Here is a 72,089-nt window from a genome sequence, read left to right as displayed (position 1 = left end):
TCGACAGCCATCTTCACCTTAGGTATACGATCATTGTCTGAATCCTCCACATCTGCGCCCAGTCCCGACCTATTACCCATTTTCGATCCATCGGTGTAATAGTTATTTCGTCTGGTATCTTTTCTGGGGTCCCATTTGCGCCTAGTCCCGTCCTCTCACCCACCTGCGATCCATCGGTGTAACAGTTATTTCCTCTGGTATCTTTTCTGGGGTCCCATTCTCCCAGGACCATCTTACTGCCTTCAGCATGTCACACTCGACAGCCATCTTCACCGTAGGTATACGATCATGTTGCGGCTTTCGGTAACCGAAATAGGATCTCGTTGTCTGAGTCCTCCACATCTGCGCCCAGTCCCGACCTATCACCCATTTTCGACCCATCGGTGTAATAATTATTTCCTCTGGTATCTTTTCTGGGGTCCCATTCTCCCAGGACCACTGGCTTCAAAATGTCACACTCGGACGCGATGGCATACGATCATGTCGCGGCATTTGATAATCGGAATATGATCCCAGTGTCTTGGTCCTCCACATCTCCGCCCAGTCCCGACCTATCACCCATTTTCGATCCATCGGTGTAATAATTATTTCCTCTGGTATCTTTTCTGGGGTCCCATTCTCCCAGGACCACTGGCTTCAATATGCCACACTCGGACGAGATGGCATACGATCATGTCGCGGCATTTGATAATCGGAATAGGATCCCAGTAAGTGGGTCCTCCACATCTCCGCCCAGTCCCGTCGTCTCATCCATCTTCGATCTATCGGTTTAGCAGTTATTTTACTCTGGTATCTTTTATAGGGTCCCATGCTCCCAGGACCATCTTATTGGCTTCAGAATTGCATAACCGGCAGCCATGGCCACCTCAGGTATACGATCATGAATTGTTGTGGCATCCGATAATCGGAATAGGATTTTGGTGTCTGGGTCATCCACTTGTCTAATGATTTGAAACTGGCCTACGGATTTGTCAGTGCTAACGTTGTTGGAAGCTCCCTCAATGTCAATACATACAGCTAGCGTTTATGTTGTAGTAGAGAAAGACCTCGCCCTCAATGTCAATACATACAACTAGCGTTTATGTTTTAGTAGAGAAAGACCTCGCCATCTCCACCGATCGCCCCTTTACATATGCATGGTGCCTATTCCTTAGCATTCCCCCCGAGATTCCATGGTGTCAACCACGAGTTTCATTACCTTCATCAAGAATGATGTTAGACTTATAGGTCTGTAGGCTTTTTGATGTGCATAACTCGAGATTCCATGGTGTCAACCACGAGTTTCATTACCTTCATCAAGAATGATGTTAGACTTATAGGTCTGTAGGCTTTTTGATGTGCATAACTCGCATTCCCGGGTTTGGGTATGAAGACTACTCTTCTTCCTTCCAAAATTCATTGCATTAATAAAAATTTTTCTTATGCGCTTTACAGACTATCAGTTATTCCGTACGGAATGTCGGTGTTTGTAAAGAATCTTACAGTGTGTCGGATCAATACGACTTGTCGGCGGTGACTAAATAATCGGTAAATGTGTTATCGATCCCATAAACATGCAGCAGTATCGATTATGCCTTCGGACTTAACTTATAATGTGCCCAATATATATGGGATATGTTCGACACGAGCACTGTCGTCCGGAATAACTGATAGTCTGTAAAGCGCATTACGTAAAAGGCATACGTTATTCACAAAGGACCGGAAATCTCCAAGTTTAATAAAATATTTGATAAGAAAATTATTTATAAAAAAATTATAAATTTTTTTTCTATTGCATTTAAAAAAAAATTGTCTTCAATATCTTATTAAATTAATATTCTAAAATACAGACTGCATATATTTCATAGTGGGGTAATAGGTTAGGTTAGTGGCACCCCGATATTTCAGGCTCACTTAGACTATTCAGTCCATTGTGATACCACAGTGGTGAACTTATCTCTTATCACTGAGTGGTGCCCGATTCTGTGTTAAGCACAATGACAAGGGACCTCCTTTTGAACTTTTTGGCGTTTGGTCGAAGCTGGGTTCGAACCAACGACTTTGTTTGGTCGAAGCTGGGTTCGAACCAACGACTTTGTTTGTGCAAGACGGGCATGGTAACCATTGCACCACGGTGGCTCCCTAGTAGGGTAATAAGTTCTCAGTATATTTTCACCATTAAGTTTAAATTTTTTAAAATAAAAAAAATTATTACAAAACCCTACAGTACACCTAGTATAGTACATGCCCCTATTGTATATGCTTCGAAATTTTTGCTACTCCTGAATCTCAATCTCTCACTCACTCATAAAACACGTACACCTAAACACACACACACACTCTCTTACATATTCCAGATTACATTTTAAAACTCAACAGCAGTATATTGTTGTACAATATGAGTAGAGTTGATATTACAAAAGCTTTCTTTCTTTTTGGTGTACGGATTGTGGTGTTACATTGATTGTCTGTTTAATTACGTCCGTCCCTTTTGTTTGTCCTTTATTTACTCTCTCCGTTAGATGAAATGGCCTCTCTGAACTGGCTTGACTGTAACACCATAAGTCTAATGTTCGGTGGTTGTTTGGTCGATGGTTAGAACGTTGTGGCCACAATAACACCAAACTCCTACACCGCAGCAATGACATCCTATCGGACTAATAGGATAGTTGGAAGTCCTTTTCACACTATCACATCCGACCACCATAATAAACTCGAACAATAAGACTAACAAACTGTATCAAAGAATTTTGAAGCATCTTGAAAAAATACAGAAAGGATTTGAATGCAACAGAATATATTTCTCAGATTTGTGTATATTTAGTAAATGCTCACTGGTTAGGGAACACCTTAGAATTTGGGGACAGAAGAAACTTTTAGCAATCGAAAATCATAGATAACAAAATGGAATCTTTCTGCAAGCAGCTCAACATTTGATTCCACACATAATATCATATAACCATCCATTCTACCAATGTAAGTTCTACAAGTTATAAAAGCAGAAATTCGCATCTGATTAAGATGAAATTTGAATTCTAGAGGTATTTTAGGATCAATTTTTATTGCAAAATTTGGTTTATAGTAGTTTCAAACGTTCCAATGAGGGTAAAATCTTCCTGACAAGTTAAAGGTTAAATCTTCCTCACCAGTTGAGGGTAACGCTTCCTCACAAGTTGCGGGTAACTATTCCTTAAAAGTTGAGAGTAACTCCTCCTCATAAGTTGAGGAGGTTGTCCACAGGTAATGGACAAACTTTAACTCGCCGAAGCCAGTACCGAACCTCACTACCAAAGAAGCTGTAGACACTTACCGATCGATCGCTTGAATTTGTCACCGATTTACCCATCGACTCTACTAGCGATAGCAACTTCCTTATCTACATCTAACTGTGCAACCAGCCGTTACCAACCATTGCCAAGTTCATGATCATATCCAAATCGTCGTTTTAAAGTTAACGATCATTTATAAATCATCACAGCAATAGTTCGCGATCAAGCCCAGCGACAAGAACCAGTACACGAACAGAGAATGAAGCCGACCCATTTTTGTCGGCGACAGACAAAATTTGAGTAGAGATGAGTCGACATATTCAGTGGCGGCGTCGACTGGCAAAAAATGCGACTGCAATCAGCGGCGCGACTCGGCGGCTTCATTCTCTGTACACGAAGCATCCGCCCTTTTTCCTTTCTTACCACCCATAACCATTGTTTAAGAATTTACCGGGAAATCAACGTGTGTTTTTATTTAAGGTTTGTGGCTCCTTAGATCGACCCTGGAAACGACTGAACGTTCCACAGCTCTCCAGATTAAAAAACCACGTATATTGTATATTTCCTCTACCATTGAGAAGGAACTAGATATCCTTGAGCTTACCCTGACGGGTGACATTCATTGTTTCATACAACGATGAAGTTCACAGCCTTGCCATTTCCTCATCCTAAATCATGTCCCACAGATAATGATTTGTCTTCAATTGGGCACAACTTAAGGTCACAATAACTCTAACTTCGACTTGTTGTCGGATTGAGGTTCGATCCATGAGATTTATTGAATTGTGCATCGATCAAGGTGAGAGAAGTTCACCAATGTGGTATCACAATGGACTGAATAGCCTAAGTGAGCCTGATACATCGCGCTGCCACCTAACCTAACCTAAGGTGACAGTTCCTCACATTCCTTTGCGGAATTACACTGACGCGTGAGATCCGTGTGTTCATTCAACGATGAAGTTCACAATTTTGCTTTTTCCTCAATCGCACCCTGGCGCATGTCCCAACGATTTTACCCAAACCACCGTGGTGCAGTGGTTAGCATGCCCGCCTTGCACATACACAAGGTCGTGGGTTCGATTCCTGCTTTAGACCGAACTCCAAAAAGTTTTTTAGCGGTGCATTATCCCCCCTTAGTAATGCTGGTGACATTCGTGAGTGTGTCAAAGCTTCTCTAAGCGGTTTCACTGCAATGTGGAACGCCGTTCGGACTCGGCCATAAAAAGGAGGTGCCTTATCATTGAGCTTAACATGGAATCGGGCAGCACTCAGTGATAAGAGAGAAATTCACCACTGTGGTATCACAATGGACTGAATAGTCTAAGTGAGCCTGATACATCGGGCTGCCACCTAACCTATCCAAGTAGCTCGCTATATTTCTTGTTCAGAGTCCTGGTCCCACTCCGGGCTCTACAATAACAATGTCACACTCCTGTGACATGACTCTGTACATTTCCTCCCCCACGAAACAGAGCATCAAACATCCCGACAAGTCCTTAACATCTACCAGAGTCATCTGCCTTGGAGATGACTCTGGTCATCTCCAATTGGAGCCATCTGCCTTGTACCTGCGGATACCCAATTCCTTTTCAACGTTCCCGCATACATCGGAAAATAATTAAGTTTCCCGACACCACTTGCTCGCCGAGTTTCTCAAGATCAACCAATATATCTATATCGTGCGCCTAAGCAAGATTACAGGCTCCAGACAAATCCCTACATTTACCTTAAACTCTACCGTTCACATCAGAACGAGAAGTCTGCCTATGTCGGTGCCTTCCTTAAAATAAGATATCCGGTCGGATTTTAGCAAACTAACTGATCCGATTTTCTCCAATTTCCAGAGAACTTTAAGAGACTTCTAGACACGATGACACAATTTATTTGAAATTTGTTGGGTATCAAATATTGAGTTCTTGAGAAGACAATAGGATACATAGAGAACGTCCTGGACGTCATTTTAAGAGCGTTATCAATCCACAGTATAATTGGCGTCCGAGCAGGTACGTCAAGTCTTTAGAAAGGCTTTCAAGTTGTATCAAAGAATAGAACGACTAGATATCATTTTTAGAGTTTTTTGAAGCCGCAAGATTATTGGTGTCCGATCAAGGACCTAAAGACTTCAGAAGGGCTTCTCAGTTGTATTTAATGAATATATTTGGCCTTGCCGAACTCTATTGAATTTTTATTCGTTTTTCGATTAATGTACCTGAATCGATTTTTCTCCAATTTTCCGGGAGTTTAGAGAGAGTTCCTAACACGATTTTTTGTTTAACTAAAACAAGTGAAACAATTTACATATAATTTGTTGGGCATCATATGGGGAGCTCCTGAGTTGAAAATAGGGTACCTATAGGAGATCCTGCAATATTATTTCTTGAGCATTTTGAAGCCTCTGGATAATTGGCTCCCAAGAAGGAACGTCAAGTCTTTAGAAAGGCTTCCAAGTAATATCAAAGAAAAAAAAATCAGCCTTTCCGAACTCTTTACAATTTTTTGGAGTATAATTTACGCCCAAGCTTCTCGGTTGTATCTAACGAAAATATTTAGCCTTGCCGATATTTTTTCCATTGTTATTCGCTTTTCATTAGTCTTCCTTGTATTAATGTAATTGATCCGGTTTCTCTCAAATTTAAAGGGAACTTGAAGAGAGCTTTTGAGACGATTTCTTGTCAACTACAACAAGTGAAATAATTTACTTGGAATTTATTCGAATAAAATGGGGAGCTCTTGAGTTGCAAAATAGGGACGATCTCTATGGTCCTGGATATTATTTGCTGAGCGTTATGAAGCTGCAAAATAATTGGCGCCCGAGCAAGGACGTCAAGTCTTCAGAAAGGCTTCCCAGTTGTATCAAAGAAGAAAGTTCAGCCTTTCCAACTTCTTACCATTTTCATTCGTACTGCATTGGCCTTCCTTAAATTAACATAACCAATGCAATTTCTTAAAATTTTCAGGGAATCTGACGAGAGTTATTGACACGATCTTTTACTTAACTACAATAACTGAACAAAATAACTTGAAATTTGTTGGTGTTCAAATGGAGAGTAATTAAAAATACGATACTATAGAAAGTCTTGCGATATTGTTTCTTTAGCATTTTTAAGCTGCAAGTTAATTGGCGCCCGAGCAGCGACTTCAAAACTTCAGAAGGGCTACTAAGTCTAAGTCAAATATTTAGTCTGGCAAACTTCTTACCATACCATACCATAACTTTCGAAAGATGTTTCAATAGGGGAATTGTTGGGCCGAAGGTTTCAGGGGAGAAATGTAGCCTAGAAGGTCACAGTAAGGGAACTGCAGGTTTGAAGATCTTAGTGTGGGAAGTGTATCCGTAATGCGGCAACAATCCTAAGAACTAGGCGACTGGTATATCAAATCTATGGTTACTTAAATTTTCCAATAATAACTAACACTAATAAAATCTGTCAATAACTAAAAAATAATAACCTAAAAAAAAGTATTAGGCACCCGAGCAGGGAAGTAGATCCGTAGAAATTGTATGCCCTAAGTCCTAGTTAGGTACCTGTAGGCCTGGATTTTTCAGTGAGCTATTCGGATACTTGAGAGTCCCAGAGAGGGAAGTGTAGTCCCGAAGGTCTCTGCGATGGATGTGTATATCCGAGGAACGGCTCTGTAGAACCGAAAATGTCTGTGAGGAAACTATAGGTCCGAAGATCTCAGTGAAGGAACTGTAGGTTTGAAGAATTTTTTGGGGAACTATAGCCGTCATGTAACAAAAATCTTAGATGCTAGGCAGTTGGTCAATCAACTTATTACTTAAAGGAATATAGTTAATAAATATTGGGCGCCCGAGCAGGGAAATCAAAACTTCCGAAAAGCTTCTTACTAGCCTTAGCAAAAAGTTCGACCTTACCATTTCTATTTATTCTTCATGGGATTTACTCTAGAGTACGCCATAAATGATTATAAGGCAATTCAAATCACTTTTTTTCTAATTTAATGGAGTTTGATAACTCTTCAACTGGCGTATTTCAAAAACAAAAACCTCCTCAATAAAATTTCAATATATTTACCAATTAATTCAATCTGTGACTTAAACCATCATCAACAAATGCCTTAAAGTAAAAAACAATACTACAAACTTGACAATTGGTCTATCAAATCTGTCGTTACTTAAATATTCCAAAAATTATAATTATGAAAAAATATAGCTACTGGCGTTAATATCCTGTTTCATGCCCTGTGAACTCTTTCACTTCCTCGTAATTATTTCGTGAATTTCCTTTATTTCAGTAATAGCAGAAAAGAAAAATTACGACACTTCTTTAATGGGTGTTCTCTCGACTTTCACCCAATTGGTGCCAAACACTCTTAGCTATCGCAACAATCCACTCCCATAAATTATGATTGCTTTGCCAAAGGATCTGTAAGAACAAAAAAATTTCCACGCTATTTGAAATCTGCTATAATAAAATCTGAAAATATGATTACTTAAAATTGCGATTATTTCATTAATGCCAGCCTCTCTGGTAGGCAGTAAATTCAAGGTGATGGCACTGGTGCTGAATAATACGGGCTGAAGCAGCCACCAATCTTTGCTGCGGTACTTATTTGTGGCAAACTTGGTTTTCTCGAGATGGTAGCCCAGTTGTTTAGAGTGCTTAGCTAACTTAACGTTAGGAAAGTAGGGGGGTTAGTCAACCACTCCTTCTCTTCCACCCTTATTAACTTCTTAATTGCTGTGTTTATTATTTATGAGTAACTCCCAGTATTTGTAAGTCAGATTGACATCAAAAGTTTCCACTCCCCTCCCCACCACTAACTGAGCATTAAATTCCTATGTTCCTAAGTCATTTAACAAAAATTTTGTTGAGGTTTATGCTACTAATTTGAACTTTAATTAAAAAACTTTTCCTTCTACTAATAAGGTAGGCTTTAATTGGGTAATTTCAAATTTTCTAGGCTAGTTAAGACAAAACTGGTTCATTTGGAAAATTCCAGCAAGGATAACAAAATATCTCGAAAATGTGTGCAAAGGTAAAGAAAAAGTGTCGTAGATGATTAACAAAAGGTGACAAGAATTAAATCATATTTTGTGTGAAAGCCTTTGATAGAGTGCTTCAACATAAGTTCTGATTCTATGAAGTTTGCCATTGAGCTCAGTGAGGGCACTGTGGACCCTAAGCTCTCAATGAGGGCACCGTCTGTCCCAAGGTTTCAGTAAGAGAACTGTAAGCCTGAGATTCTTAGTAAAGGAAGGTTTCAGTTACAGAACTGTAGGCGAGAAGAGGGAACTGTATTCCCCAAAGGTAGGACAGAGAGGACCGTAGCATCGAAGGTCTCAGTAATGGAACTGTATGCCCGAGGATCTCAGTAAGGGAACTGTAGTATCGAAAGTTTCAGTAAGGGAACTGTAGGCCCGAATCTATTAGGAGAGAATTATAACCTCGGAGCAATCATTGATTGAACTGTATCAGAGAGGGTCTCAGTGAGGGAACTGTATGTCCGTGGCGGACTGTATTGTATAGTCTTGAAGGTCTCTGTGAGGGAACTGTATATTCGAGTGTCTCCGTAACGGAACTATTGGATCGAAGGTTTAAGTGAGAGAACTGCATGTGGCGAAACTGTATGGCCAAGGCTCTCATCAAGTGAAATGTAGGACCGAAGTTGTCAGGGAGAGATCAGTATAGCCGAGGGTCTCAGTAAGGGAATTCTAGGCCAGCAGGTCTCAGTGAGGAAAATGTAGCCTTGAAGGTCTCGGTGAGAGAGTGGTCCTTGTATGGGAACTGTAAGACCGAAGGGAACTATAGACCCGCAGATCTCAGTGAGGGCACTATTTACCCTATGTAAGAGTACTGTGGGATCGAACGCATCTATTGGGGGGTTCCCGGAGGTCTAAATGCGAAACTGTAGTCTTGGATATCTCAGTAAGGGATATGTGGGCCTAAGGGTCCCAGTAAGAGAAGTATAGACTTCATGGTCTCAATGAGGGAATTGAAGGCCCGAAAATCCGATAGAGGGAATCGTAGGCTCAGATTTGGGGAAATGTTTGCCCCAAAGGTAGGACAGAGAGGACCGTAGCAACGAAGGTCTCAGTAAGGGAACTGTAGTATCGAAAGTTTCAGTAAGGGAACTGTAGGCCCGAATCTATTAGGAGAGATTTATAGCCTCGGAGCAATCATTGATTGAACTGTATCAGAGAGGGTATCAGTGAGGGAACTGTATGTCCGTGGCGGACTGTATTGTATAGTCTTGAAGGTCTCTGTGAGGGAACTGTATATTCGAGTGTCTCCGTAACGGAACTATAGGATCGAAGTGAGAGAACTGCATGTGGCGAAACTGTATGGCCAAGGATCTCATCAAGTGAAATGTACAGCCGAAGTTGTCAGGGAGAGAACAGTATAGCCGAGGGTCTCAGTAAGGGAATTCTAGGCCAGCAGTTCTCAGTGAGGAAACTGTAGCCTTGAAGGTCTCAGTGAGAGAGCGGTCCTTGTATGGGAACTGTAAGACCGAAGGGAACTATAGACCCGCAGATCTCAGTGAGGGCACTATATACCCTATGTAAGAGTACTGTGGGATCGAACGCATCTATTGGGGGAACTGTAGACCCGGAGGTCTCAATACGGAACTGTAGTCTTGGATATCCCAGTAAGGGATATGTGGGCCCATGGGTCCCAGTAAGAGAAGTATAGACTTCAAGATCTCAGTGAGGGATTTGAAGGCCCGAAAATCCCATAGAGGGAATCGTAGTCTCAGATTTGGGGAACTGTATGTCCAAAGGTATCAAGAGTATTACAATGGACTGAATAGACTAAGTGAGCCTGAATCTTAATCGGGCTGCCACTTTAACCTTTAACCTATCAAGAGTGAACTGTAGCCTCGATGATCTCAGTGAGGGAACTGTATGTCAAAGCGTGTCATGTGGGAACTTTAGACCTCAAACTCCCAGTGAGACAACTGTATGCGCAAGGGACTCAATAATTGACTTCTAGGACCGAAGATCTCAATGAGGGCACTGTAAACCCAGTTGTCCCTGTTAAAGAACTGTAGATCCGACGATTTTAGTGAGGAAACTGTATCCTAAACCCAGTGGTCTCTGTTAACGAACTGTAGATCCGACGATGTTTGTGAAGAAACGGTATCCCATTTAGGGAACTGTAGGCCTTAGTGAAGGAAACGTAACGTCTAAGCAATCGGTGGCGAACTGTATGGCCAGCGGTCTCAGAAAGTAAACTGTAGTACCGAAGCTATCAGTGAGAGAAATGTATACCCAAGGGTCTCAGTAAGGGAACTGTAAGTCAGAAGTTTTCAGTGAGGAAGTTGTAACCTCGGTGGTTGAAGTGAGGGAGCGGTTTGTTAGAGCTTTTCAATATAGGAACCATAAGACCGATGTTAAGGAACTATAAACCCGGAGGTCTCCGTGAGAGAGCAATAGGTTTGAAATTCACAGTGAGGGACTTCAGGCTTGAAGATCTCAGCTAGGGAAATTTAGGCCCAAGGGGTCCAGTAAATATAGAGTCGAAGGTCTCAGAAAGGGAACTGTAAACTCGGAGGTCTCAGAGGGAAACTGTAGGCTTGAAGGCCTCAGTGAGGAAACTGTCCAACAGGGAGGGAACTGTATCCTCGAAAGTTTCTGCGAGGGAACTTTGTGCCAGTGGATCTCAATAAGTGAACTGCGGGACCGAAGGTTTCAGTGAGGAAATTGTAGGCTTGAAGGCCTCAGTGAGGGAACTGATTGATCCAGCAGTGATGTAACTGTAGGCTTGAAGGCCTCAGTGTAAGATCTGTATGCCCAAGGGTCTCATTAAAGAAACTGTTGTAACACATAAGGACTCAGAAACGTCACTATACGCTGGGATGTAGTTTTGTGGGAACTGTAGACCCGAATGTTTTATTTTGGGTATTGTATGTCCAAAGTCTCATTGAGGGAACTGTAGATTTAAGGCATGAAATTCACAGTGAGGCACTTCAGGCTTGAAGATCTCAGCTAGGGAAATGTAGGGCCGAGGGTTCCAGTAAGTATAGAGTCGAAGGTCTCAGAAAGGGAACTGTAAACTCGGAGTTCTCACTGGGAAATTGTAGGCTTGAAGGCCTCAGTGAGGAAACTGTCCAACAGGGAACTGTATCCTCGAAAGTTTCTGCGAGGGAACTTTGTACCAGTGGGCCTCAATAAGTGAACTGCAGGACCGAAGGTTTCAGTGAGGAAACTGTAGGCTTGAAGGCCTCAGTGTAAGATCTGTATGCCCAAGGGTCTCATTAAAGAAACTGTTGTAACACATAAGGACTCAGCAACGTCACTATACGCTCGGATGTAGTTTTGTAGGAACTGTAGACCCGAACGTTTTATTTTGGGTATTGTATGCCCAAAGTCTCATTGAGGGAACTGTAGATTTAAGGTTTCAGTGAGGGCACTATATGCTCATGGGTTGCATTGTGTATAATGTGTCCAGAGTATATGACCGAGGATCTCATTAAGGTAACTGTAGGACAAAAGTTATCCCAAGGGAACTGTAGCCTCGAAGGTATCTGTGTGAGAATTGTAGGTCTAAAAGGTCTCAATAAGGGAAATGTAGCCCAGAGCCCTCAGGCAAGGAACAGTAGGCTTGAAGGTTTCAGTGAAGCAACTAGATGCAGGAGCGTTTCAGTGAGGGAACTGTATACTTGAAAGTCTCAGTATTGGAAAAATAAACATCAGTAAAGACACTGTAGGTCCGGAGGTTTTTTTCAGGGAAGATTTTAATGAGGGAATTCTATACCAAAAGCCTCAGTTAGGGAGCTGTATGCCGAAAATTTCATTGATTGAACTGTAGGCTTCGAGGTATAATTGAGGGATCTGTATCTGCGAGGATCTGAGTTAGGAAACTGTAGCCTCGAAGGTCTCAGTGAGGGAATTGTGGGCCCAAAGTTTTCAGTCATATGTGTCATATATCCTTTAAGATTAATAGGAAGGCAGCTATACTACTACCTAAGTTTAATCCTGACTTCAAGCTTACTGACTTTTAGTGGTGTGGATGGATCCGTACTCTGCATAAAATTTACTTTTGTGGAGAGACGGTTGTCTACAATCCATATTATTAGTAAATCATATTTTAAGATAATTAAAGGGGGAAGACTCCATAAAATCTTCTAAGAAGTTGTCAGGACTCACCATATAAAAGGCTTTGAAAGAGTTTAACGCTACAATAATAGGTCAAGGGAGACGTTTCTTAACCTTCCACTTGCAGTATCAACAATCTTGGAATGTTCGGAAAATTGTATCCAAAAAGCATTCGCTGTGTATAGTTTTACCCTAGGGCATTGAATAAAAGTTCATTACTGAACTCAAATGTTCTATTCTTTTTCTGAAACTGATGCTTCTTCTTCTCTTAAATGAGATATGAAAAAGGAAGCTAAAGCAACTGCAGGGCAAAAAATGCAACAAACAAAAAATGAAAAAAAAAATAAATCTGAAGACGAAAATACATTAAGCAAAAGAAATCCATTAAAACACTTAAAAAATATTCACAAACAACACAAACACTCATATCGGAATATTGAATATTTGCAATGAGAGAAAATTACACCGTTTCCTACATGTATAAATAAAGCCCCACAGAGGAAATAGAGACTCAAATTGGAAATGAAATAAGCAAAAACATTTTCGGTGTCATTTGAGCGATATATAAAGAATAAAGCAAAAAGGCGAACTAAAGCGAACTATAAAGAATATAGTTTTGTTTGTCTGTCAACATGTTAAGTAGTCTCAGCACGGGACCTGTAGACCCGATTATCCCAATGTGGGGACTGTCGTTCCTATATTCGCAGTAAGGGAACTGCATGTCCGCGGGTCTCAGTAAAAGAACTGTAATACCGATCGTGAGCGGACTGTATTCTCGAGAGTCTCAATAAGGGAACGGTAGGATTGAAGGATCTCACGGAGGGAACTGTAGGTCCGGAAATCACAGAGAAGGAGCTTTAGGTTCGATATTCATAGAGAGGGAACTACATGCCCACTGGTCTCAGTAAACGAACTGTAGAACCGAAGGTGTCACTGATGGAACAGTAGACACGACGGTCGCAGTAAGGGAACTGTAGGATTGATTTTCTCTGAGATGGAACTGGAACTTCGGAAGTCACAGTAAAGGAACTTTAGGCCCGATATTCGTAGTAAGGGAACTCTAGTCCCGACATTCGTAGTGAGGGAACTGCGTGTCCGCGGGTCTCAGTAAGAGATCTCTAGAACCGAAGGTTTCAGGGAGGAACCTGTAGACTCGACGGTCACAGTAAGGGAACTGTAGGATTGAACGTCTCAAAGATGGAACTGTAGATCTGTAAGTCACAGCGAAGAAACTTTAGGTCCGACACTCGTAGTCAGGGAACTGCATGCCCAAGGGTCTTAGTAAAGGAACTGTAGAACCGTAGGTGTCACTGAGGGACCTGTAGACTCGACGGTCACAGTAAGGGAACTGTAGGATTGGAGGTCTCAGAGATGGAAGTCACAGTAAGGGAACTTTAGGCCCGATATTCGTAGTAAGGGAACTTTAGTCTTGATATTCGTAGTGAGGGAACTGCATGTCCGCGGGTCTCAGTAAGAGATCTCTAGAACCGAAGGTTTCAGTGAGATACCTGTAGACTCGACGGCCACAGTAAGGGAACTGCAGGATTGAGGGTCTCAGCTATGGAACTGTAGGTCTGTAAGTCACAGCGAAGAAATTATAGGTCCGATATTCGTAGTCAGGCAATTGCATGCCCATGGGTCTCAGTAAAGGAACAGTAGAACCGAAGGTGTCAGGGGGGAACTGTAGACTCAACGGTCACAGTGAGGGAATTGTAGGATTGAAGGTCTCTGAGGTGGAACTGTAGGGTCGGAAGTCACAGTAAGGGAACTTTAGTCCCGATATTCGTAGTGGGGGAATTGCAAGTCCACGGGTCTCAGTAAAGAAACTATAGAACCGAAGGTGTAAGGGAAGGAACTGTAGACTCGACGGTCACAGTGAGGAAACTGTAGGGCAGGAGGTCTCAGTAAAAGAACTATAGAACCGAAGGTTTCAGTGAGGGAACTCTATTCTCGAGTCTCAGTAAGGGAAGTGTAGGATGGAAGGTCTCAGAGAGGGAACTGTAGGTTCGGAGGTCACAATAAAGGAACTTTAGTCCCAATATTCATAGTAAGGGAACATTAATCTCGACATTCGTAGTGGGGGAATCGGGTCTCAGTAAACGAATTATAGACCCGAAGGTTTTGATAAGGGCACTGTATTCTCGGGAGTCTCAGAGATGGAACTGTAAGTTCGAAAGTCACAGTAAGGGAACTTTAGGCCCGATATTCGTAGTAAGGGAACTTTAGTCCCGATATTCGTAGTGAGGGAACTGCAATGCCCACGGGTCTCAGTAAACGAACTGTAGAACCGAAGGTTTCTGTTAGGGAACTGTAAGTTCGGAGGTCACAGTGAGGAAACTGTAGGGCAGGAGTTCTAGGTGTGGGAAGTGTATGCCCTTTGCAAGAAAAAAGTCAGCCCGAGTGTCTCATTGAGGGCACTGTAAGATCGAAGGTCTCAGAGTGCGCGTCGTTACTGGTGATGAAAAGTGGATTAAATACGGCAATGACATGCTAAAAAAGAATCATATGGTTAACTCGGACATGTCTCAACATCGATAGCAAATCCGAATATTCATGGTAAGAAGCTTATGAGACGTATTTGGTGGGACCGGCTACGAGTGGTGTACTATGAATTGCTGCGAGTGAAACGATCACAGGAGCTTTGTATCGTTGATGCGTTTGAACGGAGCGTCCCCAACATTTGGAAATGCATGACAAGGTTATTTTACAGAGCGATAACGCTCGGTCACATGTTGAAAAACCTGTAAAACGTATGTGGGGGAAATCCTACTCCATTAGCAAGACATTGCTCCTCTTGATTACCACTTGGCAGATAAACATTTTCGTTCTTTTGAGGAAGGTCAGGTTAAGTATAGTGGCATCCCGATATTTCAGGCTCACTTAGTCCAGGTTTCAGGCTTACGTAGACTATTAAGTCCATTGTGATACCAAAGTGGTGAACTTCTCTCGTATTAATGAATGCTGCCCGATTCTATGTTTACCGCAATAACAAGCGACCTTCTTTTTATAGCCCAATCCGAACGGCATTCCACATTACCGTGGAAACCACATAGAGAAGCTTTGAAATGCCACCAATATTACTGAGAGGGGATAATCCACCACTGAAAATCTTATTGGTGTTGGGTCGAAACTGGAATTGAACCCATTATCCTATGTATGCAATGCAGGCATGCGAACCGAAGCATCACGGGAGCTCTCTTCTTATGAAGAAACCAAATTTGGATAGATTCATGAATTGCCAGACTGAATAGTCTAAGTGAGCCTGATACATCGGGCTGCCACATAATCTAACCTAGGGAGCCACCGTGGTGCAATGGTTAGCATGCCCGCCTTGCATACACAAGGTCGTGGGTTCGATTCCTGCTACGACCGAACACCAAAAAGTTTTTCAGCGGTGGATTATCCCACCTCAGTAATGCTGGTGACATTTCTGAGGGTTACAAAGCTTCTCTAAGTGGTTTCACTGCAATGTGGAATGCCGTTCGGACTCGGCTATAAAAAGGAGGTCCCTTGTCATTGAGCTTAACATGGAATCGGGCAGCACTCAGTGATAAGAGAGAAGTTCACCAATGTGGTATCACAATGGACTGAATAGTCTAAGTGAGCCTGATACATCGGGCTGCCACCTAACCTAACCTAACCTAACCTAACCTAGGTCCGATATTCATAGTCAGGCAATTGCATGCCCATGGGTCTCAGTAAAGGAACAGTAGAACCGAAGGTGTCAGGGGGGAACTGTAGACTCAACGGTCACAGTGAGGGAATTGTAGGATTGAAGGTCTCTGAGGTGGAACTGTAGGTTCGGAAGTCACAGTAAGGGAACTTTAGTCCCGATATTCGTAGTGGGGGAATTGCAAGTCCACGGGTCTCAGTAAAGAAACTATAGAACCGAAGGTGTAAGGGAAGGAACTGTAGACTCGACGGTCACAGTGAGGAAACTGTAGGGCAGGAGGTCTCAGTAAAAGAACTATAAAACCGAAGGTTTCAGTGAGGGAACTCTATTCTCGAGTCTCAGTAAGGGAAGTGTAGGATGGAAGGTCTCAGAAAGGGAACTGTAGGTTCGGAGGTCACAATAAAGGAACTTTAGTCCCAATATTCATAGTAAGGGAACATTAATCTCGATATTCGTAGTGGGGGAATCGGGTCTCAGTAAACGAATTATAGACCCGAAGGTTTTGATAAGGGCACTGTATTCTCGGGAGTCTCAGAGATGGAACTGTAAGTTCGAAAGTCACAGTAAGGGAACTTCAGCCCCGATAATCGTAGTAAGGGAACTTTAGTCCCGATATTCGTAGTGAGGGAACTGCAATGCCAACGGGTCTCAGTAAACGAACTGTAGAACCGAAGGTTTCTGTTAGGAAACTGTAAGTTCGGAGGTCACAGTGAGGAAACTGTAGGTCAGGAGTTCTAGGTGTGGGAAGTGTATGCCCTTAGCAAGAAAAAAGTCAGCCCGAGTGTCTCATTGAGGGCACTGTAGGATCGAAGGTCTCAGAGATCGCGTCGTTACTGGTGATGAAAAGTGGATCAAATACGGCAATGACATGCAAAAAAAGAATCATATGGTTAACTCGGACATGTCTCAACATCGATAGCAAATCCGAATATTCATGGTAAGAAGCTTATGAGACGTATTTGGTGGGACCGGCTACGAGTGGTGTACTATGAATTGCTGCGAGTGAAACGATCACAGGAGCTTTGTATCGTTGATGCGTGTGATCGGAGCATTGCATGATACGCGTCCCCAACATTTGGAAATGCATGATAAGGTTATTTTACAGAGCGATAACGCTCGGTCGCATGTTCCAAAACCTCTAAAACGAATTTGGGGGAAATCCTACTCCATTAACCAGGCATTGCTCCTTTTGATTACCACTTGGCAGATAAGCATTTTAGTTCTTTTGAGGAAGGTCAGGTTAAGTATAGTGGCATCCCGATATTTCAGGCTCACTTAGTCCAGGTTTCAGGCTTACGTAGACTATTAAGTCCATTGTCATACCAAAGTGGTGAACTTCTCTCGTATTAATGAATGCTGCCCGATTCTATGTTTACCGCAATAACAAGCGACCTTCTTTTTATAGCCCAATCCGAACGGCATTCCACATTACCGTGGAAACCACATAGAGAAGCTTTGAAATTCCACCAATATTACTGAGAGAGGATAATCCACCACTGAAAATCTTATTGGTGTTGGGACGAAACTGGAATTGAACCCATTATCATATGTATGCAATACAGGCATGCGAACCGAAGCATCACGGGAGCTCCCTTCTTATGAAGAATCCAAAATTTGGGTAGATTCATGAATTGCCAGATAAATGAGAAAAAGTAGTTGCTAGCGATTGCCAATACTTCCATTGGTCATTGCGCTACAATTTTTCTCGGAATAAATTCTCGAACCCTAGGTGGGCTTCGCCAAACCTTTCCGGACGGTTCCACTCCTCCAGTTCTCATGGAAATTGTGTTTATTGCTATCGCTTTAAATGCCGCTGGCTGTATTCGCTCTCTGATAAAAACAAAAACAACTCTGCAAGGACACTTCATTGGTTTAGGTTTGAAGATGTGTAGGCACAGCTACACTTATAGGCAACTACACTCATACAACCACAATTGTAAAGTCAGTATAGTAAACCCTTTTTTTTCGCAAGGCAAACAAATGCAGGTCTCACATACCCATCAGCCACCTTAACCCACCTCTAGCTTACGACTAAGGACACCAACACATTCATGGAATTTTATTAAAATTGCAAACAAAAAAGGCAAAAAAAGGACCTCTTGAAAAATGCATTTCCTTACTTAATGGTGACACATACAAAACGAACCCAACAACAGCAACCACACAGTGAAGTCATCATAAAGCTGGTGCTGATGCAGATGTTAAAGCTGGAGCAATATCAGGCATCGTCATCATCACCATCAGTAGCAATAGCAGCAGCCACAAGATTGGTCTAAACTGCATAATATTTCTCTCTGGTTTCACTTGAAACTGTTATTGATATTGAAATTGCACATACAACGCTGAGTTTTTTCGTTTTTTTTTTTTTTGGTCCTTCGATTCCTACGCTCTGAAGTTATGCTTTTTTTTTGTAAGCAGATTTTTTTTTGCTGTTTTGCCTAAAAGCAGCCACATATTTAAGTACAATGCTTCGAATCGAAGGGCAGCAGACAGCAACCCCTATTATGGAAGGGGATATTCGAACAGTCAGATGGACGGACGGACGGAGGACTAGCATTATAACTGCATTAGTTGTTAAAACAAGGAGTGGAAACAGAATACAGAAAGCCAGGGTTATTGTCAGAACTGTCCCATCTGGATGGTGGTTGCTATATGTTAACATCTCCCTGCCTATTACTCCTCCTCGCCTTCGTCCTGGCAATATCAACAATTGAGAATGCTGTGCCTTTGGGTTTGTTTGGTTGTTATTTCCATTTCACTCCTTTTTTTGTTCTGTTTTTTTTTTTTGCTATGGCATCAAATATTTTCTACGAAATGACTTTGTCATGAAATTGATGATTTTTGATATTTTAATGCTATCTTTACATGAAGTCATTTTGAGTATATTTAAAATTAAAGAAGAGAAAAAGATGTAAAGTAAAGTTAATAAAAATATTCTGCGTTTTCTTGGGAATATTATTTTTAAATTTATTTTTCAAAGATAATTTCCCCCAAATGCTTGAAAATTTAATCCATGCATTATTTAACTTCAAATTTAACGATATTCCCATTTCTGGCCCATTGGAATAAAATAAAAGTGAATCGTCGTTCTCATTACTTGAATTTATTTTGCTCTTAACGCAAAATGTTTTATGGCTAACTGTGAACTGAATCCCAAGACCCATCTCATGTTGTACAAGTCTTAGCCTCGCAAAATGATAACAAATGATGAACTGCTAAGATGAAAAATGACCAAATACGAATTAACCCTTGTTGGACTATACCATTGTTGGAGAAAATTATAATAGACTATAATTTCAAAAAAAAAAAAAACAAAGCATATTTTTAGGAGCATCAATAATTTCCTTTACTATTTCACAGAGATGCTAAATAGCATAGTAGAAATGATACAAAATCAGCTAGGAAAAAGTATTTTTCTTAGCCGAAGGTACTTTAACAAAGCAAAGTCCGTTTCCAAGCTTAAAAGGGAATATGTTATATACAGGTCCTCTCGATTGTAGCCACTGTTACCACTCGAAAATTTTATCAAAATTTTATTTCTATTTTCGGAAGGTTCAAGTGTGGTTCATTGTTGGGTTTAATGAACTGCCTGAATTTATTCTGATAATTGGTTGATAGTTTTGCTGCAAGTAGAGGATGCTGATGAGGAATGTGGTAATTCCGAAACGTGCGTCCATCCAACCATCTTACAGTCTATAGGGCTTTGCCCAAATAAATTTGACAAACATTCTTTTCCTCTATTGGTTAAGCTACACTTGTAGTTTAGTCAATGTATGGTTTTAAGCTGAGATAAAAAAACAACAACAATGCTTAGAGAACAAAACCAACAATAACAAAACAAAAAAAAATTTTTCTATAGAAAATTTTGTCAAAATTTTATTTCTATAGAAAATTTATTTAAAAAAATTATTTCTATAAAAAATTTTGCCAAAATTTTATTTCTTTCTATAGAAAATTTTGTCAACATTTTATTTCTTCAACAAATTTTCTTAAAATTTTAATTCTATAGAAAATTTTGTCAAATATTTATTTCTTTTGTCAACATTTTATTTCTATAGACAATTTTGTCAAAATTATATTTTTATAGAAAATTTCATTTCTTTAGAAAACTTTCTGAAAATTTTATTTCTATAGAAATTTTTGTCAAAATTTTATTTCTATAGAAAATTTTTTCAAAATTGTATTTTTCTAGAAAATGTTCTCAAATTTCTATAGAAATTTTTGTCAAAATTTTATTTCTATAGAAAATTTTCTCAAAATTTTAGTTCTATAAAAAATTTTGTAAAAATTTTATTTCTATAGAAAATTTTGTCAAAATTTTATTTCTATAGAAAATTTATTTAAAAAAATTATTTCTATAAAAAATTTTGCCAAAATTTTATTTCTTTCTATAGAAAATTTTGTCAAAATTTTGTTTCTACAGAAAATTTTGTCAACATTTTATTTCTTCAGCAAATTTTCTTAAAATTTTAATTCTATAGAAAATTTTGTCAAATATTTATTTCTTTTGTCAACGTTTTATTTCTATAGAAAATTTTGTCAAAATTATATTTTTATAGAAAATTTTATTTCTTTAGAAAACTTTCTGAAAATTTTATTTCTATAGAAATTTTTGTCAAAATTTTATTTCTATAGAAAATTTTTTCAAAATTGTATTTTTCTAGAAAATGTTCTCAAAAATTTCGCAAAATTTTATTTCTTTTTGAAAATTTTATTTCTATAGAAAATTTTCTCAAAATTTTAGTTCTATAGAAAATTTTGTAAAAATTTTATTTCTATAGAAAATTTTGTCAAAATTTAATTTCTATAGAAAATATTGTCAAAATTTTATTTCTATAGAAAATGTTGTCAAAAATTATATTTCTAAAGAAAATTTTGTCAAATATTTATTTCTATAGAAACTTTTATAAAAATGTTATTTTTATAGAATTTTTTTTAAGAATTTTATTTCTGTAGAAACTTTTCTCAAAATTTTATTTCTATGGAAAATTTTGTCAAATTTTATTTCTCTAGAGAGTTTTCTAAAAATTGTATTTCCATCGAAAATTTTCTAAAAATTTTACTTCTATAGAAAATTTTGTAAAAATTTTATTTCTATAGAAAATTTTGTCAAAATTTCATTTCTATCGAAAATTTTGTCAAAATTTTATTTCTATAGAAAATTTTCTTAAAAATTTCATTTCCATCGAAAATTTTGTCAAAATTTTATTTCTATAGAAAATTTTCTTAAAAATTTTATTTCTATATAAAATTTTGTTCTATAGAAAAAAATCACAAAACATTACTTCTATAGAAAATTTTGTCACCATTTTATTTCTGTAGAAACTTTTGTCAAGTTTTTATTTCTATTGAAAATTTTGTGAACATTTTATTTCTCTAGAAAAATTTGTCAAAATTTTTTTCTATAGAAAAATTTCTCAAAATTTTATTTCTATAGAAAATTTTGTCAAAATTTTATTTCTATAGAAATTTTATTTCTATAAAAAAATTGTCAAAATGTTAATTCTTTAGAAAATTTTCTCAACATTTTATTTCTATAGCAAGTTTTGTCAAAATTTTATTTCTATAGAAAATTTTGTCAAAATTTTATTTCTATAGAAAATTTTGTCAAAATTTTATTTCTATAGAAAATTTTGTCAAAATTTTATTTCTATAGAAAAATTTCACAAAACATTACTTCTATAGAAAACTTCATCAAAATTTTATTTCTATAAAAAATGGTGTCAAAATTTGATTCCTATCCAAAATTTTGTCAAAATTTTATTTCTATAGAAAATTTTGTCAACATTTTATTTCTATAGAAAATTTTGTCAAATTTTTATTTCTATAGACAATTTTGTCTAATTTTTATTTCTATAAAAAATGGTGTCAAAAATTTATTCTATAGAAATTTTTGTCAAAATTTTGTTTCTATGAAAAATTTTGTCAACATTTTATTTCTATAGCAAGTTTTGGCAAAATTTTCTATAAAAATAAAATTTTGTCAAAATTTTATTTCTATAGAAAATTTTGTCAAAATTTTATTTCTATAGAAAATTTTTTCAAAATTTTATTTCTATAGAAAAATTTCACAAAACATTAATTCTATAGAAAACTTTATCAAAATTTTATTTCTATAAAAAATGGTGTCAAAATTTGAATCCTATCGAAAATTTTGTCAAAATTTTATTTCTATAGAAAATTTTGTCAACATTTTATTTCTATAGAAAATTTTGTCAAATTTTTATTTCTATAAAAAATGGTGTCAAAATTTTATTTCTATCGAAAATTTTGTCAAAATTTTATTCTATAGAAAATTTATAGAAAACATTTTATTTCTATGAAAATTTTTTCAAATTTTTATTTCTATAAAAAATGGTGTCAAAAATTTATTCTATAGGAAATTTTGTCAAAATTTTGTTTCTATAGAAAATGTTGTCAAAATTTTATTTCTATAGAAAATTTTGCCAAAATTTTATTTCTATAGAAAATTTTGTCAAAATTTTATTCTATAGAATAATTTGTCAAACATTCACTTTTATAGAAAATTTTGTCAAAATTTTATTTCTATAGAAAATTTTGTCAAAATTTTATTTCTATAGAAAATTTTGTCAAAATTTTATTTCTATAGAAAATTTTCGAAAAATTTTATTTGTATAGAAAAATTTCTCAAAATTTTATTTCTTTAGAAAATTTTGTCAAAATTTTATTTCTATAGAAAATTTTGTTAAAATTTTATTTCTATAATGGTTATCATATAATATAATGGTTATCAGAAATGGGCATCATAGGGGTATACGAAGCGAAATAAAAAAATTAAAAATCAAATTTGACGTCGGAGTCAAAAATGACCAATGCATGAAATATAGCCCCTGATCAACCACTAAGAACGATATGCGTTTCTTTTCGATTGGTCTTCAAATAACGACACAGCACAATAAATTGTATTTCAGGGGGTCGAAAAAAAAGTTTTGGTGTTCTGAAATTGTCTTCGAATATGCTACAAAACTGGGGGGTGACCGCATCAACTCTACTTGGTTTCACGAAACCCCTTCGAAATGCATAGTGATGATAGTTTGTAGTTATTTATGTTTCTAAAACAGAAGCATACTTTTAGGTGCAGCAGAAATAAACCTCAGCGAGTTCACCAGATGGATGCAGGGTTACCAATGTGCCCCTTTAATATTGAATTTGCCACTTTTTCACACGGTGATACTTTTGTGTTATAAAAAGTCTGACAGGATTAACGAAAATTAAGGAAAAGTTATGAATAGGTTCTCAGGAAAGAATAAGTGTATCATATAATGGAAAATATCAACTGAAAACTCTGACACATGCATTACACCATTAAAGTTAAATTCATATTATAGTTTTAGTCGAGTTTCGAAAGTTTCGACTATCAGCGAAAAAATCATAAAACCTCAATCGAGAAATTCAAGGATTAAATTATCCTTGATAAAAAAATAAAAAAACAACACCCATATATAAGCAAACATGGTCTTGTGGATACGGTGAATGGCCACTCATGGTGGCCAAAAGATATTTTATTGCTTAACTCTCGGCAAATGTTGCCAGAATGATGTTGGCCGGCATAATGTTATAGTTGTTGTTGGTTCAGTTGTTGAATAAATGTTTATGATTATGTTGTTTGAGTTTGGCTATCAGCATGAGTTTCTCCTCGTTTTTTTAACTTTCTTCAATTGCTACAGAGCAAATAAAGATGTTAATTGTTTTTTATTTCTTACATTGGTACATTGGCTTCTGCGTTTTTTTGCTTTTCTTCCTTGTACTTTCTTAAAAAAAGAACATTTTTGAACAATTCCTAAGGAGACCAGGAAGCTAGTTAGTCGGAAAATTGCACTTCCGCCAAAAAATGGTGTGAGAGAGGCAATGGGAAATGAAACAGAATGGAACTCGCACACCGACCATTATTCATAAAATAATCGTAAAAATGGCATGAATTCTTAGTTCGACTGGGCTCAACTTTACTTCATTCCACATTCCTGGCACTTTGGTTTTGGATTTGCTTCATTTGCATGCCAAAGACACCATGTCTCATATAAATAAGCGGCTTAAGTTGTTAAGGCACCAACACCAGCACCAAGAACAAAAAACCGTCACCCATCTCATTCAAGGGAAAAAAGGACAACAAAAAAATTGTAACAGCGAGCGAACGAACATACAAATGACGACGACATGGACTATAAAAATACCAGAGAAAATGAACTAAAATCCACAATAATTTTACTTTTGTTATTAGTGCGTTGCACCATAGGAGAATTTCGATGAAATTTAGGAGATCAATTTTATTCATGATGATAACAAAGATTTAATTATTTTTTTTTTTTTACTTCTATTTCATCTTCAGAGATCTTAAAGGTAAGACTTTTGGACTTGCAGCTCTCACTGAGACTTCCCGGCCCACAATTCCACAGAGAAGTGGGGGCAAAGATCCTCGGGTCTAAAGTTTAATCACAATGATCTTAAGGACTTCAGTTCCCCTACCTACGGTCGTATAGTTCCCAGAGATAAAAATTTTGACAAAATTTTCTATACAAATAAAATTTTGACATATTTTCTATACAAATAAAATTTTGACCAACTTTTCTATAGAAATAAAATTTTGACAAAATTTTCGATAGAAATAAAATTTGGACAAAATTTTCTATAGAAATAAAATTTGGACAAAATTTACTATAGAAAAAAAATGTTGACAAAATTTTCTATAGACAAAAAATTTTGACAGAATTTTCTATAGAAATAAAATTTTTACAAAATTTTCAATAGAATTAAAATATGGACAAAATTTCCCATAACAATAAAATTTTAATAAAATTTTCTACAGCAATAAAATTGTGACAAAATTTTCTATAGAAATGAAATTTTGACTAAATTTTCTATAGAAATAAAATGTTGACACAATTTTCTATAGAAATAAAATTTTGACAAAATTTTTTATATAAATAGAATTCTGACAAAATTTTCTATAGAAATAAAATTTGGACAACATTTTTTATATAAATAGAATTCTGACAAAATTTTCAATAGAAATAAAATGTGGGCAAAATTTTCTATAGAAATAACATTTTGACAAAATTTTTTATAAAAATAAAATTTTGACAAAATATTCTATGGAAATAAAATTTTGACAGAATTTTCTATAGAAATAAAATTTTGATCAAATTTTCTACAGAAATGAAATTTTTACAAAATTTTCTATAGAAATAAAATTTTGACCAACTTTCCTTTCCAAAAGAATTAATATACTGACAAAATTTTCTATAAACATAAATTTTGGCCACATTTTCTATACAAATAAATTTTGGACAAGATTTTCTATAGAAATAAAATTTTGACAAAATTTTCTATAAAAATAAAATTGGCAACATTTTGTATAGAAATAAAATTTTGATAAAATTTTCTATAGAAAAAAAATTTTGATAAAATTTTCTATAGTAATAAAATTTTGGCAAAATTTTCTATAGAAAAAAAATTGGACAAAATTTTCCATAGAAATAAAATTTTGATAAAATTTTCTATAGTAATAAAATTTTGACAAAATTTTCTATAGAAATAAAATTTTGACAAAATTTTCTGTAGAAATAAAATTTTGACAAAATTTTTTATAGGAATAAAATTTTGACAAAATGTTCTATAGAAATAATATTTTTACAAAATTTTCTATAGAAATAAAATTTTGACCAACTTTTCCTTTCAATAGAATTAAAATATTGACAAAATTTTCTATACTAATAAAATGTTAACAACATTTTCAATAAAATTAAAATTTGTACAACATTTTCCATAGAAATAAAATTTTGACAAAAATTTATACAGAAATAACATTTTGACAAATAATTTTATAGAAATAAAATTTTGACAAAACTTTCTATAGAAATAAAATTTTGACAAAATTTTCTATAAAAATAAAATTTTGACAAAATTTTCTATAGAAATAAAATTTGGACAAAATTTTCCATAGAAATAAAATTTTGATAAAATATTCTATAGTAATAAAATTGTGACAAAATTTTCTATAAAAATGAAATTTTGACAAAATTTTCTATATAATAAAATATTTTGATAAAATTTTCCATAGAAATAAAATTTTGATAAAATTTTCTATAGTAATAAAATTTTGACAAAATTTTCTATAGAAATAAAATTTTGACAAAATTTTCTAAGAATTAAAATTTTGACAAAATTTTCTATAGAAATAACAAATGTTGACAAAATTTTCTATAAAAATAAAGTTTTGACAAAATTTTATATAGAAATAAAAATTTGACAAAATTTTCGATAGTAGTAAAATTTTAACAAAATTTTCTATACAAATAAAATTTTGACAAAATTTTCGATAGAAATGAAAATTTTACAAAATTTTCTATAGAAATAAAATTTTGACAAAATTGTCTAATAATAAAATATTTTGACAAAATTTTCTAAAGAAATAAAATTTTGACAAAATTTTCTATAGAAATAATATTTTGACAAAATTTTCTATTGAAATAAAATTTTGACAAAATTTTCTATAAAAATAAAATTTTGACAAAATTTTCTATAGAAAAAAAGTATTGACCAAATTTTCTATGGAAATAAAATTTTGACCAAATTTTCTATAGAAATAAAATTTTGACAAAATTTACTATAGAAATAAAATTTTGACAAAATTTACTATAGAAATAAAATTTTGACAAAATTTTCTATAGGAATAAAATTTTGACAAAATATTCTATAGAAATAAAATTTTGACAAAATTTTCTATTGAAATAAAATTTTCCATAGAAATAAAATTTTGATAAAATTTTCTATAGAAATAAAATTTGGACAAAATTTTCCATAGAAATGAAATTTTGACAAAAATTTTTATAGAAATGAAATTTTGAACAAATTTTCTATAGAAATGAAATTTTGACAAAATTTTCAATAGAATTAAAATTTGGACAAAACTTTCTATAGAAATACAATTTTGACAAAATCTTCCATAGAAATAAAATTTTGATAAAATTTTCTATAGAAGTAAAATTTTGACCGACTTTTCTATAATAATAAAATTTTTACAAAATTTCCAATAAAATTAAAATTTAGACAACATTTTCCATAGAAATAAAATTTTGACAAAAATTTATAAAAAAAAAATAATATTTTGACAAAATTTTCTATAAAAATAAAATTTTGACCAAATTTTCTATAGAAAAAAAGTATTGACCAAATTTCCTATGGAAATAAAATTTTGACCAAATTTTCTCTAGAAATAAAATTTTGACCAAATTTTCTATAGAAATAAAATTTTGACAACATTTTCTATAGAAATAAAATTTTGACAAAATTTACTATAGAAATAAAATTTTGACAAAATTTTCTATAGGAATAAAATTTTGACAAAATATTCTATAGAAATAAAATTTTCCATAGAAATAAAATTTTGATAAAATTTTCTATAGAAATAAAATTTTGACAAAATTTTCTATAGAAATAAAATTTTGACAAAATTTTCTATTGAAATAAAATGTTGACAAAATTTTCTATAAAAATAAAATTTTGGCAAAATTTTCTATAAAAATAAAATTTTGGCAAAATGTTCTATTGAAATAAAATTTGCACAAAATCTTCCATAGAAATAAAATTTTGATAAAATTTTCTATAGAAGTAAAATTTTGACCGACTTTTCTATAGAAATAAAATTTTGAAAAAATTTTCTATGTAATAAAATATTTTGACAAAATTTTCTATAGAAAAAAAATTTTGACAAAATTTTCTATACAAATAAAATTTTGACAAAATTTTCTATACAAATAAAATTTTGACAAAATTTTCGATAGAACTGAAAATTTTACAAAATTTTCTATACAAATGAAATCTTGACAAAATTTTCTATAGAAATAAAATTTTGACATTTTCTATAAAAATAAAATTTTGACATTTTCTATAAAAATAAAATTTTGACAAAATTTTCGATAGAATTGAAAATTTTGACAAAATTTTCGATAGACATGAAAATTTTACAAAATTTTCTATAGAAATAAAATTTTTGCAAAATGTTTGTATGTATTGATTCATGGTACCGGTGAGGTAGGCTTTCTCCCTATTCCCCCCATTGTGCAGCGCGGATAGGCATTCCTGCATATTATCGTTTGCAACATCATTTTGTAAAGCCAATCTTAAATGGTTCCCAGCTGTTAGCCTGAAATAATAATAATTTTTCCCAACACAATTTGTCGCCCAACGCCTTGTTGCGTTTGAGGAAAAAGTAACACTCCCCACAATTTTACACGAAAACAAAAATTCCTCGAGTAAAAACAAAAAAAAAATGAGAGAAAAAAAATCATAAAAGAAAAAAAACATTTGTATTGTTGCATATTATTTGTCGCTGCTGCTTCATTTTTAAATGTTTTATGTTTCACTTACATTAGAAGCCCAGCGAGTAACAGACTTGGCCCACGATTCAGATTTCCTTATAAGCAATCCCCCCATCCCGTATTCCATAGGATTCGTATTTTGTTGCCTCTTGCCTTTTCGTTTATGTGTGTGTGTGTGTGTGTGTGGTAGCAAACTCGGGTATATTAATATGCAAATAATCTAAATATTTATAGACTTTGGCCGCTTTTGCTGGCTGGATATGATTGAGGCTGGTATTTGGGAAGGATCAACTTTATCCTTATCTGATTGTGTTTGTCGGTTCGGGTCGCCTTGGCCGGGAGGCCATCATAATCATTTACAGTTATTATCAACAACACTACCACAGCCACCAGCGGCAGCAGCAATGAGGTCTTCTTTAAAAATCCATTATGTGTGGATATGGAAAATGATATGTGGTGGCCCAGGATTCCTTGCCGGTAGTTTTTTTTTTTTTTGTTTTCTTCAGGATTACAGTTTGTCTTTTTCTTCTACTCGTCTCTATGTAATTTTTGGGATTTAATATCGTTTTACTTGTATTGTCCTAAATAAATACAAGGATTTAAATTCCATATCCTGTCCTAGGAAAAACACATATGCGTTCTTGACATTCCAAGCAATGGAAAAAAAGCTCAATGATTGATATCTCCCATCGAAGACAAGGCAATTGTATTGGTATATGGTAGCTTGACATATTCCACAATTAATTTAGTCATTGAAACAGGGATTTTTTCCAGCATGTGTTTGATTGACTGTCATTCATAACCCCGAATCCTAACCGTTGCAATGAACATCGTCCAATCTCTTTATGATTTTTTTTTGGGCTTGTAGAGCATCTGCAGCATTAAAAGGCCTTAGTGGTTATACATCAGTTTTTTCTCCTCAAATTAATTGCCAATGAATAAATAATTGACGACATTCAAATGAAAGCCACAAAACAAATCTGCAAAAGGAGAGGAGGAAGGTTGGTTTTCTAATACTTGACAATTCAAAAAAGGGATGAAGATTCAAATGTTTTTTTTTTCGGGGGACTTTCAGAACATTTAAATACAACAACAATTTATCACTCTCGATCTCAGTCGGAGGTATTTAAAAAATGACATGGTAATGTGGATTATTTGATTAAAATTGATTTTGATTCTTCAGAAGGCAGGAGAGCTTACATGTATGGATATAAATACAATAATTTCTTTTGGTGATACATAGTATTTCAGATAGATTTGATGAAAAATATTCACTCAAAAATATCGCTTCAACTGATACGGTTACCGAAGTTAAATTTAAAGTTTCTACATATAGAGACTACAAAAGGTTCTGAATTTATAAGTGTCATTTAGTTATGTGAGTTTCAAAATCATCTTAAACTGCTAGTGCAAAATATTCCAAAGAAAAATTTTTCAAAATTTTATTTCTATAGAAAATTTTATCAAAATTTTATTTCAATAGAAAATTTTATAAAAATTTTATTTCCGTAGAAAAGTATGTCATAATTTTTTTTCTGTAGAAAATTTTTCCAAAATTTTATTTCTATAAAAATTTTATTTCTATAAAAATTTTGTCATCATAATTTATTTCTGTAGAAAATTTTTGTTTCTATAGAAAATTGTCAAAATTTTATTTTTACAGAAAATTTTGTCAAAATTATATTTCTATAGAAAATTTTGTCAAAATTTTACTTCTATAGCACTTTTGTCTAAATTTTATTTCCATAGACAATTTTATCAAAATTTTATTTCCATAGAAAATTATGTAAGAATTTTGTTCTTTAGAAAATTTGACCAAAATTTTATTTCTATAAAAATTTTATTTCTATAAAAATTATGTCAGAATTTTTTTTCTGTAGAAAATTTTTCCAAAATTATATTTCTATAAAAATTTTGTCAACATTTTATTTCTGCAGAAAATTTTGTCAAAATTTTTGTTTCTATAGAAAATTGTCAAAATTTTATTTGTACAGAAAATATTGTCAGAATTATATTTCTATAGAAAATGTTGTCAAAATTTTACTTCTATAGAACTTTTGTCTAAATTTTATTTCCATAGACAATTTTATCAAAATTTAATTTCCATAGAAAATTAAGAATTTTGTTCTTAAGAAAATTTGGCCAAAATTTTATTTCTATAAAAATTTTGTCAAAATTTTATTTCTATAAAAATTATGTCAGAATTTTTTTTCTGTAGCAAATGGTTCCAAAATTTTATTTCTATAAAAATTTTGTCAAAATTTTTGTTTCTATAGAAAATTGTCAAAATTTTATTTTTACAGAAAATTTTGTCAAAATTCTATTTCTATGGAAAATTTTGTCAAAATTTTACTTCTATAGAACTTTTGTCTAAATTTTATTTCCATAGACAGTTTTATCAAAATTTTATTTCCATAGACAATTTTATCAAAATTTTATTTCCATAGAAAATTATGTAAGAATTTTGTTCTTTAGAAAATTTGGCCAAAATTTTATTTCTATAAAAATTTGGCCAAAATTTTATTTCTATATACATTTGGTCAAAATTTTATTTCTATAAAAATTTTGTCAAAATTGTATTTCAATAGAAAATTGTATCAAAATTTTATTTCTATAGAAAATTTTGTCAAAATTTTATTGCTATTGAAATTTTTGTAAAAATTTTATTCTATAGAAAATTTTGTCAAAATTTTATTTCTATGGAAAATTTTGTGGGAATTTTATTTTTATAGAAAATTTTGTCAAAATTTTTATTTCTGTAGAAAATTTCATAAATACTATATCTCTGTAGAAAATTTTCTAAAAATTTTATTTCCATAACAAATTGTCTCAAAATTTTATTTCTATAGAAAATTTTGTCAAAATTTTATTTTTATAGAAAATTTTGTCGGAATTTTATTTCTATAGAAAATTTTGTTGTAATTTGATTTTTATAGAAAATATTGTCAAAATTTCATTTTGTTAGTATTTTGTCAGAATTTTTTTTCTTTAGAAAATTTTGTCAGAACTTTAATTCTTTAGAAAATCTTGTCAATATTCTATTTCTGTAGAAAATGTTGTCCAAATTTTATTTCCTTAGAAAATTTTGTCAATATTTTATTCTATAGAAAATTTTGTCGGAATTTTATTTCTATAGAAAATTCGATCATTTTGTTTGTTCAAAAACTGTTCAATTTGGTATAGCTTCTCATCAGAGAAAACCAAATTCGGTAACTCCTTGGTTCCTTCCAAACGTTATTTGGAACTTAAATTACATTTTATTTGTCAGTATTTTATTTCAATAGAAAATTTTGTCAGAATTTTATTTCTATAAAATTTTTTTCAAAATTTAATTTCTATAGCAAATATTTCAAAATTTAATTTCTATAGAAGTAGAAAATTAATCAAAACTAATGTAACTAATACGTAACGTCAACTCTTTGCCGGGATCACATTACTAATCGCAATAGAATCACGGTTGCCACTCTAGCAATAAATAATCTACCAAAATTTGGAGAAAATTTTACAAAAAAAAAAAACTACCAAAACAATTATTTTGCAAAATTTATGCATTTACTCATTTCGTCTATAGAAAATTTGGTCAAAATTTTACTTCTATAGAATTTGTGTCAAAATTTTATTTCCATGTCAGAATTTTTTTTTAATAAAAAATTTTCCCAGAATTTTATTTCCATAGAAAATTTTGTCAAAATTTAATTTTTTTGTTTTAGAATATTTCCATAGAAAATTTTGTCAAGTTTTATTTTTATGGGAAATTTTGTTAGAATTTTATTTCTATAGAAAATGTTGTTAAAATTTTATTTCACAATTTCCCCACGACACAGAACATGGACTAAAAATATCACAATTTTTGGAAATTTTCTCCAAATTTTATTTCTATAGAAAATTTTGTCGGAATTTTATTTCTATAGACAATTTTGTCAAAATTGTATTTCTATAGAAATTTTGTCGGAATTTTATTTCTTTGGAAAATTCTGCCAGAATTTTGACAGAATTTATTTATATTGAAAATATGGTCAACATTTTAATTCAATAGAAAATTTTGTCAGAATTTTATTTCTACAGAAAATTTTTCATTTCAATAGTTCTATAGAAAATTTTGTCATAATTTTATTTCTACAGAACATTTTTCAATTCAATATTTCTATAGAAAATTTTGTCAATTTTTATAGAAAATTCTGTAAAAATTTTAGTTCTATAGAAAATTGTCTCAATTTTTTTTTTATAGAAAATTTTCTCAAATTATATTTCTATAGAAAATGTTGTCAGAATTTTATTTCTGTAGAGAATTTTGTCAAAATATTATTTCAATAGAAAATTGTGTCAAAATTTTATTTCTACAAAAAATTTTCTCAAATTTCATTTTTGTCAGAATTTTAGTTCTATAGAATATTGTCTCAATTTTTTTTTTTATAGAAAATTTTCTCAAATTATATTTCTATAGAAAAAGTTGTCAGAATTTTATTCCTACAGAAAATTTTGTAAAAATTTTATTTCCACGGACAATTTTGTCACTATTTTATTTAACCCTAGGATAGGCGAAAAGCTTTCGATCACTAAGTGCTCAAAGTCAAATTTGGTCTGGCCAGACCAAGTAGTCTATCCTAGGGTTAAATAGAAAAATTTCTTCACATTTTATTTCCATAGAAAATTGTAGCACAATTTTATTTACATAAAAAATTTTGTTGGAATTTTATTTCTTTAGAAAATTTTGTTAAAATTTTATTTCTATTGAAATTTTGTCCGGATTTTATTTCTTTGGAAAATTCTGTCCGAATTTATTTCTATAATAATTCAATATTTTAATTCAATAGAAAATTTTGTCAATATATTGTTTCTATGGAAAAATTTGTCAAAATTTTATTTCTATAAAAAATTGTGTCATAATTTTATTTCTACAGAAAATTTTTCAATTCAATATTTCTATAAAAAATTTTGTCAATATTTTATTTTTATAGATTTATTTTATATAAATTGTTTCAATTTTTTTTCTGTAAAAAATATTCTCAAATTCTATTTCTATAGAAAATTTTCTCAAATTATATTTCTGTAGAAAATGTTGTCAGAATTCTATTTCTACAGAAAATTTGGTCAAAATTTTATTTCCGCGGAAAATTTTGTCACTATTTTATTTAAATAGAAAATTTTCTTCTAATTTTATTTCCATAGAAAATTGTAGCACAATTTTATTTATATAGAATATTTTGTTGGAATTTTATTTCTATAGAAAATTCTGTCAAAACTTTATTTCTATAGAAATTTTGTCGGTATTTTATTTCTTTGGAAAATTCTGTCCGAATTTATTTCTATAAGAATTCAATATTTTAATTCAATAGAAAATTTTGTCAATATATTGTTTCTATGGAAAATTTTGTCAGCATTTTATTTCTATAAAAAATTGTGTCAGAATTTTATTTCTACAGAAAATTTTTCAATTCAATATATCTATAAAAAATTTTGTCAATATTTTATTTTTATAGATTTATTTTATATAAATTGTCTCAAATTTTTTTCTGTAAAAAATATTCTCAAATTCTTTTTCTATAGAAAATTTTCTCAAATTCTATTTCTATAGACAATTTTGTCCGAATTTTATTTCTATAGAAAATTGTCTCAAAATTTTATTTCCACGGAAAATTTTGTCACTATTTTATTTAAATAGAAAATGTTCTTAAAATTTTATTTCCATAGAAAATTGCAGCACAATTTTATTTATATAGAATATTTTGTTGGAATTTTATCCCTATAGAAAATTTTGTCAACATTTTATTTCTATAGAAATTTTGTCGGAATTTTATTTTTTGGAATATTCTGTCAGAACTTATTTCTATAAGAATTTTGTCAGAATTTATTTATATAGAAAATTTGGTCAATATTTTAATTCAATAGAAAATTTTGTCAATATATTGTTTCTATGGAAAATTTTGTCCGAATTATATTTCTATAGAAAATTGTCTCAAAATGTTATTTTTATAGAAAATTGTCTCAAATTTATATCTGCCAAAAATGTTCTCAAAATTGTATTTCCATAGAAAATTTTGTCAGAATTTTATTTCTACAGAAAATTTTGTCAGGATTTTATTTCTATAGAAAATTTTGACAAAATTTAATTTTATTTTTTTTTTTGAAAATTTTCTCAGAATTTTATTTCAATAGAAATTTTTTGTAAAAATTTTATTTCTTTAGAAAATCATTTTGCTTGTTCACAAACTGCTCTAAGTGGCATAGCTTCTCATCTATATCGGGCTGCCACTATACCTAACCTACCCTTTTTGTACACGATGCCCAAAAAAATTGCTTACACTCTCGATCCTTGAAAGACCATTATTCACCCCAAGAAGATCTGGCAATAGGCAGGTTGCCACCATATTAAAGTATCAAAAAATGGATACAATAAAATATTAAATAAAATATTAAAAAATTTTTAATATTTACTTATATTAACTTAAATATGGAAATAACATATAACGAAACTTAATTGACTAACATTCAAAAAAGCATATCCTTTGTTCATCCTTAATGATCTACGTCTTAACAGAAAACTACCACTCACTCCTTTCGTTTCCTATCCAAGCAAGGCATTTCCCACATTCTTTGATCCTTGCCAAACTCCTCACCATCCTGTAGAGTCTGAGGTAGCACACGATCAACCGTTTCGGGTAACAGAAGACACAAAAGTCCCCCTAGGATACCCAAAAATCCTAAAATTATCAAAGGTAGCAAGGTAGATATATTACTCAAATAGACCACAAAAGGAGACAGAATGGCTGAAACGTAGCCCATGATGTGTATAAAAGCTACACCTTGCGCCCTAACCACGGTGGGTAAAACTTCAGCTGCATATTGTAAGCCAACATTATAGGAAATATTAACAAAAAATCTTCCGACTATAGCAAATGCCACCGTATACGTATCCGAAGGGGCAAAAGCAGCCAATAGACTAAATATACCACTTAGAACCATACTTCCACAAGCATTCCATCGGCGACCAAGACCATCCATCCATAGCAGAATTATGCCAGCAGGCAATTCACTTAATCCCATTAAGGTGAAAGTGAAAAACATATTCAAGGGTAACGATTCCACATTACGAACATGACCATCGAAGACCAGGCTAATAGACATCCATACTATGACCAATATAATGGTATTACGTCTCATACGAGGCGATCGAAACATATCCAATATGGAATAGGAACTATTTTCCGTTTCTTCTTGTTGGATTTTTAAGCAACCCTCACGAAATGACTGGAAATGCTGATCACCGATTTCCTTTCCATTGCTTTTGGCGAGTTTTTTAAGAATTGCAATTGATTTTTCAATTTTTCCCTGAGATACCAGCCACCTGAAAGAGTAAAAGGAATTTTAGATTTGCAGGTTTGTTCAATGGCATTACATGCAACCTTACCTTGCTGATTCTGGCACCAGCCAAGGAGTGAAAATGACTAATATCAAAGGCACCGAAATAGCCAAGGCAAAATTTTGCCAATTTGCTATGTAATAAGCCATCCAGGGTATTGTACAAGTGGCACATGTAAAAAATAAAGCTATGGGCACATTGGATACAAATGTACGATATTTGGGGCCCACATATTCCAATACTGAAAAGGGGAAAAGAAAATAAAAATTAGATCAATAGGAGAGGACAAACAAGTATATACAGCACTAAGTTCGGCCGGGCCGAATCTTAAATACCCACCACCATGAACCAAATATTAGGGTTTCCTTTGAAATTTCAGGAGGGCTTGAGGACTTGAGGACACTTCCCGAAGATAATCAACAAATTTTTTAATTGAAATAAAAATCAATCACACAAATTAATAGTATCAATTAATTTTTTAATTGACTGTCAATTAATTTTTTAATTGATACTATCATTTCTGTGATTGAAGATTCTGGATTTATAAGAACCATTTTTTTTTTGAGTTTTAGAGGAATCATTAACATCTCTTGTAAGTGTGCAAGAAAATTATAAAATAACGTCTTGATTGAACTCTTAAATCTGTAGAGGTAAAATCTGGAAATTTTACATTGAGTTTCAAGCAATTTTCTTGATCAGTGTGCCTTCTACACCCTCAAGTAGTGAAGTCGGTCTATATGGAGGCATTACCAAATGGGCCGATAAAACCTTAACCCGATATACGTTTTTGTGAGCCTAAAATACCAGAATATTTACAATTTCAGGCAAATCAGATAAAAACTACGGTTTCTAGAAACCCAAGGAGTTAAATCGGGAGATCGTTCTTATGGGTGATATAGTAAAATATGGGCCGATACTCACCGTTTTCGGCACACCTCTTTATGACCCGAAAATACCTCTAGATTTCCAATTTCAGGCAAATAGGATAAAAACTTCGGATTCTAGAAGCCCAAGAAGTAAAATCGGGAAATCGGTCTATATGGGGGCTATACCAAAATGTGGGCCGATACTCACCATTTTCAGCACACCTCTTTATGGTCCTAAAATACATCTAGATCTCCAATTTCAGACAAATTGGATAAAACTACGGTTTCTATAAGCCCAAGACCCAAATCGGGAGGTCGTTTTATATGGGGACCATACCAAAACATGGACCGATACTCACAATTTTTGGCACACGTATTTGTGGTCCTACAATACCTCTAGATTTCCAATTTCAGGTAAATTGAATAAAAAGTGCGGGAGATCGGTCTATATGGGGGCTATACCAAAATATAGACCGATATTCACAATTTTTGGCACACGTATTTGTGGTCCTACAATATCTCTAGATTTCCAATTTCAGGTAAATTGATTAACAACTGCGGTTTCTATAAGCCCAAGAAGTAAAATCGGGAGATCGGTCTATATGGGGGCTATACCAAAATATGGACCGATACTCACAATTTTTGGCACACGTATTTGTGGTCCTATAATACCTCTAGATTTACAATTTCAGGTAAATTGAATAAAAACTGCGGTTTCTATAAGCCCAAGAAGTAAAATCGGGAGATCGGTCTATATGGGAGCTATACCAAAACATGGACCGATACTCACTATTTTTGGCACACCTCTTTATGGTCATAAAATACCTCTAGATTTCAAATTTCAGGCAAATTGGATAAAAACTACGATTTCTATAAGCCCAAGACCCCAAATCGGGAGGTCGGTTTATCAAAACATGGACCGATATAGCCCATCTTCGAACTTGACCTGCCTGCAGACAAAAGACGAGTTTGTGCAAAATTTCAGGACGATTGCTTCATTATTGAAGACTGTAGCATGATTACAACAGACAGACAGACAGACAGACGGACATCGTTATATCGTCTAAGAATTTCTCCCTGATCAAGAATATATATACTTTATATAGTCGGAAATCGATATTTCGATGTGTTACAAACGGAATGACAAACTTATTATACCCCCGTCACCATTCTATGGTGGTGGGTATAAAAATGACACCTTGAAATATTTTGGCCTACAAGAATCCACAAAATAATAACAGTAGCCCCTCATTGCTAAGAACTATGGATCTGCAGTTTGGATATTCAGTTCAAACACTGAGAACATGGGATCTGCAGATCAACATCTAAGATCATCTGGTTTTCAGTGCAAATGCTGAAATCATGGAAACTGCAGATCCAACACCCGAGATATTGGGACTCGCAATTTAATGACTGAAGTCTCATGCTCTGCAGTTCAAACACTTATAAAGGGTGATACGGTCAAAATTTGGTCAAGGGAAAACGCGTGTAAATCGGTGAAACCGTTTATTTAAAAAATCAAATTAAATTTCTTTTTCAAGTTCAATTAGTATAAAATTCAGGAAAAATATTCAGTTAGGCTTTCGCTTTTCCAAATCCGAATTGCCGGGCCTCACGCTTGACACCCGCCATCAGATTTTGTACAGCCACCTTCTTCGCCGCAGAAAGCCAGTTTGCCTTGAACTGCTGCTCGTCCTTAGCAGTTTTTTTGGTCTTCTTTAGGTTCCGCTTGACAATAGCCCAGTAATTCTCAATTGGGCGGAGCTCTGGCGTGTTGGGAGGGTTCTTGTCCTTGGGAACCACCTGCACGTTGTTGGCGGCGTACCACTCCATGGCCTTTTTACCGTAATGGCAAGATGCCAAATCCGGCCAAAACAGTACGGAACAACCGTGTTTCTTCACGAAAGGCAGCAGACGTTTATTCAAACACTCTTTCACGTAAATTTCTTGGTTGACAGTCCCGGAAGCTATGAAAATGCTGCTTTTCAAGCCACAGGTACAGATGGCTTACCAAACCAGATATTTCTTTGCGAACTTTGACAGTTTTATGTGCTTGAAAATATCTGCTACCTTTCCCCTTCCTTTTGCCGTATAAAACTCCTGTCCCGGAAGCTGCTTGTAGTCGGCTTTGACGTAGGTTTCGTCGTCCATTACCACGTAGTCAAACTTCGTCAGCATCGTCGTGTACAGCCTCCGGGATCGCGCTTTGGCCGTCGTATTTTGTTTATCATCGCGATTTGGAGTCACTACCTTCTTGTAAGTCGATAGTCCGGCTCGTTTTTTGGCTCGATGCACGGTTGTAGACGATACAACCAGCTTATTTGCGGCATCTCGGAGAGAGAGGTTAGGGTTTCGCTTGAAACTACCGGCAACTCTCTTTGTCGTCTCAGCGGCTTCCGGTTTTCGATTTCCCCCCGATCCAGACTTCCTGGCTGTCGACAAACGTTCCCCAAACACTTTAACTGCATTTGTAACGGTTGATTTGGCAACTTTTAGCGATTTTGGCAGCTTTGCGTGCGAGTAGCTCGGATTTTCGCGATGCGCGAGCAAAATTTTGATACGCTGCTCTTCTTGCTGGGACGGATCGCGATTTGGGGTCACTACCTTCTTGTAAGTCGATAGTCCGGCTCGTTTTTTGGCTCGATGCACGGTTGTAGACGATACAACCAGCTTATTTGCGGCATCTCGGAGAGAGAGGTTAGGGTTTCGCTTGAAACTACCGGCAACTCTCTTTGTCGTCTCAGCGGCTTCCGGTTTTCGATTTCCCCCCGATCCAGACTTCCTGGTTGTCGACAAACGTTCCCCAAATACTTTAATTACATTTGTAACGGTTGATTTGGCAACTTTTAGCGATTTTGCCAGCTTTGCGTGCGAGTAGCTCGGATTTTCGCGATGCGCGAGCAAACTTTTGATACGCTGCTCTTCTTGCTTGGACGGCATTTTGACAACTGAAGAGTGAATTCCAAAATCAAAATAGGAGCAACATTCTACACACACACACCTTCAAAATGAGGGATGTTCAGGATTTTTGAATGCAAAATTGAAAGAAAGACGTCAAGTTTATATTGACCAAATTTTGACCGTATCACCCTTTATGTTAAGTTCCACAATTCAACACTGAGATCTTGAAATCTGCAGTTCCAACATTGAAATCTTCAGTTCAAATACTAAGGTGTTTGAATGTCCAGTTCGAGCAGTGGGAACTTGGGTCAGCAGTTCAATCACAGAAATCTTCAGATCACTCATTTACTCATTGAGATCTGGGAATCGGAATTAAAACACTTAAATCCGCGGTTCAATCGTTCTGGATCAAGCTCGAAAATCTTGGGTTCTACAGTTCCAACACTGAGATCTTGGCATTCGCAATTCAATCACTGAAGTTGTGAAACTCTTCAATTCAGCTACCGACCTTTTTAGTTCAGCAATTCAACTTTGAGATCTTTGAACACCAAGAGTTTCTGATAAGCAGATCAATCATAGAAATCTACGGAACTGCAGTTCAAACTCTGACATCTTGAGTTCAGCAATTCAATGTTGCGATCTTGGAATCTGCAGCTTAATTACAGAAATATGTGAAGCTGCAGTTGAAACACTGAGTTTAAGATTAAAACACTAAGATCTTGGGATCAGCACATCCAACTCGGATATGTTTGAATCTGCAGTTCCAACACTGAAATCTTTAATTCAAATACTAAGGTGTTTGGATGTTCAGTTCGAGCACTGGGATCAGCAGTTCAAACACAGAAATCTTAAGATCTGTCATTCCATCAATGAGATCTGGGGATCGGAATTCAAACACAAAAATCTTCTGATCTGCGGTTCAATCGCTAAGATCTTCTGGTCTACCTTTTAAATCCTGAAATCTAGGGATATGCAATTCAAACACTGAGATTTTGAGATATGCAGTTCACTGCATAGTCTCATGCTCTACAACTCAAACACAGACATCTTCAGTTCAATCACAGAAATCTTCGAAGCTGCAATACGAACGCTGAGATCGTGGGTTCTGCTCTTTCAATTCTGATATTTTCGAATCTGCAGTTCCAGCACTAAACACTTCAGTTAAAATACTAAGAGTTCAAACTCTGAGATTCTGCGATCTACATTTTAATCACACAAATCTTCAGACCTTTCCTTCAAACAAAGAGATCTGGGGATTGGCATTCAAACACTTTGGATCTGCAGTTCAATCTCTAAGATCCTGTGGTCTACAGATCAGGTGGGATCTGCCGTTATAATACTTGGGATTCACAATACATCTGCTGAAGTCCCTACTCCGCAATTCAAACAGTTCAGCAATACAACTCTGAGATCTTGGTATCTTCAGCACAAACACTCAGATTAACGTTGAAACACTGAAATCTTCAGTCCAAATACTAAGATGCTGGGATGTCCAGTTCAAACACTAAGAACTTGGGATCAGCATTCCAATCACACAAATCTTTAGAGTTGTCGTTCAAACAATGATATCTTTGGACCGCAATTCAAACACAAAAATCTTGGGATCTGCAGTCCAATATCTAAGATCTTCTGGTTTACAGATGAAGCGCTCAAATCTTGGATTCTACAGTTCCAACACTGAGATCTTGGCATTCGCAATTCTATCACTGAAGATCTGAAACTCTGCAATTCGGCCACCAGCATTTTTAGTTCAGCAATTCAACTTTGAGATCTTGGTATCAGCAGCTCAATCACAGAAATCTTCGAAGCTGCAGTTCAAGCACTGAAATCACTTCCGAATCTACAGTACCAACCCTTAAATCTTTAGATCAAATGCTAAAATTTGCGATTGTTGAGTTCAAACACTGAGAACTTTGGATCTGCAATGCAATCACACAAAATCTTCGGATTGGATGGTCAAACGCTGAGATTTTCTGCTCTGCCATTCAAAAACATGATATTCGGTTCTTTAGTGGCTAGAATCTGCGTTTCAACTAACGTCATCGCATCTGCAGTTCAAAGTCTACGGTGATTTGCTGTGGAAACTCTGAGATCTCGGACATCTACGGATTCGCAGTTTGATCACTAACATCTTCTGGTGGGCAACTAGTTTTTTAAATCTTGGGATCTACAGTCAATCATAGAAATCTTCGGAGCTGTAATTAAATCACTGATATTTCAGGATCGTGGGATCTGGACTTCTAACTCTGGTATCTTCGATTCTGCAGATCCAATACTGAAATCATTAGATCTGCAGTCCAGATGTTTGAATGTCCTGTTCAAACACTGAGAACTTGAAATCTGCAGTTTAATCACAAAAATCTTCGTATTTGATAGTTAAAAACACTGAGGACTTCGTATCTGCAGTCGAAGTCTACGATATTCTTCAGATATGCTGGACAACTCTGCCATCTCGGTTTTGCATTCTCGAAGATCTTCAGATTCGCAACTTAATCCCAGACATCTACTGGTAGACAACTCGTTTTTGAGATGTAGGGATCTAAAGTCAACGACAGAAATGTCCGGAGCTATAATTCAGCCATCTATGGACCGTAGGATTTGCACTACCAACCCTGTTATCTTCAAATCTGCACTTTCCACACTGAATTCATCACATCTGCCATTTAAATTCTTATATTCTGATATCTATTTGAAATCCACTCTGACTCTGCTAGTTAACCAATTAGACCTAGGAAACGCAAGTTCAACACTAAAGTCTTGGGATATCCAGTTCAATCTCGGAGAACTTCTGACCTATAGTTCAAATGCAGACATCTTGGGATCTGCACTGCGATCTCAGGTTCACAGTTCAATCACTGAAATTTTCAGCTCTGCAATTCAGACACTGACATCGGCAGTTCTACAATCAAAGTACTGACATCTTCAAGTGTGCAACTCGTTTCTGAGATCTACAGCCAATCACTCTAATCTTCGAAGTTGTAATTCAATCACTGATATCTAAGGATCAGTGATCTGCACTTCCAATTTTGGTATCTTCGACCCAATACAGAATTCATCCGATCTGCAATCCAAACGCTAAGATGTTCGAATTTCCAGTTCAAACATTGTGATCTTGAAATTTGCAGTTCAATCGCAAAAGTCTTAGCAACAACAGTTCAAACACTGAGATCATTGGTTCTACATTTCCAACTCCGATATCTTCATATCTGCACTTCCAAAACAGAAATCTTCAGATCTGCAGCTCGAACGCAGAGATATTCGATTCCGCCTTAGGTTAGGTTATCAGGCTCACTTAGACTATTCAGTCCATTGTGATACCACAGTGGTGAACTTCTCTCTTATCACTGAGTGCTGCCCGATTCCATGTTAAGCTCAATGTCAAAGGACCTCCTTTTTATAGCCGAGTCCGAACGGCGTACCACATTTCAGTGAAACCACTTAGAGAAGCTTTGAAACCCTCAGAAATGTCACCAGCAACTTTTTGGTGTTCGGTCGTAGCAGGAATCGAACCAACGACCTTGTGTATGCAAGGGGGACATGCTAACCATTGCACCACGGTGGCTCCCTAACACTCAGATCCGCCTTCCAAACACTCAGATCTTGGGATCACAGTTCAAACACTGAGATCTGAAATTCAAGTACTGAGATATTGAGATCTATAGTTCAAAAATTGCGATCTTTAGTCCTAGAAATTACTAATATCTTGGGTTTCATATCTGCAGTTCAAGAACTTAGGTTAGGTTAGGTTATGTGGCAGCCCGATGTATCAGGCTCACTTAGACTATTCAGTCCATTGTGATACCACATTGGAGAACTTCTCTCTTATCACTGAGTGCTGCCCGATTCCATGTTAAGCTCAATGACAAGGGACCTCCTTTTTATAGCCGAGTCCGAACGGCGTTCCACATTGCAGTGAAACCACGTAAATAAGTTTTGAAACCCTCATAAATGTTACCAGCATTACTGAGGTGGGATAATCCACCGCTGAAAAACTTTTTGGTGTTCGGTCGTAGCAGGAATCGAACCCACGACCTTGTGTATGCAAGGCGGGCATGCTAACCATTGCACCACGGTGGCTCCCTAACACTCAGATCCGCCTTCCAAACACTCAGATCTTGGATTCACAGTTCAAACACTGAGATCTGAAATTCAAGCACTGAGATCTTGAGATCTACAGTTCAAAAATTGCGATCTTTAGTCCTAGAAATTACTAATATCTTGGATTTCATATCTGCAGTTCAAGAACTTATATCTGGGGATTTACATTTCAAATACTGAGATCTTCATCTAACAAAACAAACACTGCGATCCTTTGAACTACAGTTCAAATACTGAGATTCATTGACTGAAATCTTCGACTCTGCAATTCAAACACTGAGATTTTTTAATCAACAACCACAACACTTTGACATTCGTCTCTGCAAATCAAACAGAGATCTTGCAATTAGCAATTCAAGCACATAGATCTTTGAATCTCCAACCAACATACTGAAATCTGTGGATTTGCATTTCAAGCACTACAATCTGCAGTTCAAAAAAAGGAGATTCTCGAATCTACATATAAATTTCAAACACTGGCATCTTGGTATCTGATATTCAATTACCACAATCTCCGTCTCCGTTCAGACTGAAGTTTAAATTTTTAATGTCGTCGCATCCATGTCAACCCTTTTCTTCCGGAGAACGTGTTCGGCAAATCGCCTAACAGCCTCCCAGTTCCTCTCACTTTGTATCATCTTGTGGATTATATTTCTCGGGGAGACATTCCCAACTTTATCTTATATCTTAGCTAACTCCGTCGTTCTGCCCACATCAGCATCGCATACATCTTCATAAATGCAGTTGTCCGAGTTGTATTTTTCCATACGGATACCTTCGAAATTATCCGTGGCCAGAGTGGTTTCACTGCAATGTGGAACGCCGTTCGGACTCGGCTATAAAAAGGAGGTCCCTTGTCATTGAGCTTAACATGGAATCGGGCAGCACTCAGTGATAAGAGAGAAGTTCACCAATGTGGTTCACAATGGACTGAATAGTCTAAGTGAGCCTGATACATAGGGCTGCCACCTAACCTAACCTAACCATCCGTGGCCAGGGAGAGCCGATTTCAAACCATAAGACTGAATAAAAATCCAACATCAAATGATTTGGAAATCGCAATTGAACTATATTCGCATTTGGTTTCTTTCAAGCTCTAAAATATTTCACATAAGTCGTTAGAATATCGGATTGCGAATGAAATTTTTGCCGATGGAAACTTTCGTCTGCCAAAACAACACATTCTCTGGTAAATATTCAACCCAGCTCACAAAATTTTAATGCCAGTCAAAGTTTTACTATCTCACTTCCAAGCAACAATGTCCATCCCCAAAAATTGTAATCGTAAATCATGATCCATTTATCTCTTCACCAACTAAAATTACCATACTTACACAATATAAAGATCATGACACAGCAATTATCAAAAGCAAATCCAATTAAAAATCGCATCAAAGCAAACATCCAAAATGATTTGGCAAAAGCAGTTCCAATACCAGCGGCACAACCAACCAAATTACAGGCAATCAATGATGGGACTCGACCTAGTTTATCTGCTAACCAACCAAAAAGTAGACCTCCAATAATGGCACCAATAAAAAATATAGATTGGGCATAAGTGGCCAAAACGGCATTGTCACAAACCCAATTCAATTCTGTAGCTATCGAACTATAGGGTATTTCCGTAAAACTATATGACCATCCATGGGTACAAGTGGTAATGGGCCATGATGTATTGACCTCAGTGACACCTTGTAATAACAGGTCGGTGAAATTGACATTATATCTGGAACATTTACTATATTCTCCATTGATTCTCGGTATGGAGAGAGATAATCTAAAATTAAGAGAAAATTAGGAAAATTTTATGGCCCAATTATTTTTCCTCCTACCTTTGTTCCTCGGGTAATTCTTTCAATTCTGGCATCTCACACCAATATTGCTCTGGTACTAAAGTTAAAAAGATTTGTCCAAAATATACAAAAGCCAAAAAGAATTGAAATGGTATCATGAGTAAGAACAGCATCTTTTGATAACGGCCAAATTCCCCAATCAAAGGTAGAATGTCATTAAAATCCATAAAGTTTCGAGTGTTTTTCGGTTCCTCCTTCTTTTCGATTTCATAGAGTTCTATAGCCTTGGCTGTATCTTCATATTTCCATTCTTTAGCTTCTCCATTATCTCCTATGAAATTGGGATTTTGATAGGTATTCTTATCTTCATAATCTGCAGTAGACGACATTTCCTTTGATCGAATATTTCCTTTGCCAGTTTAAAGTGCCAATTTTTTTGTTACAACCAAAACTATCTGCTCTGCTCAAAACACTTCTACTCAGACCGGTATCTAACAGATACTAAGCATCGCATACATTTGTTTTGTTTACCCTCCATTAAAGTTCCCCATGTTTTTGCTAATTTTCTAATTCCATTGAAGAGTTCCATGCCAAATATAAAAAACCCGATTTATATTTTAACTATTCATTAAAGATTAATCACTATAAAAAAAATATTCAAATTTAAATATTTGCAAATTGGCTAGAGACATGATTATGCGAATAATTTAATGGTTTGATTATTTCTGTTTTTGTTTGTTTGTTTCGTTTTTTTTTTTTTTTCAATATTGAAGAGTAAAACTATCGACTTTGTTTCTCTTCGAATAAGTTTTAGCTGAATATTAAATTAATTGTTTGTCAATTTAAACTTAGAAGCAAAACGGTTGAGATATCTAAGAAATGAGAGGTCTAGAAGTTACCCATTAACACAAAAAAAAATCAGCCTGATCAAGATCATTTTCTAGATTGGAAGTTCTCTGATTTGGAGCCGCTTTGGAAGCTGACAATAATCTAATATGGTCTGCATCCAAAAATAGAAGATGTTCGGGAACCGTAATCGAATGCCTGGTCATGAACGTTTTGTTGATAGAGGTTTTTGAGAAGGAACATTTTTCCAAAGATGGAGGTTTTTGAGAAGGAACATTTTCCAATATGGTCTTCTGATAAGAATAGGAAAAATTCCTCGATTCGTAGATTATCGGGAAGCAGGGTCTTCGCTAAAATGAAGGTGATCGGATATTCGGTTCGTAGATAATCGGAAACTGTTGAATTCGTTAATGTGTAGTAGTTTATCGGAAGATGTCAAGTTTTGCAGTTGACCGCTAATTAGTTGTTTTGTAGATGTCACTAGATGATGAGAACATCGGTTCGTAGGTTCACAGATGATCCATAGTTGATGGTAATGAAATTTGCTCCATTGATTATAGGAAATTGCATAACTCGTTGATATGGAGATGATTGGAATACTAAATGGGGCCGCAAAATTCGGTCAAGCCGAATACCTGAGGAGGTTCGTTAAGAAGGAGCATTTTTCTAATATATATGCAGGATCTGATTGGAATAGATGTTCGGGAATTGGAAAACTCGTCGATTTGTATATGATTGGGAACCGGTGTCTTAACTGTAATGAAGGACATCAAAAGTTGATCGGAATTTCGGTTCATTAAAATCGTTGATGTGTAGTTGATCGGAGGATGAAGAACTCCTGCTCGTGATCTGTGATTATTTGGTTCACAGATGATCTGTACTTGATAGTGATGAAAATTGCTTTATTGATGATAGGAAATTGTTGAATTCGTTGATATGGAAATAATCGGAAGATGTGAAGATTTTGCAGTAGATTGAGTATTGGTTGGTTTTCAGATGTCACTAGATGATGTGAACATCGCTTCGTAGGTTCACAGGTGATCCATAGTTGATGGTAGGAAATTGTTGAATTCGTTGATATGGAGATGATTGGAATACTAAATGGGGCCGCAAAATTCGGTCAAGCCGAATACCTGAGGAGGTTCGTTAGGAAGGAGCATTTTTCTAATATAGACAGAATCTGATAGGAATAGATGTTCGGGAAATGGAAAACTCATCAATTTGTAGATGATTGGAAACCGGTGTCTTAACTGCAATGAAGGTGATCGAAATTTGATCAGAATTTCGGTTCATGAAAATCGTTGATGTATAGTTGATCGGAGGATGAAGAATTCCTGCACTTGATCTGTGGATAGTTGGTTTACTGGTTTATGGAGATGATCGGAAGATGTGAAGATTCTGCAGTTGATTGAGTATTGGCTGGTTTTCAGATGTCACTAAATGATGAGACCATCGCTTCGTAGGTTCACAGATGATCCATAGTTGATGATAGGAAATTGTTGAATTCGTTGATATGGAGATGATCGGAATATTAAGTGGGGCCGCAAAATTCGGTCAAGCCAAATACCTGAGGAGGTTCCTTAACCCTGGAAAGTCATCCTTATTTTTTATACACTAACGTCATCCTTCGTCATTTTGACTACGGCTTATTTCAAGACGCTATAATTTACATCGTAAGCAAAAATGAGAACCAAAATTGTGTTTATTTTCTTGTTCAATTTGTTTTTAATTAGTATAAAACAAAAATTCGTAAAATGGTTGAATTAGTATAACTTAAATTTATGATTTCCCAAACGACTAAAATGCATTTTAAATCGAAAATGAAATTACGCGTCGTCATTTTGACGAAGGATGACTGTCCAGGGTTAAGAAGGAGCATTTTTCTAATATAGACAGAATCTGATAGGAATAGATGTTCGGGAATTGGAAAACTCGTCGATTTGTAGATGATTGGGAACCGGTGTCTTAATTGCAATGAAGGTAATCGAAAGTTGATCGGAATTTCGGTTCATGAAAATCGTTGATGTATAGTTGATCGGAGGATGAAGAATTCCTGCTCGTGATCTGTGGTTAGTTTGTTCACAGATGATCGGTAGTTGATGGTTATAAAAATTGCTTCATTGATGATAGGAAATTGTTGAATTCGTTGATATGGAGATGATCGGAAAATGTCAAGTTTTTGCAGTTGATTGAGTATTGGTTGGTTTGCAGATGTCACTAGATGAAGAGTTCGTAGGTTCACAGATGATCCATAGTTGATGGTAGGAAATTGTTTAATTCGTTGATATGGAGATGATCGGAATACTGAATGGGGCCGCAAATTCGGTCAAGCCGAATACCTGAGGAGGTTCGTTAAGAAGGAGCATTTTTGTAATATAGACAGGATCTGATAGGAATAGATGTTTGGGAATTGGAAAACTCATCGATTTGTAGATGATTGGGAACCGGTGTCTTAACTGCAATGAAGATGATCGAAATTTGATCAGAATTTCGGTTCATGGAAATCGTTGATGTGTAGTTGATCGGAGGATGAAGAACTCCTGCTCGTGATCTGTGGTTAGTTTGTTCACAGATGATCTGTACTGGAGAGTGATGAAAATTGCTTCATTGATGATAAGAAATTGTTGAATCCATTGACATGGAGATGATCGGAATACTAAATGGGGCCGCAAATTCGGTCAAGCCGAATACCTGAGGAGGTTCGTTAAGAAGGAGCATTTTTCTAATATAGACAGGATATGATGGGAATAGATGTTTGGGAATTGGAAAACTCATCGATTTGTAGATGATTGGGAACCGGCGTCTTAACTGCAATGAAGATGATCGAAATTTGATCAGAATTTCGGTTCATTAAAATCGTTGATGTGTATTTCATTGGAGAATGAAGATCTCCTGCTCGTGATCTGTGATTATTTGGTACACAAGTGATCTGTACTGGGACCGCAAAATTCGGTCAAGCCGAATACCTTAGGAGGTTCGTTAAGAAGGAGCATTTTTCTAATATATACAGGATCTGATAGGAATAGATGTTCGGGATTTGGAAAACTCGTCGATTTGTAGATGATTGGGAACCGGTGTCTTTACTGCAATGAAGGTGATCGAAAGTTTATCGGAATTTCGGTTCATGAAAATCGTTGATGTGTAGTTGATCGGATGATGAAGAGCTCCTGCACTTGATCGGTGGTTAGTTTGTTCACAGATAATCCGTAGTTGATAATGAAATTCTCTTCGTTGATAATAGGAAATTATTGAAAACCATTGATATGGAGATCAGGATCTGATAGGAGCAGACGATCGGCAATCCGAATCGAATACCTGATTTTCTCGATTGGAGGTTCGTTGATAAGGAACATTTTTGCTATTGTGGTCTTGCTCGGAATCGGAAAATTCGTTGCTTTGTAAATGATCGGGAACCGATGTCTTAACTGCAATTAAGGTGATCGAAAAATGATCGGAAATTTAGTCAGTAGAAATGGTTGACTTACCGTTGATCGGATGATAGGAAATTATTGAAAACCATTGATATGGAGATCAGGATCTGATAGGAGCAGACGATTGGCAATCCGAATCGAATACCTGATTTTCTCGATTGGAGGTTCGTTGATAAGGAACCTGTTTGCTATTGTGGTCTTGATCGTAATCGGAAAATTCGTTGATTTGTAGATGATCGGGAACCGATGTCTTAACTGCAATGAAGGTGATCGGAATGTTGATCGGAAATTTAGTTCGTAGAAATGGTTGATTTGCAGTTGATCGGACGATGAAGAACTTCTGCACTTGATCTGTGGATAGTTGGTTCACAGATAATCCGTAGTTGATGATGAAATTCTCTTCGTTGATGATAGGAAATTATTGAATCCGTTAGGTTAGGTGGCAGCCCGACGTATCAGGCTCACTCATACTATTCAGCCCATTGTAATACCACATTGGTTAACTTCTCTCTTATCACTGAGTGCTGCCTGATTCCCTGTTAAGCTCAATGACAAGAGACCCCCTTTTTATAGCCGAGTCCGAACGGCGTTCCACATTGCAGTGAATCCGTTCATATGGAGATGATCGGAAGAAGTCAAACTTTTGCAGTTGATTGACTATTGGTTGCTTTGCAGATATCGCCAGATGATGAGAAATTCGGTTCATAGAAGCAAATTGCTTGAGATATATCTGAGAAATCTCCTACGTTACATATTAACGACTAAATAGGGCCGAAAACCCAGCCAGACCGAATATGTGGTCATGAACGGTTTATAAATTGGAAGTTTGTTGATAAAGGGAAATTTAGCTAATATGGTCATTGCTGATAGGAGCAGACGATCGAGAATCGGAATCGATCAGAAACATTTTCTCGATTGGAAGTTCGTTGAAAAAGACTTTTTTCTAATATGGTCGAATTCTGTTGGGAGCAGACGTTCTGGAATGGAAAATCTCATCGATTTGTAAGGAGTATGGAGATGATTGCAAGATATCAAGGTTTAGCTGTTGACCGCTAATTGCTTGGTTTGTAGATGTCGCTGCACTGTCCTGCTCTGCTTTGTGTGTCCATTTATCCAACTTGGTCCGCGTAGCTACTGTGGGTTTCCGTTTTCAAAGCTCACATGCCTTTATATAGTAGTTCTTTCCTCTTATTTCCTCTTATTTTGCCGGCGTCTTTCCATGAAAATGTTCACGTCCTTTGCCTCATGTTATTTCTGAGCTATTTCACATATTCCCCAATCGCTCACGTGTCATGTGTACAGTGAGAACCTATTCCTCAATCATTCGGAATAGGTTCTCTCTGTCCACCATTTATGCATCCAGTTCCATCCCCGTCGGTATAACAGTTATCTCCTTTTGGTATCTGTTGCCGTTGTCTTTTAAAATCAGGACATTGACATAGAAAATTTTCCAAAGCCTTTTCCCCTTCAAAACACGCCCTTATACACCATCATCCACAACTCCACAACAACTATTCGGCAGAGATGTGCTCTCAGCTCAAGGTACTTGGTACTTGATTCCCACAATCCTCCAGAAGGTCAGCGGTCATCTCTTTTAGTAGTTCTTCAGTCGTCCCTTCAACAGTTGCACTGTCCCACACAGCCTTGTGTGTCTCCCGTACCCATCTTGACCTACATATCTTCTATGAGCATTCTCTAAGCTCACTTGCTTTCATATTTATCGTCAGTTCCTCTTATTTTGACATGTACAGGTACCCATATTATAAGGATACTGCAATATTTAGATCCAAGAGGGAACACATCCCAGAGGAATTATAGCACGGTACTGGACGCATACTTGGTAGACACCAAGAACCTAAACCGAATATCGGGCCTCAGGACCCCTGTAACAGGTTGGCTGATAAGTCCCCGGTCTAACAAAGGAAACACACATTTTTTTGTCAAAATTCGTTTTTATTATTCAACATAGTTCCCTTCAAGAGCGATACAACGATTACCAATCTTTTGATACCATTTTGGTAGTACTCCTTCGGTTTTGCCTCCAAATAGGCCTCAGCTTCGGCGATCACCTCTTCATTACAGCCAAATTTTTTCCCTGCGAGAATCCTTTTGAGGTCTGAGAACAAGAAAAAGTCGCTGGGGCCAGATCTGGAGAATACGGTGGGTGGGGAAGCAATTCGAAGCCCAATTCATGAATTTTTGCCATTGTTCTCAATGACTTGTGGCACAGTGCGTTGTCTTGGTGGAACAACACTTTTTTCTTCTTCATATGGGGCCGTTTTGCCGCGATTTCGACCTTCAAACGCTCCAATAACGCCATATAATAGTCACTGTTGATGGTTTTCCCTTCTCAAGATAATCGATAAAAATTATTCCATGCGCATCCCAAAAAACAGAGGCCATTACTTTGCCAGCAGACTTTTGAGTCTTTCCACGCTTCGGAGACGGTTCACCGGTCGCTGTCCACTCAGCCGACTGTCGATTGGACTCAGGAGTGTAGTGATGGAGCCATGTTTCATCCATTGTCACATATCGATGGAAAAACTCGGGTGTATTACGAGTTAACAGCTGCAAACACCGCTTAGAATCATCAACACGTTGTTGTTTTTGGTCAAATGTGAGCTCGCGCGGCACCAATTTTGCACAGAGCTTCCGCATATCCAAATATTGATGAATGATATGACCAACACGTTCCTTTGATATCTTTAAGGCTTCTGCTATCTCGATCAACTTCATTTTACGGTCATTCAAAATCATTTTGTGGATTTTTTGATGTTTTCCTCGGTAACCACCTCTTTTGGGCGTCCACTGCGTTCACCGTCCTCCGTGCTCATTTCACCACGCTTGAATTTTGCATACCAATCAATTATTGTCGATTTTCCTGGGTCAGAGTCCGGAAACTCATTATCAAGTCAAGTTTTTGCTTCCACCGTATTTTTCCCTTCAGAAAACAATATTTTGTCAAAACATGAAATTCCTTTTTTTCCATTTTTTTCACAAAAACAAAAGTTGATTCACAAAAGACGCTCTATCTCACAAACTAATTGACTTACAGACGTCAAATTTTGACACGAATCATTTGAAGGTTGGTACTATATAAAAATAATATACATTTAATACTAGCTACGCCATCTATGTGTCAGACCGGGGACTTATCAGCCAACCTGTTATTTGAGAAATCTCTTACGTTACATATGAGGGCCGAAAACTCAGCCAGACCGAATACGTGGTCATGAATTTTGGAATTTTGCCAATTGTCTGATAGCAATCAAGAATCGGAATCGAATACCTGATCATGAACATTTTCTCGATTGGAGGTTCGTTCGGACACTTTTCTAATATTGTCAGGATTGATAGGAGCAGATGATCTGGAATCTGGAAATACATTGATTTGTTGATGATGGCGGACTAGTGTCTTCGCTGAGACGAAGGTGATTAGAAGTTTTTGCTTTTACAGATGAGCGTTAATTAGTTGATTTGCAGACGTTGCTGGATGATAAGAACATCGTAGATTCACATTCCCGAATATCTGTTCCTATCAGATGTTCGAGATCGATTACCTGGTCATTGAGAATGCTTTGTCTGGCGCCTACTCACAGGTGTTGGAAAAGATTCCCGGCCCAGATCCTCTACACCAGGAGGCTGGTTGGTATCGAGGACGATTTAAGCTAGTCGCATTTGAGAACCTTACCAACGATCCATCGGTATAACAGTTATCCCCTCTGGGATATGATCCGTTATCTTTGTCGTAGGAAATGTTCCAAAGTCTATTCATTCCCAAAACTCTATATATATATATACCGTCATCCACAACTTCTATTCGGCAGATGAACATGACCCTTCTGGAGTTCATATTATACCCATATTATAAGGATACTGCAATATTTAGATCCCAAGTATGACTGGATGCATACGTGGTAGGCAACGAGAAACTATTCCGAATGCCGGGTCTCAGGACCCCTATACCTTATGTTACATACTCCCCTGCTATAACGTTCATTACCCTCCGGCTTTCCCAGAAAATCTTTATGTTCTTTGACCTCCGCTATAGCCTACACTTCTAACTGCTTGACAGGGATTCTAAATCATTCAGAATAGGTTCTCGGCGTCCACAACGTATGCATCCAGTCCGGCTCTCTCAGCCATTTACGATCCATTTCTCTCTGGGATCTGTTCAAGGGTCGCATTCTACCATCTTTTTGGTGTCAGAGCGTCACCATCTATTTTCTGATCGGGTATTTTCGTTTTACCTATTATGTTTGAGGACAAGCACTTATGACAATATTTTTTCAGTCTAATATAGAAAACGGTTGTTTTTCTTGGTAGAACATTTTTTAAAATTTTATTATAAACTTTTTATAAATACTCTTTAGGATAAATACTCTTTAACGTACCTACAAATTTTAAATATTTAAATACAACATTAGCGATAAAATAAATTTCGTAATTAAATTGTACAGCCATCTTAGTTCTATCAGAAATACTTAAATGTTCCACAAATCCTCCATGAAATACTGTTTTAGAATAAAGTTCTGTGGCAATTCAAGAACCTTTAAATGAATTTTTAGGAGTCATTTACAAAAACCAATTGCCCTGCTCACTCCTTTTGCTTCTTATCCAAACAGGGTATTTCCCACATTCTTTGATTTTTGCCGAATTCCTCACCATCCTGCAAAGTCTGAGGTAAAACACGATCAACCGTTTCGGGTAGTAGAAGACACAAAAGACCTCCTAAAATACCCAAAAAGCCCAAAATGATCAAAGGAAGCACAGTGGCTATATTACTTAAATAGACCACAAATGGAGCCAAAATGGTGGACACATAACCCATTATATGGATAAAGGCTACACCTTGAGCTCTCACCACTGTGGGTAAAACTTCAGCAGCATATTGAGAACCCACATTATAGGAGATATTAACAAAAAATCGTCCCACTATGGCAAATCCCACCGTATAGGCATCCGAAGGTGCAAAAGCAGCCAATAGACTAAATACACCACTCAAAACCATGCTACCACAGGCATTCCATCGGCGACCAAAACTATCCATAGTCCAGAGTAGAATAATACCAGCAGGAAATTCACTTAAACACGCCAAAGTGAAGGTGAGGAAAATATTCAAAGGCAAAGAGCCCACGTTACGTACATGACCATCAAAGACCACTGTTATACACATCCATACAATGACCAGAATTATGGTGGTTCGCCTCATACGAGGTGTTCGAAACATATCCATTATGGAATAAGAACTATTTTGCTCCTCTTCTTGTTGCAGTTTTAGACAGCTCTCACGGAATGTCTCGAATGTTTGTTCGCTAACCTCACGCCGATTACCTTTGGCCAATTTCTTGAGAATATCTATGGATTTGTCTATTTTTCCTTGGGATACCAACCATCTGTAATAAAAATCGAGAAAGGATTTTTATTTAAACAATTTTTTTTTCGAGGAATATAAATACTCACCTTGCTGATTCTGGCACTAACCAGGGTGTGAATATCACCAGAACCAAAGGTAATGAAGTAGCTATAGCTAAATACTGCCAATTTGCTATGTAATATGCTATCCAGGGTAGGAGACATGTCGCACAGGTAAAGAAAATCGCTATTGGCATATTCGCCACAAATGTCCGATATTTAGGGCCAACATATTCCAATACTAAAAAGAAAAATAGAAATACAAAAAACTTCAATTTAGAGAAAAGAAAAATACATGTAAGATTCATAAATTACTATGTTTAAAGCAACCATAAATATTTTTCTAGGAAAAATAAGATTTTCTCAACAAGAATGTGTTTTTTTTGTAGCCCTTGAAATTTCCCAGCCCTGTAGAGAATTATCCAGCTGCGAACAACCAACATGAATTCCCTGAAGCTTTGCCTGCCATCACAACACACATAAATGGAGGGCTCAATGAGCCCAAGCCCTGTCACAGGGCGGTCCTCGTGGCTCATGACAAATCGAAGGCCTTCGATGCGGTACTATACGAGGACAACGAAAACTCGTCCCTACAGACAAGAACCAAACGTTGGGTTTCAATACCAGTGCAGACGCAAGTCTTACGACAAATATAGAGTCAAGGCCTCGTAGTGTCAGACAGGGAGTTCCCCATATATGGGATGATATCTCCGACCTCTCATCTCATCATATCTCTTCAACGTCTACTTCATGGCATCCTGTACAATCAATTCCACCCGCTCCTGACGGCGTTGAGATTGTATCATATGCGGACGACTGTACAATCATGGCACCCGGACCCCTTGTCAGCTCTATTGGTCTGTCAGGTCTCCTGACGGCGTTGAGATTGTATCATATGCGGACGACTGTACAATCATGGCATCCGGACCCCTTGACAGCTCTACTGGTCTGTCAGGTCTATCGGTTTCGAAGAACACAGGCGATTGTTGACACTTCAGGCAAACGTCTTGAATTACTGGGTTCGGAAGTGAGAGGTTATTGTTTCCGTGCCAGAATATACCAAATCGTCGCTGAGATAGCACAGATGGTCTCTACAGATAGCCATCTCTCATTGTCACTGATGGGTGGTCGTCTTCACTCTATTACAATCCTGCGATGAACTGCTGTATATCTTCCCTCCAATAGCGTCATTATTCCCTTACCGTTGTTTTATCCCGCTGAACTTTTTTGAGTGCAAAAGGGTCTTCTGATACATTGGTGACCTTTTAAAAATACGGCAAGAGGGAGAAATCCAGCTACCTTGAATGTTCTGTTAGGTCTATCGGTTTTGAAGAGCACGTAAAGAGATGCCTTGCGATGTGAGGCGAAGGTAAACGTCTTAAGTTGCTGGGTTCAGAAATGATAGGTAACTTTTTCGGTTCCTGGAGATGCCAGGTCGTAGCTGAGGTAGCAAATATCTGGCCTCTGTTGGTAACCATCTCATATCGTCGCTGATAGGTGGTGATCCCTCTAATACCGCCCTTGCTCTCCTGTTGTTAACTGTTTCGATACCAGCAAACTCTAATTGTATGTCAGATTCATCGATTTCGAAGAATTGGTAGAAAGAGATTGTGATTCGCTGCTGTTTGCGCTCCCTCCAATACTGCCCCATTCCCTTACCATTGTTGATTCCCGCTGAACTTTTTCAGATGCAACATGGCCTTCTGATCCGCTGCTATTTACGCCGTCCCCTATATCGCCCTTAGTTCTCCATCACTGTTGTCGCCGATCACTTAATGGATTCTCGACTGTACAACCATAGCATCTGGGTCCCTTTTTTGATGACAAATGTGATGGGTTACACTTTTACCTTCTAAAACTATGGCAAGAGGGAGGAAGCCTGCTGCATCTACTGGTGACTCAGGTCTATCGGTTTTGAAAACACCCAAAGAGATGCCTTGCGATGTGAGGCGAATGTCCACACTTCAGGCAAACGTCTGGAATTACCGAGTTCAGGAATTAGAGGTAACCGTTTCGGTACCTGAAGATACCAGATCGTAGCTAGTATAGCACCTATCTGGTTTCTGCTAGTAGAAGAGACTGATGGGTTGTGGTGTTACGTGCACTACAATCCTGCTCTGGAAGGCAGAAGGATAGTTTGTGATCCGCTGCTGTATACGCTCCCTCCAATACCGCCCTTATGACCTTCTCACTGTTAGCTCCAGCCAAACTTTTTCAGATGCAACTGGGCCTTCTGATCTGCTGCTATATGCCCCTCCTCCATCATCGCCCTTAGTTCTCCATCACTGTTCTCACCGATCAGTTTATAGGTTCTCGACTGTGAAATCATAGCATCCGATCTCCCTGTTGATGACATATGCGATCGGTTACACTTCTACCCTTTAAAAATATGGCAAGACGGAGGAAGTCAGCCATCTACTGGTTTGGAAAGTCTATCAGATTCTGAGAACAGCCAAAGAGATACCTTGCGAGGTGAGGCAAATTTACACACTACAGACAAACCTCATGAATTGCTGTGTTCAGAAGTGAAAGGTAACCGTTAAGATACCTGAAGATAGCAGATCGTAGCTGGGATAGCAAATATCTGATCTCGGTTAGTAGCAATCCGTCATTGTCACTGAAGCGTGGTCGTCTTATATTCACTACAAGCCTGCTCCGAAAGAAAGAAAGAATGTTAGCTTGTTATCCGCTGCTGTGTAACCTCCCTCCAATGCAGCCCTTATCCCTTAAGGTGGGTATTAAGTTCGAGTTTAGCCGCTAATTTTCACTAAAGTGAAAACTAAATCAGTAAAAAAAGTAATAAAATTATACATATTTGTTGCAGACTTCATTATAACTTGACGGGTAATATCCCAAAGCAAATTTTCACAAAGTTTGTATTTATTAAAATGGATTATTAAAGAAAAGTAATCGTGAAAAAATGACGATTTTAGCGGCTAAACTCGAACTTAATACCCACCTTTACCTCCTATAACGCCCTTAGTTCCCCACCACTTTTGTCACCGATGGATTTTTTGTTAAACCTTCTAAATTTGAACTGGATGAATTTGTCTCTTTCGTTGGTTGTCCTCCTTGAGATGATGTGATTTATTTCACCCCACGGTATCCAAAAAGAAGAAGATCTTACACAATTGCTTCACGGAGAGCATTAGTGGACTCATACTGTAGGTGATATTCCGAATTCTTGGATTGGCAGTCGGTGGCAATGTCAAGGTTATTGCTCTCGATGTCGAAGACAAAAATTCGCAGGTTCTTGGAGAAAAAGATCGTAGATGGGATAGCAAATATCTGATCTCGGTTATTAGCAATCCGTCATTGTCACTGAAGCGTGTTCGTCTTATATTCACTACAATCCTGCTCCGAAAGAAAGAATGTTAGCTTGTTATCCGCTGCTGTGTAACCTCCCTCCAATGCAGCCCTTATCCCTTACCTCCTATAACACCCTTAGTTCCCCATCACTTTTGTCACCTTGGTCACCGCTTGGTTTGACCTGGATGAATATGTTTTGACTCGGAGTTTCACATAGGATTGTCTATTAGCCAAGAAATTGGGGAATGATCTTTGAAGATAACTTTGAAGACAGGTCTTCATAATTACTCTTAAGATTGTTGTATGGCTTACTGTAAAAAAGGCTTTAGACAAGTCTAGTGCTATCAGAATTTAACGTCTATATGACCTCTTATTGCTTAATCATTCTAACAAGTTGGATGTTAACTTAAACAGCAATTCCGTAGTTCTACAGTCTTTAGTAGGATGCTGAGTGATACATTGAAGTTTTTTCACCAACAACCCTCCGCCATCCTCTCCAATATGCTTCAGTATTTCCGTAGTTTTACAGTCTTTAGTAGGGTGCTGAGTCATATATTGAAGTTGGGAACCAAGAACCTACCACCCTTTTCTCCAAAATCCTTAAGCATTTCCATAGTTTTACAATCTTAAGAAGGATGCTGAGCCATATATAGGAGTTGTGAACCAAGAATCTACCGCCATTCTCTACACTATGCTTCAGCATTTCCATAGTTTTACAATCTTTAGTAGGGTACTGAGTGATACATTGAAGTTTTATACCAACAATCTTCCGCCATCCCCTCCAATATGCTTCTAGAGTTTTCACTAGGATGCTGAGTCATACATTGAAGTTGTGAACCAAGAATCTATTGCCATTCTTTCCAATATGCTTCAGCATTTACGTAGTCCTACAGTCTTTAGTAAGATGACGAGTCATTTATTGAAGTTGTGAACCAAGAATTTACCGCTATTCTCTTCTATATGCTTCAGCATTTCTTTAGTAGGTTGCCGAGTGATACATTGAAGTTGTGAACCAAGAATCTTCTGCCATTCTCTCATATATGATTGAGCACTCCCATACATCTACAGTCTTTAGTTGGACACTGTTGTAGGTTGTAAACCCAGAATCTACCGTCATTCACTCTAATATGCTGCAGTATTTCCATAGATCTAAAGTCTTTAGTAAGATGCTGAATCATATATTGAAGTTGTTATCAAAAATCTATCGCTATTCCCTTCAATATGCTTCAGCATTTCTGTAGTTCTACAGTCTTTAGTAGGGTGATGAGTCATATATTGAAGTTGGGAACCAAGAATCTTTCTCCACCCTCTCCAACATGATTCAGCATTTCAATTGTTCTACAGTCTTTAGTAGGATGTTGAGTCATATATTGAAGTTTTGAACCAGGAATCGACCGCCATTCTGTCCAATATGCTGCAGCATTTCCATACATCTACAATCTTTAGTAGGATACTGAGTCATACATTGAAGTTGTTAACCAAGAATCTTCCGCCATCCTCCCCAATATGCTTCAGCATTTCCAGAGTTCTACAGTCTTTAGTAGGATGCTGAATCAGACATTGAAGTTGTGAACCAAGAATCAACCGCAATTCTCTCCAATATGCTTCAGCATTTCCATTGTTCAACAGTCCTTAGTAGGATGCTGAGCCATATATTAAAGTTGCGAACCAAGAATCGACCGTAATTCTCTCCAATATGCTTCAGCATTTCCATAGTTCTACAGTCATTAGTAGGATGCATTTCAATTGTTCTATAGTCTTTAGTAGGATGTTTAGTCATATATTGTTTTGAACCAGGAATCGACCGCCATTCTGTCCAATATGCTTAAGCATTTCCATACATTTACAGTCTTTAGTAGGATACTGAGTCATACATTGAAGTTGTGAACCAAGAATCTTCTGCCATTCTCTCCTATATGATTGAGTATTTCCATACATCTACAGTCTTTAGTGGGACACTGTTGTAAGTTGTAAACCCAGAATCTACCGCCATTCTGTCCAATATGCTTAAGCATTTCCATACATCTACAGTCTTTAGTAGGATACTGAGTCATACATTGAAGTTGTGAACCAAAAATCTATCGCTATTCCCTTCAATATGCTTCAGCATTTCCATAGTTCTTCAACCTTTAGTAGGATGCTGGGTCATACATTGAAGTTGTACACCAACATTCTTCCGCCATCCTCTCCAATATGCTTCAGCATTTCACTTGTTCTACAGTCTTTAGTAGGATGTTGAGTCATATATTGAAGTTTTGAACCAGGAATCGACCGCCATTCTGTCCAATATGCTTCAGCATTTCCATACATCTACAGTCTTTAGTAGGATGCTGGGTCATACATTGAAGTTGTTAACCAAGAATCCGCCACCATTCTCTCCAATATGCTCCAGAATTTCCGTAGTTCTACAGTCTTTAGTAGGATGCTGAATCATACATTGAAGTTTTGAACCATGAATCGACCGCAATTCTCTCCAATATGCTTCAGCATTTCCATAGTTCTACAGTTTTTAGTAGGATGGTCAGTCATATACTGAAGTTGCGAACCAAGAATCATACATTGAAGTTTTAAACCAGGAATCTACCACAATTCTCTCCAATATGCTTCAGCATTTCCATACTTCTACAATCTTTGGTAGAGGTTCGTCCCGGCCAAGCTTTCGACCATATATTCTCATTCTCATTTTCATTTCAACTGAGAGTGGAATTTTAAAAAACCCCCCATTCTCTTCGATATTTTACATAACCATTTTAATTCAGCAAAATAATTTTCCATACTCACCTAATATGAAAATCATGACGAAACAATTATCGAAAGCAAAACCAACAAAAAATCGCATTAAAGCAAACATCCAAAATGATTTGGCAAAAGCAGATCCAATGCCAGCAGCACAACCAACCAAATTACAGGCAACCATTGAGGGCACACGACCAAATTTATCAGCAATCCAACCGAAGAGGAGACCACCAAAAATAGCACCAACAAAGAAAATTGACTGAGCATAGGTAGCCAAAACAGAATTTTCACAAACCCAATTCAATTCGGTGGCAATTGTCGTATAGGGTATTTCAGTGAAGTTATACGACCAACCATGGGTACAACCGATCATGGGCCAAGATGTATTAGCCTGTGAGACACCAAGGGCTAATTGTTCGGTAAAGTTGACATTGTAACGCATACACTTGCTATACTCTCCATTCAGATGAGGTATTCCCAAAGCTAATCTGAAATTATCCAAAGATTAAAGAAAATCTCAGACAGTTTTCTCGTTTTCTCTACCTTTGTTCCACTGGTAATTCTGCCAATTCGGGTATCTCACACCAATGTTGCTCTGGTATCAAGGTCAAAAATATCTGAGCAAAATACACAAAAGCCAAATAGAAACCAAATGGTATCATCAGCAAGAACAGCATCTTTTGATAACGGCCAAATTCTCCAATCAAAGGTAAAATTTCATTAAAATCCATGACATTCGCATTGACAGTAGCTTCATCTTTCAATTGAACCTCATACAACTCAATAGCCTTGGCTGTATCATCACCATAATTCCATACGCTACTATCGCCATCATCTCCTATGAAATTCGGATTTTGATAGGTATTCCTTTGACCGCGATCATCTGTGGTGGTAGTCATTATTTTTGCCAGCTTCTAATCCCTTGCGAAGAAGCTATAGAGCTAAACTTTTTGTTACGACCAGAGCATTAAACCAACTGACCAGTGGTCAAATCGATTCAATGGCAACTTGCACCTGTTCTGTTTACCATTCCATTTAACTCACCCGTTTACATCGATTTCTGTCAATTAACACCTCAATTGAAGAGATTAACAGCGGTTAAAACTCGATTCACATTTTGTTATTCACAAAAAAGTGATCTCGATACAAAAAAAAACACACACATTCACATTAAATTTATTTGCCAAGAAGCCAGAGATGCCAGATATAAGGTAATAAAATACCAAAAAATATTTAGAAATAATTTTTATAGACCAATTAATAGTCGATGTTTTATTGCATAAATAAAGAAATTTGAGTATACACTCAAAAAAATTTAACCCAAGGATTTTGTCTGTCGCTTAAGGATTTTGATATTGATTCCCAGCTAGGGATAAAAAAAGACCAACATTTTATTTTCGACTAACCGTCTTTTGCTCAAAAACAAAACTTCGAAAAGTCAAAGTCTAACTTTTTATCTTCAAAATCGAATAATCATTTTTCACATTTTTTAAAAATTGATTTCTCATTTTTTTCCAATTGAAAATCGAGGCATATTGACTAATCGATTGTTGAATTTTTTGAAAATCAAGTGAATCGATTAATCAATTTTCGTTTTTTTTTTAAATCTAAACAAGTTGCCTAAAAGATTTTTAAAATTTTTACAAATTTTAAATCGTGGCAAATCGAAGTTTTGCATTTTTGGGAATCAAGGTAAATTGATACGATTTATTTTAATCGAAGCAAATCAACTAAATGATTTTTGATTTTTTTTGTAAATCGATTTATCGATGTTTGAATTTTCTATAAATCGACTTTTTGAATTTTTGGAAATTGACCTTTGATTTTTTTTTAAATCAATAAAAAAATTTAAAATCAACTTTCAAATTTTATATATATATATATATATATATATATATATATATATATATATATATATATATATATATATATATATATATATATATATATATATATATATATATATATATATATATATATATATATATATATATATATATATATATATATATATATATATATATATATATATATATATATATATATATATATATATATATATATATATATATATATATATATATATATATATATATATATATTTTTTTTTTTTTTTTTTTTTAATATTTGCAAATCGACTAATCGACTTTTGAATTTTTGAAAATCTGAGCAAATCGACTAACAGACTTTCCACTTGAAGTAAATTGGCTAATCGAGTTTTGAATTGTTTGCAAATCGACCAATCAATTTTGGAATTTTGGATTGAAAATCGAGGGGAATCGACTAGCGAGTTTTGATCATTTAGCAAATCGACTAATCGACTTTTTTATTTTTAATTTCCATTTATTTGAATTTTTTACAAATCGATTATTGAGTTTTTAGGAAATTTTTACAAATCGACTTAACGAGTTTTAATTTTTTTAATTTAAAATCGATTTTTTTAAATCGAACATTCTTGATTTCTTTCTTGCAAATTGAAAATCGTGGTTTTTCAACTTTTTGCAAATTTGACTAATCGATATTTGATTTTTTTAATCAAGGCAAATCGTCTTTTGATATTTTTAAAAATCGAAGCAAATCGACAAAAGGAATTTTGATTTTTTTTTTAATTTTACAAAACCACTTATTTTTTAAACTGAGGAAAATCGACATAAGAATTTTTTAAAAATCGACTAACCCAATTAGGGTTTTGATTTTTTTTTTTTTGCATGTTACAAATCGAGACAAATCAACTAGAGGTGTGCACGACGGAGAAATCTTATTCACGCACGATATTTTTTAGTAGGACTCACGCTCACGCACGCTCATGAAAAGAAAAATTGTACTCTCGCACGAAAATCTTTTAAATGTCGTGACTCACGAAAAATGTCGTGACTCACGAAAAATGTCGTGACTCACGAATAATTTTATGAGTATAGAACCTGACTGAAAATATGAGTATGATTAAAATCGAGAGCGTTATAAAACTTTTAACACGTAGGATGTCACTAAAATTATATATTAATTGAATTCGTAAGCATTTTATGTTCGTAAGCGGGATTATTTGCTTGAGCGTGTTTTTCCGAAGTTCGTTACTCACGCACACTCACGAAGATACTACTTTCGTGACTCACGCATGACATTTGTTTGGTTAATCACGCTCACGCACACTCACGCTGATGGTTTTTTAACTTTCTAAATATCGATCATTCGACTTTTGATTTTTTTTTTAAATAAAGACAAATCGTCTAAACGATTTTTTGCATTTTTTCAAATTGAACATTATCCAAAATAACATTTGAATTTTTTTGAAAATCAAGGCCAAATCTTAATAAATCTATATTAATAATTTCAATTATTAATTAAAATAAAAATTAAGGCAAATTGACTACCCAGTTTTGGAACTTTTTGCAAATCGACCAATTAAATTTGGAATTTTTCAAAATTTTTGAAAATTGAGGCAGTGACTTTCGACTTTCGCATGTTTAGAAAATCGAAACAAATAAATTTTTTTGCAAATTTAAAATCGAGGTAACGAAAAATTATAAGCCGGATTTTTTTCCTAAAAGACTTTTCACTGTTGAAAATGGAGGCAAAACCACTAATCGATTTCAATCGATTTTTACAAAGCGACTAATCGACTTTCAAAATTTTTAATAACCGACTCACCGAATCATTTTACTAATTGAAAATCAAGGCAACTTTTGCCAATTGACTAAACGGTTTATTTATTTATTTATTATTATTATTAATTTTTTTCGATCCAAATTGAATATTCGAATAGAATTTGTACAATGAATAAGATATTGCTTTGCTTATGCTAAACAAGTATATACGGCCGTAAGTTCGACCAGGCCGAATCTTAAATATGTAACCTCCACCATGGATTGCGTAGTAATTTCTACTAAAGACTGTAATCCACAGTCGAATTACTTGGCTTGCGGTAACACTTGCCGATGTCAAGGTATCTTAAAATTCCTTAACAGCGTCTTCTAAATTGTAAGTTAGTCCATACGGTCTATATATTAAACAAAAAAAGGGCGTATATAATTCAGTTTGATAAAATTTTCTAGAGATATATAATTTTGACAAAATTTTCTACAGAAATAAAATGTTGAAAACATTTTCTATAGAAATACAATCTTGACAAAATTTTCTATAGAAATAAAATTTTGACAAATTTTTCTATAGAAAAAAATTTTGACAAAATTGTGTATAGGAATAAAATTTTGACAAAATTTTGTATAGAAATAAAATTTTGACAAAATTTTCTATAGAAATAAAATTTTGACAAAATTTTCTATAGAAATAAAATTGTGACCAAATTTTCTATATAAATAAAATTTTGACAAAAATTTTCTATAAAAATAAAATTTAAAAAAATTTTCTATAGAAATAAAATTTTGTATAGAAATAAAATTTTGACAAAATTTTGTATAGAAATAAAATTTTGACAAAAATTTTCTATAAAAATCAAATTTTGACAAAATTTTCTATATAAACGAAATTTTGACAAAAATTTTCTATTAAAATAAAATTTTGAAAAATTTTTTATAGAAAAAAAATTAAACAAAATTTTCTATAGAAAATTTTATATAAAAATAAAATTTTGACAAAAATTTTCTATAAAAATAAAATTTTGACCAAATCTTCTATAGAAAACAAATTTTAAAAAATTTTGTATAGAAATAAAATTTTGACAAAATTTTCTATAGAAATAAAATTTTGATCAAATTTTCTATAGAAATAAAATTTTGACAAAAACTCTCTAAAAAATAAAATTTTAAAAAAATTTCTATAGAAATAAAATTTTGACAAAATTTTGTATAGAAATAAAATTTTGACAAAATTTTGTATAGAAATAAAATTTTGACAAAATTTTGTATAGAAATAAAATTTTGACAAAAACTTTCTAAAAAATAAAATTTTAAAAAAATTTCTATACAAATAAAATTTTGACAAAATTTTGTATAGAAATAAAATTTTGACAAAATTTTGTATAGAAATAAAATTTTGACAAAAATTTTCTATAAAAATAACATTTTGATAAAATTTTGTATAGAAATAAAATTTTGACAAAAATTTTCTATAAAAATAAAATTTTGACAAAATTTTGTATAGAAATAAAATTTTGCAAAATATTCTATAGAAATGAAATTTTGACAAAAAATTTCTATAGAAATAAAATTTTGACAAAATTTTCTATAAAAAAAATTAAAACAACATTTTCTATAGAAATAAATTTTTGACAAAATTTTCTATAGAAAAAAATCAAAACAACATTTTCTATAGAAATGAAATTTTGACAAAAATTTTCTATTGTACTAAAATTTTGACAAAATCTTCTATAAAACTAAAATCTTGGTAGATTATTTTTGGCTCGTGTGGCAACCATGGTCATGAACCGATATGAACCAATTTTTGTGTGATTGGGGATCGGCTATATGTAACTATAGACAGATATGGACCAATTCTGGCATGGTTGTGAGCGGCCATATACTAGCGCAATGTACCAAATTTCAACCGGATCGGATGAATTTTGCTCTTCCAAGAGGCTCCGGAGTTCAAATCTGGGGATCGGTTTATATGGGGGCTATATAACTATAGACCGATATGGACCAATTCTGGCATAGTTGTTAGAGACCATATACTAACACCACGTACCAAATTTCAACCGAATCGGATGAATTTGGGTCCACCATGAGGCTCCGGAGGTCAAATCTGGGAATCGGTTTATATGGGGGCTATATATAATTATGGACCGATGTGGACCAGTTTTTGCATAGTTATTAAAGATCATATACTTACACCATGTACCAAATTTCAGCCGGATCGGATGAAATTTGCTTCTCTTGGAGGCTCCGCAAGCCAAATCGGGGGATCGGTTTGTATGAGGGCTATATATAATTATGGACCGATGTGAACCAAAGTTTGCATGGTTGTTAGAGACAATATACTAACACCATGTACCAAATTTCAGCCGGATCGGATGAAATTTGCTTCTCTTAGAGGATCGGCAAGCCAAATTTGGGGGTCCGTTTATATGGGCGCTATACGTAAAAGTGGTCGAATATGGCCCATTTGCAATATCATCCGACCTATGCCAATAGCAACTACTTATGCCAAGTTTCAAGTCGATAGCTTTTTTCGTTCGGAGGTTAGCGTGATTTCAACAGACGGACGGACGGACGGACATGCTTAGATCGACTCAGAATTTCACCACGACCCAGAATATATATACATTTTATATATACTTTATGGGGTCTTAGAACAACATTTCGATGTGTTACAAACGGAATGACAAAGCTAACATAATATACCCTCATCCTACGGTGAAGGATATAAAAAATTACAAAGGACGCGAAGTCGAATTTTCAATAAACGCAAATTAATATGTTGAGAAATCGATCTTCCGAAATATAAAAAATAGAAAAATTAATTTTTAAACAAAAATAGATTTGAACATTTAGCTCCGAAATAATTAGTTTTAATATATATATATACTAGAGTCATTAAATGCTGGCTCCAATCCAAATCCAACTACAATTATAATCGGAAAAATCATAAAAAACGCTAAAAGTGTAAGAAACTCATTTCATCTTAACAACACAACAATAATTAATAATACCATCAATAACTGATTACCCCATTTAAAAACTTGTTTGAATTTTTCCATAAAAATCAATTAAATTTTTAATTGAACCAAATAAAACCAAAAGGATCTCTCTTCTTAAAAAAAATAGAAATATTTAAAAAATGATTGTTAAGAAAATCAAATAGCCAACTTTTAAATGTTTTTCAAATTGGAAACTGCTTACGGAGAACATAAAAACAAACAAATATTTATAATAAATATTTTTTTGTTTTCAATCATGGATACTCTGAAAAACGCATACCGCTCGGAATTGGAAATTTTTTCAATTAACGTTGAATATATTGCTACAATAAAATCAACTTTTCATATTTCAATCGTTTCACTTTATATGGTATGAGATACTGACACCGAGGAAGTCACTAAATTTCCATATCGTATCTTTCTATAATTTCCCAATCGCAAAGTAGTTTAAGCCAGAGCAAAGTAGCGATATAGTGTTATAACCTCTGACCCCCTGTACCTCCACCAAGTAGCTACCATTAGCCATATGCTTAAATAATTTCAAATGTCTTTAATTCATATGCAATAGTTTTTGTTGTTATTCAAATTAACCAAAGAAATTAAATAAAAAAAGTTGACCCCAAATTTTAATAAGTAAATAAACATGTTTGTCAAATCGAAAATAAACAAAACGTTTGTATTTTATTTTAATATGACCATATGAATATTATTGGTTCCGCTCATTTTAACTAATTATAGAATATGAATCTGTAATTAGAAGCAACATGTGTTCGATGACTTGAAAAAATAAAACAGAACAAACAAAATTTCTTCAAACTGAAAAACCAAAAAAAAAAAAACAAAATATTGAATTTCAAACACAAAATTTTCAACTCAAATACTATGCAAATACAAAATGCTATAATAATTAAATAACATAAAAAAAACAAAAAAAATCCAATCATTATAACATATATGTCAGTTAAAAAATAAATTTATGTTTTTATTAAATTTAAAACAATTCTACAAAACATATGAGTCACAATATCACAGATGTTTGAAGGAATTTTGTTTATTGTATTATTAAGAAAAAAAAACTGACTGACATCAAATACCCAGGGTTTTCGTACGATTAATACGGTGTTATGTAAGGCAAAACGTGGGCCAAAATTATTTTATTATTTTTATTGAATTTAAATAAGACAATGATTTATATATTACGTACAGGTTTAAAAAAACCAAATTGTATATAAATTAAATTTGAGTCGAGGGTGTAATATTAAAGGGGACGGATTCGTAAACGAGTTGGGAAGGGGTTGCGACCAATTTCTGCAAAAATCATTGGGCAGAGAAATGCATTTAGTAATCCATATTGCAATTCAAAATTTGTAAGTGGTAAAATTTAATTAAAAAAAAAAAAAACAAGTATATACGGCCGTAAGTTCGGTCACGCCGAATCTTATGTACCCTCCACCATGGATTGCGTAGAAACTTTTAATAAAGACTGTCATCCACAATCGAATTACTTGGGTTGCTGTAACACTTGCCGATGGCAAGTCTTGAAACTTCTTATCACCGTCTTCTCAATTGTAAGTTAGTCCATACGGGGTATATATTTAACAAAAAACGGCCGATTAAATACGTAAATAATTCAGTTTGACAAAATTTTCTATAGAAATAAAATTTTGACAAAATTTTGTATAGTAATAAAATTTTGACAAAATTTTCTATAGCAATAAAATTTGACAAAATTTTCTATAGCAATAAAATTTGACAAAATTTTCTATAGTAATAAAATTTTGACAAAATTTTCTATAGAAATAAAAACTTGAGAATAATTTTTATAGTAATAAAATTTTGACAAAATTTTTTACAGAAATAAAATTTTGACAAAATTTTCTATAGAAATAAAATTTTGACACAATTTTGTATAGTAATAAAATTTTGACAATTTTTTTTTATAGAAATAAAATTTTTCCAAAATTTTCTATAGCAATAAAATTTGACAAAAAATTTCTATAGAAATAAAATTTTGACAAAATTTTCTATAGAAATAAAACCTTGACATATTTTTTATAATAATAAAATTTTTATAAAATTTTTTATAGAAAAAAAAATTTTTGTCAAAATTTTTTATAGAAAAAAAATGTTGACAAAATTTTCTATAGAAATAAAATTTTGACAAAATTTTTATAGAAATAAAATTTTGACAAAATTTTCTATAGAAATAAAATTTTGACAAAATTTTGTATAATAATAAAATTTTGACAAATTTTTTTATAGAAATAAAATTTTGACAAAATTTTCTATAGCCATAAAATTTAACAAAAATTTTCTTTAGAAATACAATTTTGACAGAACTTTCTATAGAAATAAAATTTTGACAAAATTTTTTATAGAAATAAAATTTTGACAAAATTTTCTATAGAAATAAAATTTTGACAAAATTTTGTATAGTAATAAAATTTTGACAAAATATTTTATAGAAATAAAATTTTGACAAAATTTTCTATAGAAACAAACTTTGACAAAATTTCTTATAGAAATAAAATCTTGACAAAATTTTCTATAGTAATAAAATTTTGACAAAATTTTCTATTGTAATAAAATTTTGACAAAATTTACTATAGAAATAAAATTTTGACAAAATTTTGTATAGTAATAAAATTTTGACAAAATTTTTTATAGAAATAATATTTTGACAAACTTTTCTATAGAAATAAAATCTGGACAAAATTTTCTATAGAAATAAAATTTTGTATAGTAATAAAATTTAGACAAAATTTTCTACAGAAATAAAATTTTGACAAAATTTTCTATAGCAATAAAATTTGCCAAATTTTCTATAGAAATAAAATTTTGACAAAATTTTGTATAGTAATAAAATTTTGACAAAATTTTTTATAGAAATAAAATTTTGAAAAAATTTTATATAGGAATAAAATTTTGTATAGTAATAAAATTTTGACAAAATTTTTTATAGAAATAAAATTTTGACAAAATATTCTATAGAAATAAAATTTTGACAACATTTTTTATAGAAATAAAATTTTGACAAAATTTTGTATAGTAATAAAATTTTGACAAAATTTTTTACAGAAATAAAATTTTGACAAAATTTTGTATAGTAATAAAATTTTGACAAAATTTTGTATAGTAATAAAATTTTACAAAATTTTGTATAGTAAAAAAATTTTGACAAAATTTTTTATAGAAATAAAATTTTGACAAAATTTTCTATAGCAATAAAACTTGACAAAATTTTCTATAGAAATAAAATCTTGACAAAATTTTGTATAGTAATAAAAATTTGACAAAATTTTCTATAGTAATACCATTTTGACAAAATGTTCTATAGAAATAAAATTTTGACAAAATGTTTATAGTAATAAAATTTTCACAGAATTTTTTATAGAAATAAAATTTTGACAAAATTTTCTATAGAAATAAAATCTTGAGAAAATTTTGTATAGTAATAAAATTTTGACAAATTTTTCTACAGTAATAAAATTTGGACAAAATTTTCTACAGTAATAAAATTTTTACAAAATTTTTTATAGAAATACAATTTTGACAAAATTTTGTATAGTGATAAAATTTTGTTTGTAATAAAATTTTGACAAAAATTTTTATAGAAATAAAATTTTGACAAAATTTTCTATAGAAATAAAATTTTGATAAAATTTTGTATTGTAATAAAATTTTGACAAAATGTTTTTATAGAAATAAAATTTTGACAAAATTTTCTATAGAAATAAAATCTTGAGAAAATTTTCTATAGTAATAAAATTTTGACAAAATTTTCTATAGTTATAAAATTTTAACAAAATTTTCTATACAAATAAAATCGTGAGAAAAATTTTTATAGTAATAAAATTTTGACAAAACTATTTATAGAAATAAAATTTTGACAAAATTTTCTATAGAAATAAAATTTTGACAAAATTTTGTATAGTAATAAAATTTGGACAAAATTTTTTTATAGATATAAAATTTTGACAAAATTTTTTTATAGATCTAAAATTTTGACAAAATTTTCTATAGAAATAAAATCTTGAGAAAATTTTCTGTAGTAATAAAATTTTGACAAAAGTTTTTTATAGAAATAAAATTTTGACAAAATTTTCTATGCAAATAAAATCTTGAGAAAAATTTTTATAGTAATAAAATTTTGACAAAATTATTTATAGAAATAAAATTTTGACAAAATTTTCTATAGAAATAAAATTTTGACAAAATTTTGTATAGTAATAAAATTTTGACAAATTTTTTTATAGAAATAAAATTTTGACAAAATTTTGTATAGTAATAAAATTTTGACAAAATTTTTTATAGAAATAAAATTTTGACAAAATTTTCTATAGAAATAAAATTTTGGTAGATTATTTTTGGGGATCGGTTATATATAACTATAGACCGATGTGGACCAATTTTGACATG

The 72,089-nt window shown here is 34.2% G+C and overlaps 2 protein-coding genes across 2 annotated transcripts; both read right to left on the bottom strand.

The window, feature by feature from the left end:
* Nucleotides 1-34,858: 34,858 nt before the first annotated feature.
* LOC142241128 (carcinine transporter-like) lies at nt 34,859-45,600 on the bottom strand. The gene is made up of 4 exons (XM_075312875.1): nt 45,378-45,600; nt 44,880-45,322; nt 35,729-35,921; nt 34,859-35,665 (listed from the first exon to the last, which is right to left on the bottom strand). The coding sequence occupies exons 1-4, from the start codon at nt 45,563-45,565 to the stop codon at nt 34,870-34,872; spliced, it is 1,620 nt and encodes a 539-aa protein (XP_075168990.1). The 5' UTR covers nt 45,566-45,600; the 3' UTR covers nt 34,859-34,869.
* Nucleotides 45,601-53,925: 8,325 nt separating this feature from the next.
* On the bottom strand, nt 53,926-62,034 carry LOC142241035 (carcinine transporter-like). Its single transcript, XM_075312778.1, has 4 exons — nt 61,619-62,034; nt 61,121-61,563; nt 55,079-55,271; nt 53,926-55,011 (listed from the first exon to the last, which is right to left on the bottom strand). Exons 1-4 carry the CDS (start codon nt 61,972-61,974, stop codon nt 54,213-54,215), a joined length of 1,791 nt encoding a protein of 596 aa, XP_075168893.1. The 5' UTR covers nt 61,975-62,034; the 3' UTR covers nt 53,926-54,212.
* Between the last annotated feature and the right edge of the window lie 10,055 nt (nt 62,035-72,089).

This window comes from Haematobia irritans, chromosome 5, assembly GCF_050003625.1.
Source record: "Haematobia irritans isolate KBUSLIRL chromosome 5, ASM5000362v1, whole genome shotgun sequence".
NCBI classification, from domain to species: domain Eukaryota; kingdom Metazoa; phylum Arthropoda; class Insecta; order Diptera; family Muscidae; genus Haematobia; species Haematobia irritans.
This window is presented reverse-complemented; position numbering and strand designations above follow the sequence as displayed.

What these genes read in the sequence shown, in the direction of transcription:
- LOC142241128 (XM_075312875.1), bottom strand. Translation starts at nt 45,565, where the DNA reads ATGGATTTTAATGACATTCTACCTTTGATTGGGGAATTTGGCCGTTAT. An exon ending in GAATTACCCGAGGAACAAAG is followed by an intron (nt 45,323 to 45,377) that starts GTAGGAGGAAAA and finishes TCTTAATTTTAG; the next exon opens with ATTATCTCTCTCCATACCGA. An exon ending in TGTCATGATCTTTATATTGT is followed by an intron (nt 35,922 to 44,879) that starts GTAAGTATGGTA and finishes TCCCCTTTTCAG; the next exon opens with TATTGGAATATGTGGGCCCC.
- LOC142241035 (XM_075312778.1), bottom strand. Translation starts at nt 61,974, where the DNA reads ATGACTACCACCACAGATGATCGCGGTCAAAGGAATACCTATCAAAAT. An exon ending in GAATTACCAGTGGAACAAAG is followed by an intron (nt 61,564 to 61,618) that starts GTAGAGAAAACG and finishes GGATAATTTCAG; the next exon opens with ATTAGCTTTGGGAATACCTC. An exon ending in TTAGTGCCAGAATCAGCAAG is followed by an intron (nt 55,012 to 55,078) that starts GTGAGTATTTAT and finishes TTTTTATTACAG; the next exon opens with ATGGTTGGTATCCCAAGGAA.